Genomic DNA, 72,089 nt, shown 5'->3' with positions numbered 1-72,089 from the left:
TTCTTGGACACAGTCATCTATTTATAGTATCCTTACTTATGGCTGATATTTCTACATGCATAAAACAATAACAAATCTTGGAATAAATAAATTGATCTTAATATTAGATTAGCAAAACCATCAAATAAACATAAAAATAACCAGTACTGAGAACTTCTAACAATGTGTGTTAATAGGTAGCAAATGGACATTTGATGATGCATGCCAATAAAGAACTGATCAAAATCACACAAATCTATAATTCTGAATTTGATTAAATATGTTGTTATTGAAATCAGTATTGCATTGAAAGCAAGTGGCAGTGTTAGGAGGTCTGCAGAGGTGGCCTCTGTTCGAAGAGATGAGGAGCTGCAACCATGCTGGACAGAACCATTTCCAACCAGCTCCGAAATGGAGCTCTGGACACAGCTGAGCCCATCAGCCAAGGTGGTGGCACATCTGTGAAAAAATTTTTAAGAAAGAGTAAAATTGCCTGATGAGTGGAGAGGAATAAAGAAAAAAAAAAAAAAAGGTGTGAAAATCAACATTGCAGACACCATTGTCAGGGATGAGGTGATCCAAGTTCCAGAGCAGAGATTTCCCTGCAGCTGGTAGAGAGCATAGAGAGCACCATGATTGAATATATAGCTGCACTGCATTCATGGAGGACCTCATACATGAGAAGACAGATATTCAGCCTGTGGGAAGGACCCGAACTGGAGCAGGGGAAAAAAGATGAGAAGGAAGGAGAGGCAAAGGGGAGCTGTTACGTATTCACTCTCAATCCCCCTGCTCTGCTCAGGATGGAAGGAGGTAGAGTTGAGAATGTAGAAGTGAAGTTAAGACTGAGAAAGTGTAGGGGAGGCAGGGAGGTGGTAGTAAGGTGTAATAATTTTCACTTTTGTTTCTCATTACTCAAATATATTTTAATTGGCAATAAATTAAATTTTTTTTCCCAGGTCAAATCTGTTTTGCCTGTGATGGTACCTGTTAAGTGATCTCCTTGTCCTTACCTTGAGCCATGAGTTATTTCAACTTGAACCTGCATCTTTCAAATCACTCGCAAGTATTCCAGTGGACTACTGACCATCTTGTCTTACTTCATGACAAGAAATTCTTGAAATATGAAGCATCTTCCAATTAAGAGTTTGATCAAGTCATTTCCTTCAGTTTTGCTCATTCATCTCAAGGTAATCAGTCTTACACATTTACTAGTACCAGTCTTCTCAAGTTATTTTCTGACCTGAAAAGCAAGATCTATTGCTTTAATCATTTACCTTTTAATAACTGTAATTGTCAAACTTTGGCCTTTTTTATTGTTATTTTTTATCTTTCAGTGCATGTCTTAAACATTCTTAGTAGAGCAAATTTTAGAAACTTAGCACTTCAGAAGTGTAGAGAGTGCTCTGCATGTGTCAGAAAACATGCCTATGATATTCTTCCCCCCCCCCCCCCCCAAATTACTAAAAAAGTGGATTTGACAAAACTTTCAAATAAACAAATGTGGCTTCATTTCAGTGGAATAATTGAGGAGAATTTGTGCCAAGAGTTCATGAAAATACTGGCAAAAAATAATATTGAAATAACCGATTACTAGTTTTCCTTATAGTCACTAGCCAAATAAATATAACCAGTGGAAAAATTCAAACTTCTTATGTTTTCAAGCTTTTATGTTTTCCTTTACAATCAATTTCTCTATCTCCTTAAATGTTTAAGTAATTTCCTGTTTTGAAATTCATTAGTAGGTCAAACATCTAAAATGCACATCTTGACAAGAGTTATTTAAACTCATTAAGGTGAAACCATTTAAAGTATATAATTAAATATATAATTTATATAACATCTGTGCTTCTGTAAAAGCTATTGAGCTCAAAACTCCAAGAGTAACAGTGAATCTATATTACCCCACTGAGGTAATAAATGTACTTTAGCACTGACATTTCTTCAGGTAGTACCCTTAAGTACTTAAAATCAGAGTGCTTAAAATGCTGACATCAGTTAACCCATTGGTTACATCAAAAATTTAGGCATCTGTTAATTTTCTTTTTTTTTTTTTTGCTTTCTTACCTTATCTAAGGTTCATAGATGTAATTATAATATCACCTCTCCTGTGCATGGTGTTATTTTATCTATATGGCATTTTTTCACTTAATTGGTTAATCTATTTTGGCAATTATCTATTAACAACAATGCGTTCCAAAATTCTTATTAATTCATTTTCACAAAAAGTTTGAGATTTTTATGGGCCATATAATAAGTAAAGTGAATTTAAAGCCAGCTTTCTTGCTTAGTGACAGATATAACAATTTGGTCATGAGGCATTGGCTGCTGATTGCTTTTTTGAGAATATGTCTAGGACGTGACGTGATATTTCAAAACATGGCAATAAAAAGCCATTCCCTGTAAGAAGCATTTTCACTTCATTTGGAACAGAGTTCTGCTGGAGTTTTTATTAAGCAAAAAGATAAACAATCTGATGCCTTTTCTTCTCCTATCTTTTACAAAGTGAATTCTTAAGACTAGAGGCAACTACTTTTTGATATATAATTTCTTTTAGTTAATACTAAAATTTATACAACTGGAAAAAGATGTTAGCAGGAGAGACTGAAATACATACTTGCCCTCCCACCCTGCTTGCAATAGAGTTGTTCTGCTACATGATCCAGGACAATGGGAAACTTGATATCAAATTCTTGATATCAAAAGATGGGACATACTGATTGTTGTGATTCAGGAAAAGCATATATTTTCATTTATACGTGATTTTTAAATTTAATTTATTTTTTAGAAAAGGAGAGAACTGTTGTCTACAGATGAAAGGGATAGGTGTTTTTGTATTCTCTTTTCCTGAAAAAAAAGTGCAGGCACTTTTAAAAAATATTTAACATTTTTGTACTATATTAATTTAAGCACATTTTGGTAGGCATGCATCATGTAGGCATGCATCAAGACTATTTTAAAAATAAGATTTTATGTGAAAGTGTTACCATTACTTCCTTAGTCTCTAGGCTTGAAATGCACATCAGTGTAGTTTCCTAAATCTGCATTGTTTCTTAAATGTGACTGGTTCATGATCCATTTTTTCTTATCATTGTAGGACCTTTGCCTTTGGAATTTCTTCATCTTCTGTAGCTGTCCGTGTCTGATACTTAACCACAGCACCTTTGCATTTCAACATCTTATCCTTACGCTCTCCTTTATGAGATAGGCAAATACAATTATCACTGTTTTACACATGGGAAACTTAATCACAGAGAGATTAAGGGCTAGGTCACAAAATGACTTTAATGTTACGATTTGAATGCTGCAATCTCTCACTTTCAGGAGTCTTTTTGATAGTAGAGAGCATGGTGCTCATTCTACTACTTATACCATCTGTACAACATGTTGAGAAATCAAACAAGTACCTGAGCAATACAAATAAATACCTGATTACTAATGTAGACAATTAGAAGTGCAGAGGAGAGGTATGTGATTTCAGGGACAAAGAAAATTTGATATTGTCCAAATGCATTGTTTTCTGTTACTGTCCCCATGGCATTAACTCAGGATTATGGCTGCTATCTGATAATGCATGGACTTGTTTTTACATCTTTCTTTTATGTAAACCAGTGTGAAAATTTGAATACAGATTATTTCCTCTTGTATTTCCTATCTATTAATTTTGGCTATTTTGAAAGCAAGTGTGTCATGTTGAATTTTTTTTACCTTCTATGACTTTAATATATTCATTAGATCAAATCAAAACTCTGAGACCTATCTAGTATTTAGGCTCCTCTTACAGCTTATAAAGTGTCATCATGTGGAAAGCAAAAGCTTAGGCTCAGTCGTTCAGAATATACACCAAGCCTTGATATTCCTATCTCCATTTAGGACATCAAAGTCAACAAAGTACTGATGGACAGGCTCTTGCACATCCAGCAAAACTGGTATTTGAACTTAGAATTTTGAATTCCATTTTGAGCTGGAGCTTAGAAGTTTGAGCAGTTCAGAAATGGTCAAGAAGACATTTAAATACATTAGGGGATTCTTATCCATTACAAGGTTAATGACTTTCCATTTTCAATTTCCAGCATTTGCCAAGGAAATAGATAAAGGATTCTTAGCTCACCTGAACTTCTGGAAACATAACTGTGTCATAGCTAGTTCGTACCAGACACAATCCTAAGTATTAGGCTAGACATTAGACAAGGATGCTGAATATCATAGTCATGACATTAAATAAGATTTAATATTGGGAAACCTAATATTGTGGTTCAGTAGAATAAACAGATGATTAGGAAGCCAGTGGACCCTAGATTCTTGGGACAGCTTTTGCAATTCTTATTTAAATTTGTCACTTAAATGAATAGATTGATAATAAAGAATAAATAGAGACAATGTACAATGCCTGGAGTCTGGATCAGAACCCAAGACTCCAATCTGCTATGGATGTATCTTCCATTCATTGACTCCTCTAACTTATTCTTTTCTTATTATTCATTTCAATAGGCAGTGTTGAATGTGACTACCAGCAGAGCCTTCAAGACATTTTTATAGTTGAGGTACACATAGAAACAGGGATAATATATTCACAACAAAATTATTTACAGAGCTAGACTTAGGAGACTGAACAAAGGAAACAGAGAAATGCCACAGCCAAACAAACAAACAAAAAACCCAACAAGCAACAACAGCAACAATAACAAAAAAATAAAAAACAGAATCAGGACTTTAAGTTTGTTTCCTAAGAACGAAATTTCATCATTCAGTAGAAATTGATCATTGATAATTGAAATTAATATTTTTAAATTTATTTATCTTGGTTTCATTTAGATATTTATGTATTTAATATGTTTTGTTTTGTTTTTATAATTTCTAGAACATATTTTGATATTCTTGCTACATTTTTTCAGGTCTGGGTTTGACCATTACATGAATAATGTATTAAGTAAATTTGGTAATGAAGTCAGATTATTCAGTTATGTAAATATATTTAGGTGCAAATATTGCTTCTAAGAGTTATTATATTGCTATTAGCTATCTGCTCTTTCATGATGCTTTTTAATTGTTTTTGTGTATTACTGATCCATTGATAGCTTCTAGCACTTAAAAGTAATCATAAGCATTCTAAAGGATGCTGAATATGCTAACTTAAAGCAAACACATTTTTGTAATAAATCTTTAATTTAACATGCAATAGAACAGCACTAATTTATCAATGTTTGTGAATTTCACATATTTATACTTTGTAGATGAAAATGTTTGAGAAGGATAAGCCTGGTGTATAAATTATAACTCTGCAAAGAATAATTATTTTCACTTTACAATAAAATATATTGAAACTGAACATTCACATACTTGACATTAAATTATAAGGGGTTAAATGTTAATTGATATTTTAAAATATTACCTAGACTTTCTTTTGCAGCTAAGAAACAAGCAGAAATGAAGACAAATATTAATACCTTACTGATCCACATGATACAATAACTTTATCTGTCATTTTATCCTCTGAATATCTCATATTGAACTAACTGGCTGAAGGAGTTTGAGCTTAAAATTGTCAGAAAAGGTCTAAGAATCAGGATAGATGGATTTGTGGAAAAATATATAATATTTGGAAAAATAAGTCAATAAGTTCAAACTTGTCTAACTGAACTTTGATGTAAAGAAGCATCGTATTTAAGTACCAAAAGACATATACTCTCAGAATAAAGACTGAAGAAATGAATAACTGTTCTGAAGTTTTCATACAGAGGGAATATTGCAAGCATATATGTCATTTGGGTTTGCTTAAACATATAAACCAAGAACATTCTTTAATGTGTGATGTAGATACATCTTCTGTTCATTCCTGTGAATTTTACCAGTAATGAAATCAGAGATTAATCTGATCTGAACTGGTAAAGGTCTGTGCTCTGCAGAAGAAAAAGTTCAAGGAGCAAATGAAAAGTGCCTTCCAGAGAAGTGTATTTTCAATGTCCAGCACTAAGAAAAATATATAAAAGCACACAAATGCTAAGCAAACCTTCCCCTGGAAGGAGGAAGTGAGGACAGAATAACTTTTTTGCAATTCTATAACTTAGCAACAAGTAAATTGACTTATTTTCAAGCTTCAAAGCTCCTAAGCACCTTAGCCTCCAAGTACCATGCTGTTATCATGTTATCAAATTGGGATTTACTCTTTGATGTATACCAAGTGATTCTCAAAGGGACCACAACCAAGAATCAGGTTTTATCTTTGCTATTTTCCAGATAATTATTGTGGCATTTCCACAGATCCATTATCTGACCCTGATTAAAATTCAGGAAATCTTAGCCTGTTGCATGTGTTCAGGACACACAGTAACTCCTCTTTCTTGACATGTTTAATAAATAAGACATTTTATTTATCTTTGCAGAATGGAGCGAGATTGCTGGTTTATTTCTCCTTCATGCACATCTCAAATGTAATGGGGAGAGCTGATGTTGCTGACATGTTGTTAAGCTATTTCAGCTCTCTGTCATTCTGCAATGAATCACAGGATAGCAATTTTAAGATCTGTGCTGGCTACAAAATAATAGAAGTGTCTCAGTGTCTAAACATGTTGATAGCATTACTCAGTTCTCATTTCACAAGTTTTAATTGAGCCATTATCAAATAATGATTCCAGAACTGAAATAATTATTAATAAAGTTCTGGAGATCATATCTGCCCCTCCACTGCAAATTCTGACTGTCCCAGCTAAAGGATAAGAGCCCATATCTAGAGTTTTTCTATCAGAATTTGGAGTGCATACTAGACAGAGTGAATAAAGAGATAAGAGATATACAGTGCCTCTGAAATCAGTTCTCTTGAAAACAGCTGGCTCTTTTTTCTGGAAATTGAAACCTTCTGCTCTATGATATGGATGACATTGGTATTAGCATCTGAAGTCTCACCAGCATGCATCAAGTCCTGCCAAAACATTTGCCATGGGACTACAAACTATATATCTGATAGTCAGTGTTAGGAGATGGGCCCAAATGTTGTGCTGCAACAATTTGAACTGCAAAGTTGTTATCATGATCACTAGCACTTTATTAGACTACACCAACTAGATTGGCTTTGCACTGAGCAAGGGGTTGGGCCAGACAATTTCAGGGGTCCTCTCCAAAGTAAGTTATTCTATGATTCTGTGAATTGATGCCTGTCGCATGCAATTCCTGGGCGTTAGTGAGCCACTGTTCTCAATGGGCTGTAACGGACAGAAACTTCCTGTTCTAGGACAGAAAAATGAAGGCAGAGAGCTTATTTATATAGTTACAAGTTATATGCATTTGTACTGCTTACCCTTAGGACCAGAGAAAAGACCATAGCTTTTTTGTTAATTTCGTAGTGTGAGCATAGTGACAGGGGTGTATTCAAACTATACAAAATGTCTGCTATATAAAGATATCTAAGTACAGCATTTACTTTTACAGCTTTTGATGGACTGAAGCTACTGATTAGCTATCAGATATATCTTCTGTGTCTACTCCCTGGGAAAGGTATAGAATTTTAAGTAAAAATCCTTGTTATCACGTTATTTGTACCATTATTATACAGTCAATGCTATTCTTACACTATTCCTACTTAATATGATTTATCTGAGTTGAATCTTTACATATAACAATAAATATATATATGTCAAGCTATATTTTATTATTACAGTTCTGCAGGAAAGGGACATGTTAGTCCATAACACATCTTTGATATCATACTTTTAAAAAACATTTTGTAATCACTCAATTAAAAGTAGGTGTTCCAAAAATAGATTTTCTATATTTCTAGTGGACTGGATGTTTATTTATTTATTTATTTATTTTTAATGCTGGATATCAGGAAAAGGTTCTTCATCAAGAGGGTGGTTGGGCACTGGAAAAGACTCTCCTGTAGAAGTGGTAACGGCAACGAGCCTGCTGGAGTTCAAGAAGCATTTGGACAAAGCTCTCAGACACACAATCTGATGTATGTGTGTATGTATTTATTTATTTATTTTTGGGTGGTCTTTTTGTGACTTAGGCGTTGGACTTGATCCTTGTGTGTGTGTTCCTTCCAACTCAGATATTCTGTGATTCTATGATTCTATGCTATGTATGAGGAAGACAAAGTTAACATCATACTTAGGTTAATGTGGTAAAAGTGATTATTTGATTTGAGTTGCTGGGCACTATGAAACCAGATTTATTTAGCTACTTAGCTAGTTGCTTTCATGATCTTTACTTGCATGCTGAAGATTTCTTTTTCTTAAACATTTTCAGATTGCCTTAACAATGGTGAGATGAAATAGACTTGAAGTTTGGTACAGTAGTTATGAAGGCTTAAGTATAGTAACAAAACAAAAAGTCTTGGTGTTCAATATAATGGGTGCTTCCCTTTGCCATGTAAATATTCATGAGCATTCATCTCTGCTGACATATAAAGTTATCAGACTTTAATATATGCTTGATTGTGTGACTGTCATAAGTGGTAAAAGAATGATAGCAAATTAACTAAATTTATTACAGAAAAAATAAAGTAAAAGAAATTTTAAAAATGTGCAGAAATTCAGCTAATTAGATTGGTGCTTAGGTAGGAATTAGTGCGGTTGAAACCCATGATAATCTGATCTTCAGAATCTATATTAAAAATACGATTTTAAATATGGTAATTATTGAAGTATTTTATTCCTGTCAGTCCTCAATTAAATAAAAATGAAAATTGCTTACCATATCCTAATTTATCACTATAGACTTAAGCATAAATGAGAGATTATATGAACATACCATCCTGTATTTCTGAATTATGATATAGGATAAAGCACAGACTTATCTACATTGTCCGAAAATAATTTAATTTTGCTGAAAAATATGTTCAATTTCTATAGATATCAAAGGAATAGTGAAGACTAAATAAGTAAGCATCATCTAAGTTCAGAGCACCACTCATTTATTAATAATAATCTTCTTATAAATTTATAGCAAAGGGAGATTCCCCGCTGAAACTTGAGTTAAAATTCAGAATCAGACCTTGGAATTGTTTTAGAGGGAAGTCAGAATATTTCAAAGATCAATAACAGGCCACAAAGGGGCATTTTTTCTTGTGTTCCCTTTCATTTAATGAAATTTAGGTGTTGTTTATTACAGATTTTTATGTGTGTTCCTCAGGACTTCTCAGTAAGAGTTTTTTTTTTTTTTTTTTTCCAGATGCTGCTGCATTGGCCACATTACACTTAAAGAGGACAGACTGACACAAAATATAAAAACTCTACAGCATGATATTGTAGATTGAGCCTGCTGTAAAAGCACAACCATTTTGCAGTTCCTGTGTGACAAAAATTATTCCCATCAAGTAATTCCAAGTGTATAGTATATTTCGTCAATGAATATAAGAAGCTTTACATCATCATCTCCATTGGCTGAAAAATAACAGGAGCTAAGGGTGCTTTTCAGGTGTGTACTAGAGTAAGAAGATTAATTAACACAACTAATTATTTGCTTAATTGTGTTAAATGACAGTACATTTAATAACATACAGAAATATTGCTGTGAATACCATATAAAATGACTTTTCACAATAAGATAATATTTCTACATATATAATTTTTCAAAATATTTCAGTTCAAACAAGGCATTCTGCCTTGGGGGGGAGGGGGAGGTGATTTATTACTTTATTAAAAATATATATAAAAATATATTTAAAATGTTTTTTACAGTTTTCCAAAACCTAGAATGGCTTATGGATTTACCATATAATATATGATATTAATCTCTGTAATTTAGACAGCTAGGTTATTTTTTAAAAAAAGGCATAAACTAAGAAAAACATAAATAACTTCAGCAATATACAAATACCTCAAGAGGGCATCTTACGTGTCTTAGACATTTCAGAATGACATGACTATACATTGTTTGTGCAAACAGCATAGACTTACAAGCTTTGACTCAAATATCTAAACCTTTTAGATAACTAAACTAGGTCATCAAGGTTTTCAGACAGTGTTTTATGGAAGATAGAAAGAGCATTAATTTATTGAAGCTAAACTCTACACTTAAGAGAGATTCTAATAAATTCATTGTAGGCAGAGCTGACAAATATAAACTAATGCACACTAACAGATAAAAGACTAATACACTTCACAAGAGCTGAGTTATTTTATGCTCATTTAAACAAACCAGTCAGATTCTGATAAATTGCATTATTAGGCTAGTCAGTAAACGTATGTGAGTTATACTGCCTTACACAATGAAACCAAACCTATTATACTATAAGATAAAATTACTGGAACAGCAAGAGCACATTAAAAATTGAACATGGTGCCCTGTTGGTTTCAACAACAACTCACAGACAGAGGGACGGGGTCACTGCCTATGGCAGTCTGTCCCATCTCCTGATGATTAAACTCTGTTTGTAACTGCTGTTGGCCCAGGCACCAATGACTGGGGAGACTTTTGATCCAAGAGCAGCTACTGTGGAGACTGAGTGCCTGAACCAAGCTGCTGTAGCTGTGTATGTATTTTCCACGAATGTTTTTTCATCCTGATTAGCCTGGGAGGGGAAAAGGATGAGGCTGTTGGTGTTAGTGAGATGCTTTTACATCTGTGATTGTCTGTTGGACCATCCTTAAATACGAAGAGAGCTGGGACTATTCAGCTGAGTGAAGAAAAGACTTGGGGAGACCTTATCAATGTATAGAGGACAGAGCCAGTCTCTTTTCAGTGGTGGCCAGTGACAGGACAAGAGGCAAAGGTGACAAACTGGAACACAGAAGATGTTGTCTGAACATCAGGAAACACTTTTTCACTTGTGAGGATGATTGAGAACTGGTACAGGTTGCTCAGAGAGGTTGTGGAGTCTCTTCCTGGAGGTATTACAAGCTGCCTGGACATGGTCCTGGGCAACCTTTTTTAGGTGTCCCTGGTTGAGCAAGGGGTTTGGACTAGATGGCCTCCTGAGATACCTTCCAAACTCTATGATTCTGTGATGTGGCGTAGAATTCTGAAGGAAAGAACGCATTTTTGGAGGGATTGCTACTGAACTATAATGTAGGTCTTAATACCTGTTGAACATAATTTATTTTTTGATCTTAAAAATTGTGCTAAATAAATAAATAAATAAATAAGTTTCTTTGCATTAATATTTGAAGAAAAGCTGAAGTAATGAAATTTAAAATACAGAGATCTGCAGAGGGCTGTTCCTGGAACTGAAACTGCTTGAGGTAGTACTTAGTTACAGAATATATCTCACTTTGATGCCATGAGATGTCACAGTAATAACTCTTCATTACTTCCCTTAAAATAGTTCTCCTGAAGAAAACCAGATAATCCTGTACAAAAATCTGCTAGATGCATAAGCTTACATGATATCTAAATGCATCATAACAAAATTGAAACCCTGGCCAAGTTCAACATGGAAATGTAAATTTCAGATTAAAAAATAAAAGAACTATTCCTTCTGTGGGTGATGTCATTAAGGTGCTTAAATAATCCAGAAAACTTGATAAGTTTAAGTTTGCAAGCATTTCAGCAAACAGAGGCCTTATTTTGAAGCTGAATATCTCAAATGTATCTTCAAAGGACTAGCTGAGAAGCTCAAATGTAGCCATGTAGTTATATAACAAATGACATTATCAAATCACTCAGAAAATTTACTATGATAAATGTTCATTTAAGTCTCAGAATAGTTATAATCAGAATGTTATACTTTAAATGTATTAATTCCCACAAAGCTTAAAAACATCAGTGGAGAGTAAGCAAAGCTAGATTATAGTGTAGAAATACCAACATGCTATCCAGATTCCTGGCATAGTTCAGTGCTACAGTTCCTGTTGATATAAAATAATTGGGCAACTTAAAAAAAAATATGAGAAAGTTTAACAGTAACTTTACACTTTACACATAAATATATTAAAGTATTTTTTTGATAAACTCAATTATCAATGAATACTTTTTAATGCAGATTTAAAGTGCTCTATCCAACCAGAAATAATATTGTTAGACAGTAGAAGAGCAACCTTCTACTTCATATATAACACATCAGTTGGCTAAACACGGCATATCAAAAGGAAAAATGACCAAAAATTTTCCACAGTTTGAATTATATTTTAATATAATAATTTGCAAAACTTAATTACATTATATTGAGTCTATGGTATTTCAGAATCTGAAGTCTCAGTGAAGGTGCTATCAGAAATTTTGAAAATCTTGCTTAAATTTGAAGACTTGCTTAGACCCAGAATTGAGATTGATTTAATTATGGATCAGCACACTTAAAAATAATATCTGAACTCATATTTTTTTTTTCCTCTTGCCTTTTTATGTTGCCTGTATGAATTCTGAATATCACTGTTTTGAGCACAATCTGTTGTAAAATATGATGATGGTGGGCCTAAGTTCATCATTGACCAATAACATCACAGACAACAGTCACATCAAAGAGAAACTAAATTTTGATGAATGGTTAGAGCTGAACTATATGTAGTCATCAGGAAGAGTGAAAAAAAAAAAATCTATCTATCTATCTATAGATATATACATCAGGAGAGAAACAACCCTGAAGACGCCAAGACCAGTGAAGTAGAGGGAGGAGGTGCTCCAGTTGCTGGAGCAGAGATTCCACTACAGTCTGTGGAGAAGAGCAAGGTAAAGCGGGTTGTCCCCCTGCTGCCTGTGGAGGATCATGTCAGAGGAGATATGCACATTGCAGCCCACAGACAGCCCACACTGTGGCAGGTGGATGTGCTCTGAGGAAAGCTGCAGCTTATGGACAGCCCACATTGGAGCAGGCTCCAGGAAAGGACTGCAGCCTGTCTCCACAGCAGCTTGTCTGATAGCAACTACAGCCTGTGGGAAACCCATAATGCAGCAATCCTGAAGGGCTGAGGAGCAGTTCTTGAAGGACTGCAGCCTATGGGAAATCTACGTTGGACCAATTTGTGAAGGACTACATTCTGTGGAAGGAAATCCATGCTGGAGCAGGGGAAGAGAGTGAGGATGAAGGAGCAGCAGAGACAAAGCATTATGAATTGACTTCAATCCCCATTCCTCATCCCCCTGCACTGTCATGTTCAGAAGGAGTGAGAGAGTAAGTAGTATAGTGGGCATTTGGTACCTGGCCAAGGTTAACCCACCACACATTCTCTCTAAAACTATTCTTTATAGAGTATCCAAACTGTCCAAGAAGCTATGAAAAATCCCTTGTGCTTCATCTCCCTCACTCTGAGTAGTGTCTCCTTATTGTGCTTCAATTAACTTTTTCAGCCTTTCTCTTCTCACTGACTTTCCCCATTAAATGGTCCCCCTCGTCATTGCTTGCTTCTGAGCTATGTATGTTTTAGATTTCTCTAGTCCAAGATGAAGAAAGGTGAAAATAAGCTTCCAAGAAATTACAATTCTTCATATCCCATACAAGCAGCATGAATATTTTATATGAGGACAGAAATATGATTTTTCTCCTCTCTTTGGAACATAATACTCTGTTTTGCAGAGAGAGAAGATCTTGTAATGAGAGAACTGGTATTTCTCTTAGGTTTTGCTATTACTCATTACATGCAAGAAGCTAAAGTTTCTCTTAGAGTACACTGTATCATCCCAGATTTCATGCTAGATTTTCAAAACTAAATTTCACAGTCATGAATATTTGGAGGATTTTTGTCCTGAGATTCTCCAGATATTTACTGTTTTATATGTTACGCATGCTAAAAAAAACTCGTCATATATATATATATATAAAAGTTAAGTTATATTGTTAATATAAGTATAATCAATGTAAAAACGAAAGTAAATTCACCACTAGAAAAGGTTTAAATTCATGATTCTATCACACAGTCTATCACAAAATATCTTGCTTTTATTTATTTAATGCTGAATAAAAGTAGTCTCCTGAGGGGAGTAGGTAGTGAACCAAGAATGACCAAGTCAATATTAGGTAATGGTAGTGTGACTCAGAAAACAAAAGTAGATACATTGCCTTTTGTAAAAAACACAGACCAAGACCTGAGTTAGTGTGAACACATGTGAATTCATCCATAAACATAAAATCCATGTATCCATAAACATAAAATGGGAATACAATGTTGCATCTCAAAATTCTTTGAAGTTAAAAGAAATGATAAACATACATGACTGCAACAACAGGAAGAATAAAGAGCCAGGAAGTTTTTTTTTTTTTTTTTTTCTTAGATTGGACTAAAGTGAAATTGTAGGTATAGAGTGACAAAGTAAGCTTGTTCTTTGTGAGGCAAATTGAAAAGACTGCAAACCAAGACAGACAGGACTCTGCAGGAGAACAGATAACCCTGTGTTAACTCAACCTCAAAAGCAATGGAATAAAAAGGTATAAAAAGAGAGTAAAGGACATAATGTCTGAAGTTATACCAATTGCAACATGTTCAGAATAGCTGTTTAAAATGACACAATCTGAAACTCCTTTGCCGTACAAGCATTGGGCTTAGATCAAAAGTTTGATGTGCTAATTGCAGTCATAAGACTGCCTTCCATCTCTGCACTGCAAAAACTTTCTTCCACTCTTGTTTTAAAATTTCAGGGGAACCTTTCATTTAAAAGAATCATATTTTTGCATGTTTTTAATGTCTTTAAACATTTTTTTTTCTGTTTTAAAAGAGAAGGGATAATTCATGATATTTTAGTATTGCCTGCCATTACTGTTTTTTGTTTGTTTATGTATATATAGATAGATATACATACATACACACATACATTTTATAATTGTTTTGATTCTGGCACTCTACATTCAAGTTGTTATTGGTGAAGCATTTCATGCATCATGCTATTACTACATGTTATGATTATATTATACAGTATTACTGTGGCATGGCCGTTAGACAAAATACAAGATGAAAAGAAATGACTGGAAGCTACCGGGAAGAAACATAGTGGATCAACAGTAAGTTAAATTAAGTGCTAAAAAATACATGGAGAAAACATTACCCTTAGGTAAAAAGCTCCTATCTGACATCCATGCTTAAGTATCCTGTCAATCTGCAGAAACAGAATGATTTTGTGCTTAATTTGCCAAATAATTGCCCTATTCAAATACCAAATTCCTTCTAGTTCACATTAAAGCTCTGCAGAATATTTTCATATTTTCATGTCAGCCTACTCATATTGCAATTTTTTGACACTTTGTCTTATGCATTCCTTAGGGATTATTAGCTATAGAAGTTCTTATTCTTGTCTGCGGCCACTTAGCAGCAACACATTTCTATATACACTTCACTGTTCATTCATTTCTCAAAGCAATTCACTTTCAGCTGCTTCTATCAATTAGACCGGCAGAAAAATACAAATAATTCCATTCTACAATATTCTGTAAAGAAAGACTACAACTAACACAGTGACTTTCAAACTTTCCTGTGTGAAATGGCTGCCTGTTAACTCTTTTGCATATATTTGTTATAAAATTGGTGGTATGGGGAAGGAACGAATGGCTTTTAAATTCTACCCTTGAAAAGAATGTCTCTGGAAAAAACAAAAACAGCCTACTACTGGGAAACAAAGTGTTCTTAAGGAAGAGGCCATGCTGATTTTGCTATGGGGAATTCTTTTCACTGATGTAAGTGAAGTTTCTCAAGATTTTGTGGTGAATCTTAAAGAATATATTTTAATAATAATTATTCTATTTTTTTTTCAAAAAGGCAAGGGGTGGAAATATAGTGGGCTAATGTGGCAAGGCATTGGTAGTGGGGGGCCTCTGTGAGCAGAACCCAGCAGCTGCCCCATGTCAGATCGGAGCCAGCTCCAGACGGCTCCAAAAGGGACCTGCTGCTGGCCAGAGCTGAGCTAGGGAGTGATGGTGGGTGGGCCTCTGGGCTCAAACACAGCATTTCTGTTGTGAGAAGGCATTTAACAACTGTTTGGTGGACAAGGAAGTCTGGTGATGAACGCCCATATCTTTATTTAAAGTATATGAGAGCTGCATGATAGCAACCACTAAAAAAAAAAAAAAAAAGTTTCATTGCCTCACATGTTAGTTTTTTTTTTTGGCTGTTGTTTTTGTTTCTCCCCCCCCCCCCCCCACCCCCCCCCCCCGGTGAAACTATTTATTTATTTATTTATTTATTTACGTTTCATTTAGGAGAAAGGCTAGAACAAAAAAAGAAGAATCTACTGTGGCAAGAAAAATAAAGAAATAGCAAAAAATGAGGCTATTCTTCTAATCATACTTTATAGCATAATCCATGACTTTTGAGTTATATTGATCCTTTGAGTTTTTTTTCCATCTCTAATGGTACAATGTGGGAGAACACCTTAATCATCTAATTTGCTTCTAATTTTAGAATCATTTCTTAAAAAGTTTGGTGTTTCTTCTATAAAGTGGGATTTTTAGACCTACATGATTTAGAATTTTTTCCCTTCATTGGGTAACCAAACAGCCTACAGTCATTACTAGTTATGTTTCATCTGAAATTTCTCTTCTATCAATCTGAATTTCCAAAATACATTTTTGCTGTCTGACACATAGGAAAAACAGGTTGCTTGCTGCAGCTACACAGAAAAGGGAAGGTGAAGGGGAATGAAAAACACAACAGGATCATATTGTTCTCTGTAGAACTACTTCAATTAATTCACGTTGAGCATTAGGTTGAAGAAAATCATGAAAGTCATAACACAAAGTTCCATTATACTGCATTATGGAAAAATATCTAATGCCACATCCATAAATGGACTTAGATGAATTTTGTTTGGGGCTATTTTTGGTCTCAGACTGCATCATTGCATTGGCTTATGTTTCAGTTCACTCTTCTAAGAGTCTCTGGAAGTAGAAGAGTTTGAAACACCAAAAAAAATAAAGGGGGGGAGGGGGGGCAGGGGGGGGAATGAAAAGTAGAAAAAAAAAGTGTCATAACCCTTAAAAAGTATGCCTGCCAAGCCTTGAAGGATTGTCATGAAATGCTGAGAGCAATACTTTTGCTTCAGTGGAAATATTAAATAGCTAAAGACAAGAGCAACTGAAATCCAGTCCTTTCACTTTAATACAAACAATATGAAAGTTTTAAGTCAAAAAATTAAGATAAAAGAAAAAATGATGAAAAAATCATTACTTATGAATTAAACATTGACTTCACATCAAATCATGGCTGTGAAATTAAGCCAGTTTGTGATCTCTGATAAATTATTTTTTCTATCAGATCTCCATTTTTACCATATTTAAAATGAGAAAAATGGAAAAAAAAAAAAAAGAGGGAGAAATGAAGAACTCAAACAGCACATATCCCTCTATCCAGAAAGGCTATTACCATTAGCTGAACATAAGTGCAGGGCCTAATGACTGTAGTTTAATTCACGTTAAGAATCATGCTCAAGAAAAAGAGGATTGTCTTCTAGGAAAGTTCTTGCATAACAGCGCAACCACAGCATGGAAGTGTTCTGGAGAACTGCAGGCATTCTCAGCTGAAACCAAATTTCAAGCTACTTTTGAAAGATAACAAGCTTTATTTTCTCCCAGGTCCTCTACACAATTGTTTTTGTTGAAAGCCACCTTAGGCCTACTGTTGAAAATTCTCATTGCTGGGCTCCTTACCTAACAGACAACCTATAAGATCTCATGGTGATCACCTAATATTTGTAAAACACTGTGCATGCCAATAGAAAACTATTAACAGGCAGCATTAGTGAAAGAAAAATAATTCAAAAAATCTTGGTTTACAATCATACTCAAATTTTTCTCCTTTCTAGTTTTCTCCTATTCAGTTATTCAATTCTCCTAATTTTTCTCCTATTCAGTTAGCAATCATAAGTTCACAATATTTATTTTGACAGACAGTTATACAAAAAAACAAAAAAAAAGCTTTTTTGAGCTGTCACTTGGTTTGCTGTGAAAAATACTTCATCTCTCATCTTTTGTGCCTCTCAAAATTTTCAGCTTTAAACTGTTTTCTTTGACCTTATATATCTAAAAGAGATGGAAATATGCCTGTGGAGCTTAGAATAATGAAGTAATAATTGACACAGTGGTAAATGAGGTAAATAATGAAAAGTTCTGAGGTAAACAAGTTTATTAAAATATTAGAATGCACTAGCAGATTACACTATGGAAGATGCTTTTACAGCCTAGACCAGTCAGATAATTCTCTTCCTTGTTGTTCAAGCTGTGTAGTTTAAATCTCAGGCAGATAAAATAACACTGATCAATCATTGATACCAATTTTATGGCTTTTTGTCATAAAACAGACATACTGTAATTCATAAGGAACGATACTTTCCTGTGCTGCAATCTGTATCGTTAAAGCACCTAATAGTTAAGTATGTAACAAATATGCCATGGATGAATCTCTTCTATTAAACATCAACAAGGCATTTATGGATGATGCATATGTGTTGACAAAGAAACACAAGCCAAGTTTTCACAGGTGTCAGCTCTGTTTTGGAACTTGAACAAACAATTAACTGGGGCACTGAGGCTGCTGTAGGCTTCATAGGCGATTCACAGCTTGATGGCACACTACATCATTGGGCACAGGCAGCACATTATGGAGTTGTGTTCTGCCAGGAAGCTTAGTTCATGCTTGGTTGGGAGACATATACAATAGCAAGACCTTTCACAGAGATAGTGGACAAATCTGAAACTTCTGAAAGATTTACACAATGTAGGAGACAAACCCTAGGAAATCAGAAAAAGTTTTGAAAGAATGTGAATCAATAAAAGTGGAGAGAAGGGAAAATGGAGGTATTGCAAGTGAATGAAGAAAATAAGAGAAAAAATGTTTAAAATCACAGAATCACAGAATAGTTGAGGCTGTAAGTGACCTGTGGATATCATTTGATTCAACACACTTTTTAAAGCAGGTCAGCTAGAGCAGATTGCTGAGGGCTGTGTCTAGTCGGGTTTTAAATCCAAGGATGGATAATCTCAGCCAGAGGGCAACCTCTTCCAGTGTCTGGCTATTCACATAGTAAAAAATAATTATTCTTTTTCGTATGTTTACAACGAAACTCGTGTATTTCCTCCTGTTCTGTTATTGAATGCCACTAAGGTGAGTCTAGCTGCATATTTTTTGGTTCTATACTTCACTTTGCCAGGTACACCACAAGAACTCCCCTCTTTCCCACCCCCCAGACGGCACAAGTCTAGCTCTCAGCCTCTCCTCATATGTCAGAAGACACTCCAGCCCCTTCTTCTTCATGGCCCATTTCTGGATTTGCTTGAGAATGTCCATGTCTCTTGCACTGGGCAGCCTGAAACTGGACACACCACTTTAAATGTGTTTCACCTGTGTTAAGTGGAGGGCAAGGACCTCCTTTGCCCTGCTGCCAATGCAGGCAGTCACCTAACGCAGACCCAGAGACTCATGACCTTTTCTATAATGACACATTCCTGGCTCATGTTCAGCTTGGTGTTCACCAGAACCCCTGGGCCTTTTCAGTAAAGTTGGTTTTCATCTGGTCAGCCTACAGTGAATACTGGTGCTTGAGGGTTTTTTCATCCCAGGTGTAGGAATTTGTGGTCACTCTGTAAACATCACTCTGAATGGCAGCACAGCTCTTTAGTTTATCAGCCACTTTTCCCAGTTTTGTGTTGTCTGCAGACTTGTTGAGGGTAGACTCTGTCCCAGAGTCATTAGCAAACATGTTAACAGTATTGACCCCTCTGGTATTACTCCACTAATGAATGACTGGCCTCCAACTGGAGTTAGTGTCACTGCTTACAATTTTCTGGGCCTAATGGTTCAGCTAGTTTTCAATCTACTTCATTGCCCACTTACCTACCCCACATTTCAGCAGTTTGTCTGTGAGGATGTTATGGGGAACAGTGTTGAAAGCCTTACTAAAATCAATGCAACCACTGTTTTCATCCATGAAGCCACTTACCTAATTTTAGAAGGCTATCAGGTTGGTCAAGCACCGTTTTCCCTTCATAAATACATGCTGACTACTCCCAATCACCTTGTTGTCCTTCCCCTGCCTGGAAATGGCTTCCAGGAGTAGTTGTTGCATCTTCCCTGGGACTGAGTTGAGACCTGTAGTTCCCCAGATCCTCCTTGCCCTTCTTGAAGATAGGGCTGATTTTTTTTTTCTTCCCTTTTTTTTTTTTTTTTTTTTTTTTCTCCAGTCTTCAGGAGTTTCCCAGTCACTGTGATATTTTGAAGATAATTGAGAGTGGTTCCACATCATCCAGCTGCCCGAGCATTCATGGGTACATCCCATCAGACCTCATGGACATATGTTCAGTTTGTTTAAAAGTTCCCTAACCAGAACCTCCTCTGCTGAGGGTAACTCTTTCTCCAGACTTTTCCACTGGCCTCAGGGTCCTGGGATTCATAGAAGCAAATATTATCAGAAAAGACAAATGTGAAGAAGGCATTAAGTACCTGGATATTTTCTATGTACTTTCGCATGAGATCCCCTCCTCCATTTCAACAGTATCTACAGATCTTTTCCAACCCCAGTTGAACAAGAACTATGATTCTTGGTTTCTGTAAACTTCATTTTTCATTATTTAACATGCCCTTCCAGAGGTTTGAAGATGACTGGGTAAAAGGAAGTTTACTGCTTCATAATGATTTCCCTCCCCCTAGGCTTAAAAAGCTATTTCTTGTTTTAAAAAAGAGCGCCCCTTAAAGACTTGCACTAATGAAAAATTTTAATAGCATTGTAGTAATGGAAATTGCTTGGTTAATGACAAACAGCCAACCTGAGTGCATCCTGGAAGAGCAGGGTATGGCCTCATTTCTTGTTTCTAATGCAAACTCATGATGTCTTTACTTAAAATCACTGTTAGATGAACTAAAGGACCATGTCATAACTTTTTACTAAACTAAAAACTCATTTGAACATTCAATAATTCATGTTCCTTGAGAAATTCAGTGCTTTCTAGCATTGCTTAAGCAACTTCAATAACCATACGAAAATAAGAAACACTGACCAAAGTACCTTAAATACACCCTTTCAAAGGTAATACTTTCAAAACTGGAAGATTTTTGTGTAGTAAAGGGTAGCAGAATTTCCACTGATATTAATTCCTGAAGATAAAACACATCAGAACATGATACAAGAATGGGAGGGGAAAAAAACATTCCCTTTAAAGATACTCCAAGAATCTATTCACATAAAGGTAAAAATAGTGTAGTCATAAAGCTGGAAAAGAATGAATAATCTCCTACATATGCATTAGGAAATGGCACTTTCACGAAACAAAGATTCCCCCAAGCCCTTTCATATAACTATGGAAACAATGAAAATACTTTGGGAGTAATATTTGGATCCAGGGAACATCTGCAAAATGTACATCTTCAGCTCACTGCCATACAAAGGTGCTGTCTTCTCCCAGAACAGCCAGTTCATTACATCTCACCCAACCAAGGGAAAAACAGTAATACGGTAGCCAAGAAGACAAGGAGGAAAAGTGTAAAACAACCTGAAAAAAAACCCTACAGTTCACAGTCTGGTATTGAATCTGCTATGTGATGACTTAACTGAAATTTTCACATCCAGCATGAGATGGAGTACTGCTAAGGGACTACATTTAATATTTTCTTGAAATGATTTAAGTGTATTAGAGATGCACTACTGGAAAGTGGTACCTATTTTTCCTTTTAAACTTGGTGTCCTTCTAGACAGAAGAATTGTTAACTTTTCTAAATGAAAACAAACTAGGATTTAATCTGAAATTATTGTCCATTGATGGTATTAATTTGTCTCAAGATTTTTCCTTAAGCAGGGAGAGCTTGTGCATCTATAAACGGAAAAAAAAAAAAAAAAGTAATCCTTGAAAAACTGCTTCTAGTAGTTGATTTCATCATTTTCTTCTGTTTCACAGAACTTGTTTAAAAATGTCTATTTCTACCCAGTTCAGAGCAGTGGAGTTCAGCTAATCTAACTTGAACTAAATCTGGGTTGATGAAGAAAAACAAATTGAATTCTAGGACATAAATAATTTGACTTATATCGAGTATGTTGTCGAGGATGAGATGTTATTAAATTTAGGTAGGCAAGAGCACCTGGTTTGGTTTTCTATAGTTAGTGTATAGTTAGTTAAAAATGTGTTTGCTGACAGTGCAGCATTTTGCTCTTTCCTAAATAGTTTTCCCTGAGGCACAACCAGCTTGGCTGATGGGTTCTGCTGTGTCCTGTGGTGGGTCTATTGTGAAACCAGCTGGAATCATCTCTGACAAGAATAGGGCAGCTCCTGATGTTTCTTCTCAGAGGCCACCCCTGCAGCCTCCCAGCTACCAACACCTTGCCAGCTACATTCAGTACACTAACAGGGAGGCCCAATACCAGGAAGGTAGTAGGTGTTGAAAACCTTTTTAAACTGTGTGTTGGGGGGGAACTAGATGATCTTTGAGGTCCCTTCCAACCTAAGCCATTCTATGATTCATACAATTCATGATTACTGTTAACCTCCAAGTAAAAACTGTTTGATACTCTTTTCCACAACTTTCTCCTGGAGAAACTGGCTGCTCTTGGTTTGGATGCATGTACTGTCTGCTGGGTAAAAAACTAGCTAGATGGCTGGGCCCAAAGAGTCACTGTGGATGGAGTTAAATCTGGTTGGCGGCTGGTCACAAGTGGTGTTCTCCAGGGGGAGAACAGTATTGGGGCCATTTTTTTTTTAATATCTTTATCAGTGTTACTGATGAGCGGATTGAGTGCACCTTTGGTAATGTGCAGATGACACCAAGCTGGAAGTGTTGATCTTCTTGAGGGTAGGAAGGCTCTGCAGAGAGATTTGGATAGGCTATATCAATGAGCCATGCCAAATTGTATGGCATTCAATAGGGCTAAATGACAGGTGCTGTATTTGGATTGTATCAACCTCTTGTAGCTGTATGGGCATGGGGAAAATTTGCAGTGTGCCCAAGGGGCCAAAAAGGCCAATGGCATCCTGAACTGCATAGTGTGGCCAGCAGAACTAGGGAAGTGACTGTTCCTCTGTATTCGGCTCTGGTGAGACCCTACCATTGTGTTCAGCTTTTGGCCCCTCACTACAAGAAGAATATCAATTGCTCAAGCATGTGCAGAGAAGAGCAACAAACTGCTGAAGGGACTAGAAAACAAGACTTGTGAGGAGCAGCTGAGGGAACTGGGGTTGTTTTGTCTGGAGAAGAGGAGGCTGAGGAGAGAACTCATGGCTCTCTACAGCTACTTGAAAGGAGGTTGCAGCAATCAAGGTGTTGGTCTCAGGTGACAAGTGATAGGAAGAAAGGAAATGGCCTCAAGTTGTATCAGGGGAGATTTAGATTGGATATTAGGAATAATTTATTCACAGAAAGGGTGGTTAGGCTGCCTGGAGCAGTGGTGGATTCACTATTTCTGGGGGTATTTAATAGGTATGTGATGTGATTTAGTGGTGGACTAGGTAGTGTTAGGTGGATAGTTGATATGAAGATCTTAAAGGTCTTTTCCAACCTAAATGATTCTATGAGTCTGTCTCTGACACTGCAGCAGTGTTACTGAGTTGCTGAGCTTGGAGCAGATGACCCAAACTGAAGTAGATGGCAGAGGCAGAATGAGGGAAGGGAATATATGTCACTGCTCCTATAAGGCAGTGAGTCACCAGGGGAGGGTGTATGAGGCACAGTATTGTTAGCTGGTTGAGGGAAGTGATTGTCCTGCTCTACTCTGTGCTGGTACAACCTTGCCTTGAGTACTGTGTGTAGTTTTGGGTGCCACAATATAAGAAGGACATAAAACTATTAGAGAGTGTCTGAAGGAGGAAAAGAAAGATGGTAAAGGGTCTAGAGGGGAAGACTTTTTCTGATCCAAAGCTGTCAAAGTGTCATATGTGGAAGTGTATGGAAAGAAAAACAATACCAAGGGAAAAATAATATTCTCTAAGTCTTCAGTTTCACACATTGTCAAGTAATTCACTTGCACACTGTAAAGGTTTGAGTACTACAAATCAACATAAAAAGGACAGGTCCTTGGGAAAAGACTATGTGTAAAAGAAGACAAAAGCAAAGCATATATATTCTAACACTAAGAAAAGTAATAATTGCCACTACTTTTCTTTTTTTTTTTTTCTTCACTAAATATATATATATATTTTCATACAGGCCTAGAATATCTACAACATCCATATGTCTCTCAGAATGACTTGTGTTACTAAAGAAATTCATTTCTCACCATTTCACTATTTTGTCACATAAAAATTGATTACAGACAAATAACTTCTATCTCTATGTACCTTGACATTTATTGAGATTGATTTTTCAAGGCATGTCAAAAGTTTTGAAACAAAATGAATTCTTTTGTAACTAAATGATAAGTAGATAAAGCTTACCTATATATGTTTCTTGAAGAGGTTTAGCACAGTTGTGTACTACCACAGGACAGGTATTTAAAAGGAAACACTCTGAACTATACTCAGAGGCACTTAGTTGCAATGTTTTGATTCTTTTGTTGGAATTTAACTCAATATAATTTACATTTGTACATGACTGCTTGACCCACTTTTTTGTCTGCTGATGGAATTTCTAAATGCAAAGGAAAAAAAAACAACAAACAAACCTCTTTGTACTTTGTATGACTGACAGTATATTCTAATTTAGAATGCAAATGAAGTAATATCACAATGTTACCACAGAGAGGCAAAATAAAGGTACATATATCCCATTATTTTGTCTTTGACCATTAACAGGATTGACTTCTGCAAAATTATAACAGCCTGCTGAAATGTTTCTGAAATGTTCTTTTGGCACTTATGGCAAAGCAAAAACAAAGGAGCATCTGTGTGACTAGATCTAGTATCTTGGTGCCATCTGCCTCATTTATTGTGCGGAATGCTACTGGAGTTTTCCCTTCTCTGCCTCTCTGGCTTAATCTGTTCCACATTTTTCAGGGAAATACAGTCTAGATCCATCTCCTACATTAAATAACTTCTCAGCTACTGAGAGATTCTCTCTGATCCATCTGTCATTTGCTTCTCCAGCAAAACAAAGAAACACTTCCACTAGTTTTTAAAAGGAAGTATTTACAACATTTTTTTTTCTCCATCAGAGTGAACAAATAGTATAAAAAATTACATATATCCTCAGGCAATGAATACAATTTCCTCTCCACTCTGTTTTTGGTCTGAGCTATTCTGTAACACTATGCATTACATTATATATAATCAATGTAGTATGTATGACCAAAGGTTTTTTTAGTTACTCCTATCTGTACTACGACTACAAAAAATATTTATATTTCAACTACCATTTTTGAGCCATCTTAAGTTTTTGACCTCATGTACATCTTGCAACAAGTTCTACAGTTTAGCTACTAAGTTCATTAAATACATTTGTTTTGTTTTGTGTTATTAGAAGGTATAAATATATATTTTAAATAAATAAATATTATTATAGTCATTATTTTTATTATCTTTAAATGATTTGTTTTTTTCTCCTAGATGTCTTTCATTTCAATCTTTCTTGATATCCTTTGACCACTATAGGTAGCCTAGCACCACACAGCTGCTCTCTCACTCCCCCTCCTCAAAAAGACAGAGGGAGAAAATGGAATGAAAGGACACTTGTGGGTTGAGATAATGACAGAGAGATCACTTTCCAGTTACTGTTATGGGCAAAACGGACTCAGCATAGGGATATTAATACAATTATTTGCCTATTCATAGAAGACTAGAACAGTGAGGAAAAAAAGCAAACTATAACCACCTTTCCCCCAATTCACCTTTCTCTACCTCCTCCCTCCAGGCAGTGCAAGGGAATGGGGAAAGGGGATTGCTGTCAGTCCTTAATGTTTCACCTCTACCACTTCTTCATGGTCACTCTTCTTCTGCTCCAGCATGGGGTCCCTCACACACAATGCAGTCTTTCCCAAACTGATCCTATGTGGCTTCCCACAGTTCTTCCCACAGACTGCAGTTCTTGAAGACCTGCTCCAGTATGAATCCATACCACGGGGTCCATCCTTCAGGAATGGACTGCTCCAACATGAGGTCTCCCATAGGCTGCAGTTACTGTCAGACCACGTGCTCCTGTAGAGGCTTGTCTCCATGGGTTTCGGTACTGTCCAGAGGTCTGTACTTGTGTGGCATCTCCATGGGCTGCAGTCTCCTTCAGGCCATATCCAACTGCTCCACCAAGGGCTCCTCCATGGGCTGCAGCGTGGACGTCTGCTCCGCCGGGGTACACCATGGGTTGCAGGGATAAAGCTTGCTCCACCATGGTCCTGTCCACAGGCTGAAGGGGAATGTCTAGAATCATATAATCATAGATTATCCCAAGTTGAAAGATACCCACAAGGATCATTGAATTCAACTCCTGGCTCCACACAGGACCATGCAGAAGTCAAACAATATGCCTGGGAGCACTGTGCAAACACTTCTTGAGCTCCAGCAGGCTTGATGTTGTAACCACTCCTCTGAGGAGCTTCTTCCTGTGTCTGACCACCTCCTTAGTGAAGAAGCTTTTGCTAATATCCAACCTGGCCCTCCACCATTGCAGTTTCATGCTGTTCCCTTGGGTCCTGTTGCTGTCCCCAGAGGGCAGAGCTCAGCGCTTGCCCCTATGCTCCTGTGTGAGGAAGCTGCAGGCTGCCATGAGGCCTCCCCTCAGTCTTCTCTTCTCTGGGTTGAACAATCCAAGTTACTTCAGCTGCTCCTCATACATCATCCCCTCTAGACCCTTCACCGTCTTTGTTGCCCTCCTTTGGAGAATGTCTATTTTTACATCCTTCTTATATTGTGACACCCAAAATTGAACGCAGTACTTGAGGTGAGGCTGCACCAGCACCTTCAAATCTACCAAATAGCTATATCTATACACAAGTGTTCTACTTGCCAAACACGCACAGGATAAACAGCAATAAGTATGATATATATGTTTTCCTACTTTACTGCTCTCCAGGCTTTATATATTCTCAGCTGCAAGTTCACTTAACATATTTACAATCCTCCTCCCCAGTCTTCTGCTTTTAACCCATTCATCCCAACATCCCCTACTATTAAGACCTTGTGACATAAATCCAGTGCATTTCCACAATTCTGATCTTTTGCATCTACTACCTTGGTCTGCTTTTTTTTTACTATATGATATAGGAATGATAAGATGAACATTCCAAGTAATGGAAAATCACTGTTAAAACAGTTTCATTATATTTTTACTGATTTTACTAAGTAACAGAAGTTCTCACCTTGTCCATAAAAGGGGCAGTTCTGTTTATATAATCATCACAAATACACAAAATAATAATTAAAAAAAATATTAAAAAGATGTACAGATTTTGGAAATGGAGATACCAGCTTATCTAACCTTATATGCAGTATCCCCACCAAATTTCATTACCGACATTTCTTCTAACATAATACTTCAAGTACATAGTTTAAGTATACTCCATTCATCTGTTGGACCAAAATAACATGTACTTCTGGAGGAAGTGCACTTCTAAAAGTAGTAGAAAGATCACATTCTTCTGTTGAGGTCTTTTATGATATTTATTGTGTTGAGGTTTTAGTTAAACTTTTCTTTCACTTTCTTTTTGGTCAAAATGCTACCATCACACAAAAGGTCATATTTGTGTCTGACAGCAGAATTTGACTGCAAGAAAAGTAGTTCATGACAAAGAAGCTTAGTTTCCTACTGTTGGTGTCCGAAATGACAACTATATTTCTTTTTGTCATTCCATTACTCAGACAATTGCTATCAAAACTTTATAACTCTCTGGAGAGAGTTCACTGTAGGCAGACAGACAGAATTTACTTCCTCTAACAGTAGCATAGACTTAGGCTCCCCTTGCATTTTTTCATGATTTGAAACATACTCAGCATTATTATCCTTAGGCCACCGTCTTATTATATTTTTATATCTTTGAATATGTCCTTCCCTTCCCTTCCCTTTCCCCCTTCCCTTCCCTTCCCTTCCCTTCCCTTCCCTTCCCTTCCCTTCCCTTCCCTTCCTTCCCTTCCCCTTCCTTCCCTTCCCTTCCCCCCCCCCCTTTTTTTTTTCCTTTAGCAATTGAAAGCTTCTGATGGGCTATATGACCTTTATTGTCAGAGTTGTGTTACAGCTACTATATCGAATCATATCTCTGAAATAGATGTCTCTTCACTATTCTTTTTACGTTATAATATTTTTCTCATCTTTCTGTCACAGTTATGCTACTTGTCACTTCTGGGGTCTCAGTTGCTAACTTTTTATATCTCCTGCTGTGCACTTAGGAATCTAGATATCTTTGAAAATCTAACCTCAGTCATTTTTGATGACAGGATTTAGAAGGACTCAATACTTAGATATTTTATTCAAATGTTTCTTTAAGTCTACAGTTCTACTGAATAACTGAAATTTTGTAGAAGAAACGTATATATATACACATATATATATACTTGCTCTTTTGTCTCATTTTCTTTATACTTTTCCTAGCTTCTTTCGTTAATCACAGTAAAAGCCATTACAATAAAAGCAGAGAAATCACAGGAAACAATGCTATGAGTGAAAGGAAAATCAGAACTAAACTGGGAATTTGTAATGTCTGAATGACAGTGAAAAAAGATCAGCACAACCTGATAAAAAGGTAATCCACATGTAGTTTTCATTTACACACTTACTGTTTCTCATTAGGCTTTATATGCCTATAATAAATATTACGGGTTTGCCACCCTTGGGCAAAGAACTAGGGTATGCATAGATTGTAAAATGGCACACAGCTCATTACTCCTGCTTAAACTGACTCAGCATTAGTCTGACTATATCAGACCTTTATGCAATGTGATTGATTCATTCATAGAGTTCAAGACTGTAAAAAATGATTAAGGATCATCTGCTCTGACCTTCTGCATGTCAAAAGCCATTACCATCCCCTAAAGTAGCCCATATTCAGTTTAGTAATTCAAGACTGGTGAAAGCTGTACTTTGAATAAAGTGTGTCTTCCATGATAACATCTATAATATCTTAAGTTCTTGTATAGAATTAAATATTCTGATATTCTGATGATAAATATTTAAAGAAACCCTTTCCCATGTACCAATTTCCTTGAGGTAAGAGATTTCATCGCAGTAAACCTATCATTTTCTTATTCTCAAGAGGAAATTCACACATGTTTATAGAAGAATAGAACTCTCAAAAAAATCTAATTCTCTGTTTAAGTACACTAAAATTTGAAATTGAAATTTAAGGGGAGAGAAAGATCAAAAGGCAGTTTTGTTCAGTTTGGCTAGTAGCTGTTGACCATAATTTGATTGGATTCTAGGAGGGGAAGCATCACATTAAAAAGCAACCATGGAACACAAAGAATAATATTTTATTTTTATTTCTCTTGAATCTTTTTGAACAATTCCTATCCCAATAAATTCATGGAATTGTTCTGAAATAAGTAGCAGTTTGTTTGATTGCCTTCCTGTAAGATTTTATATATGAGCACAGATAGGATCATAACCTAATATTTCAATCCATTTTAGCAGCTCTTGAGTCAGCATTTACAGGCAAACTAATTCATACAGGCTTTCACAGATTCTCCAAAATACAAATGACCTATGAAACTTGTTATAAATAAATTGATTCCCATATCAAATAATACATGGTAAAGGGTCTATATTTGTGTATATGAACATGGAAAATGTCATTTTATATTTTAAGAATAACTCTATAATTAGTGTGACAATATCGAGAAAAGAATCTTAGGGTGTCAAGAAAATGCTGTAAGATAGAAGTTGTAATTGATTTCAGTAGAGCTGTATTTTTCAGTAACAGGTTATTGACTCATGCACTAGTTTGTAATGAAGAACATTGTGGAAACTTTCAGCTTGCTGAAGTATGTTACCCTAACAAGAGCAAGTGTACTATTCCTTATGAATAGAAAAGTCCTGCTATAATGAATTATTTCTTTTTAAAAATTAATTAGTATTCTTTCTTACTGACATATTCTGTTTATAGTATAGGGTATACTTACAAGGTATTTTTACTGGTAAAAAATATTTATTCTGTAATGCAAATTAGATTACCTGAAATGTGAATTCACTAATATGTCCCTGAGATTTCCTGAAATCTCACTATATATTATAAGTCCATTCTTTTTTTCCAAAATGAGCAGAATAAATTTGGAAAGGAAATCTCCTATTCCCAGGAACGTAATAAACCAAGCAACTCCTTATAGTACTATTTTATTTTTTTTTGTCTACTCAATTTCGTCTACTATTTTTTTTCCCTGTTAACACGATCCTGCCCTGATGAATGTTGTGTATTTTCAGAAATAGCTATGTTGTTTGAAAGAGTATTTGTGATCTTTTAGGAGACCTAGCAATGGGATGAGTAGCAAGTGAGGTCAGGAGTTATTAAGCCTATCATGATAAAAAGATACATGCTCAGATGTAGCAAATGCTTGCTTCAAAGGGACTACTTTGATGTATAAAGTTAAATCCACATCTCAGGTAAGATTGGGTCACTTTGGCAGCTGATTTTTTATTAACAACCCTCACCTCCCCCCCCCCCCCCCCCAACTGCCTTCACTTACTTCCTGAGGATAATTCTTGGTGAAATTAACATGATCTTACTATCTGATTATGACTAGAAAGAAAACAGCTGAAACATCCTAATCTTTGCAGATGTTGTCAGAGGAAAACCTAGGTCTTTATAAAGCTACATACTAAAATGCAGATTTGGAAAGAAACCCATTTTTCTGTTTCAAAAAAAATGTTGATAAATGTAAAAATAACAAAAGATATGTTACCTTGGAATCAAGAAAATTTAAAGATTAAAAGAAGAAAGGTGGACGCTATCTTGTTAGCAAGACAATAAAATTTTTCCACATGTATATCCTATTTGTTAACCTGGTTAACACTCCTACTTTTACAAGAGGATGGATTAATTATCAGTGGTGCTTAAGAAGCAGGATCAAAATAACCCCAGTTTACAGAGCAAGTGCAGAAGATCAGATTGTTCTAAGGATCCAAGTGGGAAATACTGAACTAGATAAGTCTGTCTCAACCTCCCAACAAAAAGGCAATAGTAATCTGAGACCCTGATGTTCTGATGATTCACAGTTTTCTGGCTACATTACGATAACTCATTATTAATTTTTGAAGGCACTCTTAAAATTCCCATTAAGCAAACAGAGACTTTAAGATGCTTGAGGGAAGCCTGTTGCCAGTGTTCTATTTTATCATACAGGTTGTCTATATATGCTTGATGAACAGGGGTCTACTATCCAGAAATCTGGGTTAGCATTTCAAATAACTGCAAAATGCACTCCTGTAAGATAAGGAGACCTTCTCACATCTCAGTCAATGACCTCGACACTTTTAGAAGAGTAATTCCACTTACCATGAATTAATGACATTTTTCTGCAGTTTACTTGTAGCTGTAGTGTCAGGCTGAACACATTGCAGAAGTCCAATTAAAGACTGCAGAAGTATTGTCCAGATCCAAGAAAAATGTTTCCAACATCTTCTGTACTTATGGCTGAAAAACATCACCCTGGTCATTTCAGCCATTCAACAGACAAACGGAAAGCAAAGCATCTGAGGTCCACAAACTGGCAGGATCTTCTACCATAAACATGACTAACAAAGGGATGTCCTACAAAGTTTTGATATGAAAGAAATATCCTTCAGCATATTTTCTGACTACATGGATCATTCCTGAAATGTTCAGTATTAAATAATACCTTAAGACATAATGGAGAGGAAGGTTAGCACCTTATAAAAATAAAACCACATATGTCTGGTACTGTACAGCAACTTCATCATTGGTCTAACTGTAGTCCATCGAATTACTGCAGGAATGAGCAAGCCAGCTAAGCAGTATTTTAGTAGTAGTGTGGGCCAGGTGAATCTTTAAAAATTGCTAATAAATTAATCATAAGAATTTCAGTTTTCAAAACTGAAACAAGAATTATTTTCTAGTTGCTCACATCCCTCTGTTCCTCATATCCCTCCCTCAGCAGTGCCCCAATTCTATTTGAAAATATCATTACATTGTACACTGCAAAAATGCAGCATTTACTATGTATGTGATGTCTAAGACTGGATTTGTTATTCTGTGCTAAAAATAAGAATATTTCCTATTAAAAATTGGAAAACCAATAGAATAACCTTACACTCAATACCCTATTATATGAAGACAGAGTATTGTTTGATGGTGATAGCAGCACTGCACTACATTTTCTCTTACGGTATTAAAACCCAGAGTTTTTGTTTGCATGTTTGTTTGTTCGTTTTTCCTTCTTTAATTTTTCCTTCCTTGCTGGAATTATTTGAATATTTGAAAAGTAATTTACCTGTTTAAGTATATATGCACATGAATGAGAAATAGAAAATAAAGTTTAAAAATGAATACATTTCTGATATGGAATTTTGTGTTGTCTTCTCTGGAATAATTATTGATTTTAAGAGCTTTACGCCACCACTGCTGTGTGGATCTGGCTCTCCAAAGTACTCTAAGGGTATATATGGAATGGTGATATGCTCTGAAAGCAGACATCTTTGTCTCTATAATCAGTTACTACATCATTTTATAGCAAAACACACATATTTGAAAACTTTATTTACTGATTAGAGTTTAAATATTTCTTAATTTACTCTGTTGCTTAATCCTGATGGGTGTCCATTACAGTACAGAAAGATTAAATGCAAGAAAAGCTACCTCATTCGGGAGATTGCATGAGTGGAAGGAGAATCCATGTTCAGAAACACTGTTCTGATATTTTTCCTTTTTCTTTTTCTTTGTTTGGTAAAGCTATTGATAAATGGTTAAATATGAGCCTATGAGAGGACAGAGTTGGCCTGTTGCCCCCAGAAAGCCTTAAATATTATAATTTCTTGTGGATAAAGTGTCCCAAGAAGATGTCTGACACGTTTTTAATAATGAGATATGAAAATTGCAAATTTACCTTACCGGAAAAGAATGCCTTCTACAGAGCCCTTACAATTGCAAAAGACAGACGTCAAAGATCTATTGTGAGAAGTTGCATCTTTTCCTCTTTCCGATACTTGTTCACAGCCTTCTTTCTTTTTCTCCAAAATTAATTAGCTCAATAATGATTCAGTAGTCATTAAAAGAGAATCTGACTTCTTTAGAAGCTATGTTCTCCTCAGTATCAACATATATAGGATCTGAGATGTCTATAACCTTTACTCTTCTTCCCCTACCACCCTCATAATTAGTCATAACAAATAACAGAAAGGGTATAACAAATTACTACAGGAAACTGTTGAAAAAGGCCACATCACATTCATTAGATCTTAGACGTGTTGCTGTATGAGCTGCTGTAATTACCAACTCCGAAGCATATTATTATAATGAAAGAGGAAATGAGAAGTTGTTGAGCAGTGTACCTGACAGAGCGAATTTATGTACTTTGGGATACAATCCAAAACATATTGAAATAAATTGAAGTCTTCTCTGTATTGTATTTGGAAAATATTTGAGTAAAACTTACTGACAGACAAATAGTGTCCAAGAAGAAATAAATCAGTAATAACTGGCATCCTTTTTTGTGACATGTTATGAGTAGATCAGTGAGTTGTGTCTTGGTGTTTTTGACCTTGAAATATTCAGAACTTTTTGCTTCTATTCAACCACTCAGACCTATCTGTTACAAATGGCACAGATTTTTAAGTTTTCAAATACTAATCTACTGAAGTTTGGCTTAATTTACATTCTTAATTTGGTTTAGGATATTTGGATAAATATGTCTTTTCCTATAAAACATGTGAGATTAGATGATTTACAGAATCTTTTGCTTGTAATGTCTGTGACATTAGTGGACTTGCAAGAAACACGCAAAAGAGATAGGATGGAGTAAACTTTATGGCCTTTCTGTGCACTGTTTTTGTCCAAGATATTTTTCTTCTGAAAAAGTACTGATAGATGTATTGACATTTGCTTCATTTCTTTTAATTTAGATGTGATTTAAATCATAATAGAAATCTTCTTCATATACACATACAGAGATATTATACTATGATATAATAGTAAATCATATAACAGGAATCCTTCTTTAGAATGTATTTGATTTTCCCCAAACAAAATCAATTTAGCTTAATCCAGCACAGAAAATATGGTCTCACTCTTCATTTTTATTTTCATCTAATTCATAGGACCATTTCCAGGGACAGTTATTTTGTATTGCTCATCTCTTATCCTTGTGCAACTTCAGATTTAACACATTGCAATTTTTTACTGACAATGCATATTGCCCTTAAAAGAAATCTAACAAGTGTTTTGGATTCTGGTTTATCCTGGCTTTTATCTCATTTCTGAGAACTTGCAATATACATTGGTTTGTATTTGTAACATTTCAGGGCATGAAAATATGAGGAAAATATTTTTGCAGTGTAGGTTTCACAAGCACAATACTTTGTTGTTCTAATAACTCATTTTTCATATACACCTAGAAATTTTCCCCCAGCCATATCATATGTGTTACTATTCAAAACAGAAACTAATGGTTTATCACTCTCAGGTAGAAAATTGGTAACCTCTGTATGAAACAGCAGAAAATTACATTAAATGGATTTATTCTTTAAATTTGTTCAGAGGTCAGTTAGGGACAGAGCAACATCATGGGGCCCAGGAAGAAGTCTTCTGATCTAAAGAAAACATCATCCCTAGAGTTAGATTTTGGACTGTTTTCTAGGTTTCCCTTTTTACTACATTATATACTATTTATAATGTTTCTTCAGAAAACAATACTATCTCTTCCTTTCTCTTTGTAATGACATTGGGTCTCTGTGAGCAAAACATGTCAGGCTGTAATAAATACACATTTTAAATATTACTTCCTAACATTTAAGTTAATTTATCCTTTGTCCATATTTCTGGCTGACTGCTTGAAAATATCTATTGGTAGATGGTATTAATATGCTAATGCGAACCTGTTTCTTTAAAGAAAATGGCCATAAAAATCATTAACTCATTTTGAGATAAGAAATAAAACCTCAACAGACATTTTAATTAATATTCAGATATGAATTACTTTAATAAGAGGTGCTTTATCAGTTATAACACAAGAGACATGGTGAGTGTAAGATTATAAGACTTCAGACACTTAATATGAAGTCACGGATAACAAAGTTACTATAACTATTTGGAAAGCGTAACTTCAGAGATTCATAAAGTTTAAAGACAGAAGGGACAATTCAATCATCTAACCTGTCCTTATATATCTATCACAGTTCACAAAATCCCTTCCCTTCCCTTCCCTTCCCTTCCCTTCCCTTCCCTTCCCTTCCCTTCCCTTCCCTTCCCTTCCCTTCCCTTCCCTTCCCTTCCCTTCCCTTCCCTTCCCTTCCCTTCCCTTCCCTTCCCTTCCCTTCCCTTCCCTTCCCTTCCCTTCCCTTCCCTTCCCTTCCCTTCCCTTCCCTTCCCTTCCCTTCCCTTCCCTCAAAAATATTTGAAAGAGGTCTCACAGTCCAGCTCTTTGGGTACCCTGAGATGAATCCCATTGGGCCACGTAGCTTTCCAAAGTGAGTTAAGTTCTGAAATATGAACCACACACAAACAAAAGCTTTAGGATTTTATTTATTTATTTCTTGTCTCTTAGCTGATTGCTAGTCAGCTCATTATCAGGGGACTACGATATATCTATTGCTATCTATTAAAGTAAACATATCTTAGACCAGACTTAACTTTCAGATGACTGAAGAAAAGAAAGTAAATGTAACATTGTTTTGTAATTGGAGTTCCAAATATGCAGTTCAGGATGATCTTGTTCATAAGACTTTATGAAGTTGCACAGAAAAACTTTGTTAGATGTTGTAACTTGACTTGTACACGTTATATAAAAAGGAGAGTTCTCATGCTCTAGTTAATTAATTGGATTATGCCTTCAAAAGGATTGACACTTAGCATGCCCTCATTTTAAGCATTATTAAACAAAGTTTGCAGATTAGACTTCAGAAGAACAATTTAGAAGCTCTACCTAAAGATGACCTTTCAACTTGTTGTATAATAAAGTTTTGTTTCAAAGAAACAGTGGCAATGTACAGTGGCAAAGAAACAGTGGCCAGTACAGTGGCAAATACTAGGGAGAAGATGATTTACGAACTTAGGTACCTAAAGAAAAAATAAATCCTCAGTGACACTTTAAAATGTCTCTGTCATGATTCCTAACTTCCTTGTTCTGTGAATAGCTCCTTTTTCTTATCAGATAGAATATTGATTGGGTAAAGGCCTGGTCAAGTACACCCTGGACATCAGTAAATATAAACTGTTAGATGTAGAGTCCTACAAAAACTTTAACTAACTACCTGTAGATCAATATTCTGTAATATATTAGTCTCCAGTCCTACAAAGACTTAGAAATAGCTTGAATATTAATTTAGCTCCTAGAAAGGCATCAAATCCAGCTGGACTAACATGAAGAATTTTGGAAATCTGAAAATATCATGTAGATTGGGTCTTGGACTGTAATTTTCTCCAGAGAAGCTCTGTGTCTCATACTTATAGGCATAAACACCTTGTCTTGAATAATTCTGAAAACAAAACAAAAAAGCTTAACTTCCTTCCAATTATTTTTTTTCTATTACTTCCACAGAACACATACAAAGGACTAAGGAAGAAATTGGTAATTTCATGATATTCAGAAAATTTAATAATATTCAGATATTCAAATCTGTTAAAAAAATAAATACTGAAACGTAGCCAGTTAAAGCCTACCAGAAATTCTGAAAACTGTAACAATTTAAATGTTATATTTAGATATTTGCAATGACCCTAGGTTTGAAATAAATTTAATTAAACTTCTAACCTCATAATGGAAATCACTCCTGATTTGCTACAGATGACCTCTGAAGGATCAAAAGTTTACAATGTTGCATAGTGGATTTTAAAATAATTTCATCTGAATGCCTGACTAAACTGATTGTTTAGCCCGTTTCATATCTATACATGTAGAGTCTGTGAAGAGTGTACAGGTATGGTTTACCATACTGCACTCTGATAGCTGACCTTTAAGCTATTCTTTCTTCAGACTCAACATTTCCCTTTTTTATGACAGTTTCTGGATGCTCTGAAGTCCCAATGATCAGAAGAAATTTGGCACATTAAGCATTTCATAAAACCTGATAAAATTTTATTTCTTGGATCAATCTCCCTACCATTATTCTGAGCAGTATTTCCCAGCAATGTGTTTCTTGGGGAAGGTGACAGCTCAGAGTGTTGGTTTACAGCTATACATATCTAAGGCATTGCCACACGTCGTCATAGATGTAAAAAAAAAATAAATAAAAAAAATCACATAGCAGTGAAATAAATATCCAAAAAGAGATTTAAACCAGCTTGAGGGCAGGAGAATAACATTTTTATTTAACTTTTGGTAATTAATTCTGCTGCCAGGGGCAAAATACATGTGTTTGTGGTTTTGTTTGTTTTGTTTTTGTTTTTGATGGTGGAAACAGCTGAGGTACTCAAAAACTAGATTTTTACATAACTGTGTTGACTATACATTGCTTGGGGGCCTGAAAGAATAGTGCTTTGTAACTCAAAATTGCTGCAGGACAAGAAAACCATAGTTTTATCATGGAAGTAGTATTTAATGCTACATATTTTATATTAGCACAGCACTTTCCATTTCAAGGGATTCTGAAAGTCTGCATGAACACACACTGCTCCATAACCCTACATTCAGCACAGCCAAAAGGAAGAAAAATAAACTTTTCTGTCTTGATATCAGAGGCCTGACTATCCAATATAAATTTATCTGCAGTTCCTAATGAAAAATGGGACAACTGATACGTCTGGTTTATATGTCCTTTTTTTTAGAGCATAGAAAGATCAAAATAAATACTGAGTCATTAAGCTGAAGAATTACTCTGAGGCTTGGAAAAAAATAATAAAGTGATTAATATTTAAAACTTGTTTGGAAATAATCATTTTCAATATTTATATGGCATCTTAGAGCTGCAAGAGAAATGCTAAATAGCTGCAGAAATGCTTAAAATCCAAAATGCAATTCTGTTTCACTAATGCCCTTTTACTTAGACAGCCACTTTGCATATTCTTGCAGAAGTTGCACTTTTTCTTAAGAAAACCTTGCATAGCAGAACTCCTCTTTAATTGCTTAAATAGCTGTTAAAGCACTGATGATATTTACGAATTACTATTATGTAAATTCTTCAATGACTACCCTCAGCTGGTTTGCTTTATAGAATGACAAAGAATAAAAAATCTTCTCATTTCACTTTCCATTTTGCCTAATATAAAACCTAATACAAGAGAATCAATGTAAAGATTTTACAATGCTTTAAAGAAATGTTAACTGGGAATTTAGAACATCTTAATTGTCTTATTAAGATAGTTGAGAGATAATAAATATAAAAATCAAGAGAACTATGCATTGATCTTCATTTCTTCCACAACTTGCTGAATTTTGTTACTGTTATATAAGAACTGATAACAACAATTTTATGTCATGACCTCTTTGCACTCCATTGATACCTCTATGAACTCACCACAAGTCAGAATCAGCCAGAAACTCTGAGGGCAAGATATTGTCATAATATCTTCAATACAATAGCTTTCTGGAAACTCTAGCAAATAATGGAAATAACCAGACCACTGAGTCATCACTTCTAGATGTTTGCAGGATCCACATATAAATGATGGCAAGTGATGAAAACACAAACTTCTTAAATCTCTCCATATGGCTTCTAATTTTATATTTAAGGATGGTACTAGGAAATCACTCTCTTCAGCTAGTGAGCAAGCAATTTCTAGAACAGTGGGGTTTCTTCGATATTTCAGTAAGTTGTTTACTCATCTCTCTGCTCAGTTTCATGAGAAAGTACAAAATTACTTTATGTCATCTGTTGCTAAAATCATATGAGGGGCATTATTGCTATTACTCCATATCCATAAGCATATATTCACGTAGTATGTGGGTTTACTCTCACTCAAGTAATAGTCCGATTGTGTGGGAAGAGTGGAACAGAAAAAGCACACATGCATTACAGTGCTCCGTAAAATTTGAGTTTGCTTAATCCAAAGAAGTAAAGAGAAATGCTTTTCTGTGATTGATGAGTTATAATAGCAAAATGCAGTGAATGGCAAATCAAGAAGCAGTGCTCCCTTCTCTACCAAAAAGGAAGGGAATACTGAAGACAAACAGTACTGATCAAGCTCAGCATATCTTTAACCAGAGGAGACACTGCTGGAGTGTTTTGTCTCTCTGCTCTTCTGTTTTTTTCTGTTCTTATAGGGGCAGTAGCTGCCATTTATACCTCTGTATTTTCATCAAATATGATGAAATATGATGCTTACATATGTCAGACGTGTTCTCTGTTCACCTTAAATTGCTGCTACTTAGCTCCCAATATTTCCTTTATTGACCAGTACTGTTCCACCCAGTGTTGGCAAAAACTTGTGCAACTTCACTGTGAAATGATTCTGGATACTTGGTTTCATGATGAACTTCTTGCATAGTTTGTTGCACCTAATTCAGAAGAAGTTATCCAAATAGTTTGTTTTACCACTGCTCAAGACCCAGTCCCCACTTAATGTACAAGTATTCAAACCATTCTATGAAAATAGGTATTTTATTTTCTTATAAGCCTGTGGCTCTTGGTGATTACTGCAGTATATTCATACAAAACCTGGTTAAGTAAAATATAAGTGTTTACACCTGGGGAATTTAGACAAAAAAATATAAAATGTAAGATGAACTCTAATTTTGGGTGTCTGATATTAAGTATCTAGGATAATTTTCCAAAGTATTTATTTGATATATTTAATCATAATTTCTATTATTTATCCATTCAATCATCTTGTAGGTAAGCCGCCATAAGATTATCACTTCAAGCCTCCAGAAAATGAAGCACTCAGTTTCTTGAGTATTCTGAAAAAAAAAAAAAAAAGAAATAAAAACTTTCAGGCCAGTTCATACTAAGAATAATGAGATAATTATAAAAAAGTTCCCTATTTTAGTTCCAGTTTCTGAACTAATCTTCAACGCAGTCAAATCACATCGTTCCTAATGTTAGTCTGTCTATATTGCTTGTAAACCTTACCCATGTACTAGAGCATTCATGTCAGTCCTGAATACCAGACACCATTAAAATTTTGGTTATAAATAAAGCATTTTTGCAATGCAGGTGGTTCCTTTGAGGAAGAGTCTACCAGATGGATAAGGAATTGAAAAGCTCTCTCTCTAATGCTCACATAACAAGTATTACCTTAAATCTTCCAGTGTCCACAATCTAGTGCTCATTTAGGTCGTGCTCTGGGAGACACTACTTATCTTACATTCAGAAACTCAGTTCACGATTTTGTTATACCTCTTTCTTTATCCAGGAACCAGCAGTTTAGGCACTAAAAATGCTTTTATTGAAAGTATACCTCTTGTAAATAAGTGGTCTGCTGATGAGAGAGAGACAGCTTGGTGTACAGGACAAGAGAGCGTGAAAGAGATTGTCAAAACCATTTTTCTCTCATTGCCTATGCATAGCAGCAAAATTAAAAGAACCAACTATTCTTAACAATATTACTTGTCATTTTTCCCCAATTCTAATTACAGAAAAAATCACTGACACAACAATAATTCCTAAAATTACTAATGTACTTCTGATACCTGATGTCACAGTACAACAAAACCAACTTTACATGCTTAATTCTTACCCTTATCAATGCTTTCCATTTGAATTTAATGATCATGCTTTAAAAAAGCCATTTCAGATATGCAAATATATGAAAACTTTATTGTTAGAATTTCAATGAGGTTTGAATACAAACCATAATCTGTCAAAAACAAAAGTTTTTAGAATTACAAGCAGATGTGAAAAGAATAAAATAGAAACTCATTTTCTTACCAGGACATTTTATATTGTTAAAAGTTTAGAATAAGCTATGTCTTGTCAAAATCAGGATGAAAAAAAACCTTTAAATATAAGCAAAACAAAAATCCAAGTTAAAATAAAAAAATGGTATTTTGTGCTTTGGAATAGTAGATAATCAGTACTTAAACATAAAAGTGAAATCTGCTAATCTAGGACTTCAGTCCAACAAACAAGATTTTATCATATGAAATTCTGATTTTCATAAAGTCTAAAAAGGGGAAAAAAGAGGAAAAAAAATATTCCTTTACTAAAATTTTAACTTACATGTATCTCTTCTATGCAGAATGTGCTAGATGTCAAATACATAATTATTACATTGAGATCATACCTAACAAACCTATGAAGCTACTTTAGTGTCCATTCCTAATAAAGATGTCAAATATGTTGCTCAACATTACATTGCTGAATGTTATAAACATCTTGCAAATGTTTATGTTTGTCCAAAAATGGTTCTGACAAAAATGAAATGTCAACAAATATTTTATGTATTAAAAAAAAAGAGCATTCATATAGCAAGCATATTAAAAGCTAATAAGCAATCATATTAAAAGCTAATATTAAAGAGAATAAATGTACTTGAATCTTAAGTTCAAACAACACAAGTGAGAAACTAAACATGAATGATGCAATCTGTTTGAATCCTATTTTGGTTTATATATAAACACAAACAGCTACAGTATACTGAGTACAAGTACACAGGTCAGCTGTTCCTCTGTCCATAATGTCTGTGAATTTCATTCATCAAGAGATTATTATTTGTCAAGAATATGTCTTAAACTCACAGTAACGGAAATAACAGACTAAAATACCTAACTTTGGTATAACATCATATATAGATAACATTGTTAAGTGTTTAGTTAATTTTAAAAGCATATAAATAATGTGCCATCACTGCTATATTTTTACTTCTTTATTTTTAAAACCTAACTATTTTTGTTGACATTTAATTTTGTTAACTGTTTATCATAATCAAAATTATTATGGCATGTAATATCAAATTGAACAACACAAAACAACTCAGCTACCAAATATTCACTAGCTTTTCTAGCTAATTGCATTTACTTCTTTTTCTACATCTGCAACTATCTATTCTTTATTTTCCATCTTGATTTTTTGTGTGTGTTATTTGTTCTTACTGATTAATTACAGTTTAATTTCTCAAAAAGAAATTCAAATTGTTGGGAACAACAAAGTCTACTTGGTAATTCCCATATATAAAAACATCTTCACCCCACATTTTTTCTTACATTCAAAATTACAAAGGAAGTCATGGATTTCTCTATAGATGCCTGATCTTCACAAACAAGGTCTAATCTGTATAGTGGGAGTTGGCATTCAGCTGTCATCCAGGGCAGCTATCTGTCTAATCTAAAATATAGCTAAGGGGAAAGACTAGATAGATTTTCTCTGTCTTATGAATTTTCTTACCAGAAAGAAAATTCTTTCTTACCAGAAAGTTTGTTCCAGGATTTTGGACCATTGACTTTCCAGTGCTGCACACATGCTGGTTTGCTCCCTTACCTTCCTCTAAAACTAAATCAATGTCTGACTGAATGAATATTTTGCTTTGCAATTCACTTCAGACATACTTTAATGGATATGTATTTGCTAGGTGTGGCACTTAGGGACAGTTCTGCAGCAATGTCCCAGTAAGACTTCTGTTTCCACATTCTACACCTCAGAAAAAGAAAAACATGCCCTCTGCAACCACTCACAAAGTATTTTTGTAATTTTTGATGTGAGATTATTAATTCTGATACTTTGAAATGGAAATTATACACACAGAGTTATGTCTCGAGATTAATAGAATAAAGCATTATTCTGCAGAAAAATCTGTGCCAAGTGTTATTCAGTGTAGATACAGGTAGTCTACTCCAAATAGTGCTTACTTTAAGTTGAAAGAATGTGTTAGGTTATGTTAATTGGTTTGGAGGTCAACATTCTCCCTTTTTGATACACAAAAACAGCATAGACAAAGCCAAACCTGTATAAACAGCAAAAAAGAAGATGATATTACACAGCTCAGTGGTTTAATTTACTAATTATGACTGAATTATTAATATTATATTTCCTTTACTTTGAGTCAGACTAAGTATGCATGTGTTTCATGATCCAGAGTCTGTTTTGTAGCTAAGAACAAACTAATTTCACTTCACATTTCTTTCTGTTTTCTTTGTCTGGTTCCTAATCCAGACTCTTACCCGGTTTTGCTGTCCTACCTATTTCCGACATTTTACACAGGCATGATCTTCTATACAATCTATGATTAGATAAATTTGTCTATTTTTTCTAAGAAATTGCCTTCTGATTTCAGTACGATTAATAAAAAATTGCAAATAATAAAGTTCTAAAATTAAAATTAAGTCTAAAGTTTCTTTCTTAAAGTTTGGTCTGATTTTTCTAAGCTACTAAGGAATTTCTAAGGAATATTTAATCCTTCTCACTCACAAATTACTTTCTGTTCCTTTAATGCACAGTATCCTCCTTCATCCTCTGAAATATTAGACTTGTTCTATTAATTGATGCAATTGTACAAAATTATCTTGAAAGACAATGGTTTATATTCTCACGTACTGATTTGTTTGAACATATTTGTCTGTCTGTCAGGCTTCTTACATACTAAGTTTCTAATTTAAACAAACAGTAAAAGTACACAAAATGTCTAATCCAAAGTCAAAGAAGTCAATGGAAAGAATCCAATTGACTTCAGAGGTTTTTGGATAAAGCCATAGCTCATTATAGACATCTAATGTTTCATTGTCAATGCAAATCTTAATCAGACAAATTAAGATATTTATACTTTAGTTTCAGTTGCAAGGCATAAGAGACAACTTAATGACATGGTGTTTAGGTTTGCAATGAGAAAAGTGTATCTAGCAACTTGAATTTTAATAACTGTCAGCTTAAATTAAACTGGCAATAAGCTTCAAAGAGGAAATCTATCTGCAGGATTGTTAAGGTGTGTTATAACTCAGTTTTAATTTCATACAGATAGTACTGTGACATTTCTCAAAGCTTTATGCAGATACATAAGCTCCATTAGCCTTTCTTCCACTGAAGCATTGGCTTGTATAACAAACAAAGAAATAACATTTCCCAGATATTAGAAAGGTGTTTTTGTGAAAGTTTCCTTCTCTTGAACTTTTAGCTGTATACAAGAAAGATTTAACAGACTTCAGTGGCACCAGAAATTCACATACCACTATTAGATCATTCTAAGACACTTCCTTTTAAAACTTATTCTAATTAATAGAAGATACAGGGAATAAACAGAGAATTCAAACATAACTTCCAATATACAGCATTGTTTACTCTTTAGTGTGTGAAGGCACATCTGAAGCAACTGAAACATGTCTGTCTGCTGAGTCTGCATGAAGAAAAATTGAAAGTACATAAATTTCTGCTAATATTGAGGCCATTGTTTTCTCCAAGTTTATTTACTATCTTAATTATCTAGAAAGCAGGATCAACACATTAGTTGAATGCCAATATTGACGCCATACTAATGAAATTTGCACAGGGTACTAAAACTGAGGAGAAAAAACAGGATAAATGGGTTTCCCAGGGAGGTTGTGGATGTCCCATCCCTGGAGGCGTTCAACGCCAGGCTGGATGCAGCTCTGGGTAGCCTGCTCTAGTGGTTGGCAAACCTGCCCAGAGCAGGAAGGTTGAAACTAGATGATCTTTAAGGTCCTTTTCAACCCAGGCCATTCTATGATTCAATGATTCTATGTAGTTCACAGTTAGATCCTAAAAGATGTAGGTATGCAGCCAATTAGACACAGGATATATCATAGATAGAAATCTAGAGATAGGTAGAGCTATACCTATCACAGAAACACTTTATACATCATAGAATCATAGAACTGAAGCTTAAAGGAACCTTCAATAGTCTAGATTCCCGTTCAAGCAGTATCCATAATGAAATCAGTCCATGCTGCTCAGGCAAGCAAGTCCAAGCAAATTGTAACAACCTCTAAGGACAATGATTAAACAACCTCACCGGACAAGCTGTTCCAATGTCTGACTGTGAGATGATAAATATTTTCCTGATGTCCAGTCCAAATCTCCTGTTTCAATTTATGCCTCGTCTCTCCTTACCATGCACTGCTATGAGAAGCCTTTTCTGCATGGAGCAAATATTCCCTTGCAGCCTGTGGAAAAGACCATGGTGAAGCAGTATTTCCCCCTGCAGCCCATGAGGGACCATACTGGAGCAGATATTCACACTACAGCAGGTGGGTATGCCCTGAAGGAAGCTGCAACAGAGCCAAAGCATTGAACTGACCACTATCCACCATACCCCATCCCTTCTGTGTTGCTCAGGGCAGGAGGAGGTAGAAGAGTCAGGAATGAAGGAGTGAAGGTGAACCTAAGAAGAAGGGAAGGGTGGGAAGTTCTTTTAGGCTTGCCTTTTTTTCTCACTATCTTACTCTATTTTTAATTAGCAGTAAATTAAAATAATCTTCCTCGAGTCGAGTCTCATTTGCATGTGATGGTAACTGGTGAGCAATCTCCCTGTCCTTATCTGAGCCCATGAGCTTTTTCCTCTTTTTTTCTCCCCCTTGCCCTGCTGGGATTGAGAAAGTGGCTGGGTGCAGTCTGGCAGCTAGCCAAGGTCAATAACACCATATTATCACAGAAGGCAATGACTTTACTATTTACTATTTACGAATTTACTATTGGTAAATCCATACTGATTGTTCTTGATCATCTTCCTCTCCTCCCTGTGCCCAGAAATACGTTCTAGTAGGACCCACTCCATGAGTTTCCCAGAGATCTTAGGATCCTAGGATGTACTAACAGAGAGAAGAAAAGAGGAAAGAAAAACCATTAAGATTAGAGAAAGAGGAGCTCATGATTAGGAAGCTAATGATTTGCAGATAATACATTTGACACAGATACAGTAGTGAAAGAGAAAAGTTATTTACTGTACTTGTAGTTAAGACTAACATTACTTGTTCACCCTACAAATACCGTTAATTAACCATCAATGCATCTCTAATTTTACAAATGAATTTCTATAACATATATGAAGTGAAATCACCTGTTGAAATGAAATGTCACCCAGTACAAGCACTTATAAATTCTAGCAACTGTTATTTTAAGCTTTCTGAGATCTCATCAGGTAGTGTCACACCACAACACAGAGTAAAGCATAAATTTTCTTATTTTCACACCAGCAAAACAACTGATTGTAATGTGCTATGAGTTTGTAGAATTCAACATGTTCTAAAAATCCATCAAATTGAAAAGTCCTTGTTCATTTGGACACTCCAACTATATTAGATCCCATGACGCTTTGTAAAACTTCCGCTTTACCTATGATATCAGAAAGGTAAGGTTTGAATGTGTATACCATATCCCTGCTTGTAAATCTGTTCTTAGGCACCAGAAGAAATGACTTAAGTATGCATACAGCTATGTCACAGGTGACCAACAAATACAGAAGTACTTTTTTTTTTTTTTAAATTTCGTGTAGTTACTTGAATAAATTCAAAAGAATAAATTAAAGGTTTTTCTCATGTTTATTCTTAACAGTTAACAGTCTTTGAAAAGAAAGAGTTCAGGACATGTTCCTTAAGAAGAATCGCAAACAGACATTCAGTTGTTAATGAAAGATGAAAAAGCCCCCAAAATGTAATCTTACCTGCATGCTAAAAGGGCAAAATGACATTGTCTGAGCCTAATACTTTCCTTATCTATTTTCTGACCACGTAAAGAGAAGGAAAATGCAGTAAATTTCTAGTGTTCTGTTATTTTTCCACCTAAGTTTTTTGGTAATGGCATGGCTTACAGCTTCTATAGCTCAGCTGTCCACAAATCCAGAAGCCTAATAAAATCAAAGCATTTGTACGAATAAAGACTAGTTTTGTGGTTTTACTTGGGTGGGCAGCAGAGCTCCACCACAACTGCTCTCTCACTCCCGCTCCTCAAAGGGAAAGAGGGAGAAAATCTGACGAAAAGGGTTCAGTGGTTGAGATAAAGACAGGGAGATCACTCAACAATTATAATCACAGGCAAAACAGACTCAGCATAGGGAGATTATCAGAATTTGTTACCCATTACTAACAAGCTAGAGCAGTGAGAAACAAACAAACAAAAAAGCAAACTAAAAACACCTGACTCCCAAGCCACCCTCTTCCACCTCCTCCCCCCAGGCAACACAAGGGAACAGGGGATGGGGGCACGCTTTGTCAGGAGCAAACTGCTCCAGCACGGGTTCCCCACGGGCGGCAGCTCCCCCCAGACCCCCTGCTCCTGCGTGGGCTCCTCTCCACGGGCTGCAGCTCCGGCCCGGGGCCTGCTCCTGCGGGGGCTCTCCATGGGCCGCAGCCTCCTCCAGGCCACATCCACCTGCTCCACCGGGGGCTCCTCCACGGGCTGCAGCGTGGAGATCTGCTCCATGTGGGACCCGTGGGCTGCAGGGGGACAGCCTGCTCCACCAGGGGCCTCTCCACAGGCCGCAGGGGAACTGCTGCTGCGTGCCTGGAGCACCTCCTGCCCTCCTGCTGCACTGACCTTGGGGGCTGCAGGGCTGGTTCTCACTCCGCACTCTCCCAGCTGCTGTTGTGCAGCAATTTTTTTTCCCTTCCTTCAATCAGCTCTCCCAGAGGCCCACCCAGCATTGCTCCCTGGCTTGGCTCTGGCCAGTGGTGGGTCCCATTTGGAGCTGTGTGGAGCTGGCTCTGGTCTGACATGGGGCAGCTGCTGGCTCTGAGGCCACCCCTGCAGCCCGCCCACTCTGAAAACCTTGACACGTAAACCCAATACAGTTGGTGGGAACTCCTTATCTCAGTATTCCTCTATTTATGGAGACTAGCCAATTAAATTGTACAATGTTAGGAAGGGAGAGACTTGGGGGCTGCTAGAGCGTCAGTTCTTTCAAATTAGTCCCTACCATTAGTAATACTGAGCAATCCTGCAGGTATGATTTTCAGTATGGGCTTTTTGCACATTGCAGTATCATCTTGGGATCTAAACTCCTCTGCTGCTCTGTCAGAAACCTATCTCCCTTGCTGACTCTCTTCTCACTCCAACACTCACATGAAAGTTGCTTCTGCTTCTTGAAATATCTTGATTTTGAGTGTGAGCAATTTGATCATAGGTCTCTCTTGTGTTCCCCTGTTCTGTTTTGTTCATTGCAGTGGATAACATAGGCCAAGAACAAAAATATTATGTTCTCTCATGTATTTTTTAGAACATTTCAAAAAGTGCACATTTCACAGAAATGGGAGCATATTTCAATGATTTAAAATAAATAATTAAACAAATAAGATAACCTTTGTTCTCAAGAAAGAGTTTATATTTTTAAACTTCCCTCCAAAAAAGGAAACTTATAACTTAAAGGCATGATGGAGAACATTTTTGAGGTTTTCTTAAGGTTTGTATTCAAAAGGAAATAAAAAACAAAAACAAAGCATACAAGCCAGAAGTATATATACAAAGAAAAAAAATGGAAAAGAAGGAGATGAACAAATGTTAACCTTGATAAAGCCCAAGACAGAACAAATTAGGAACAGTTTCTCAGAGGCTGCTGAACATCCTTTAAGAACCCGCAGAACTGAAGCACCTGTAAGGGTTATAAGACACTTTGCCTTTCTTTATAAGAGCCTATTAGACTGACCCTTCCTTCTAACTGGGCTCTGAGAACTTTTCCTTTTCTGCAATATTTTTTCAAGAGAACACTAGCTGTTTCAGAGAAACAGTTTTGAAGCCAAGATGGCTTAGGCAAATAGGATAAAGAGGAAATAAATTGGGAAACCTCTAAATATATTTCATTAACTGCAGAAATGATGAACTTAGTAAAGATGAAAGATTAGGAAATATTAAAATTAAAAGGCTAAGAAAGCTATGAAAATCTATTCAGATTTTCTGTTAAATAAATAGTTTATAACATTCTGTTTCTATAGACCCTACTGATACATTTAATAGAATAAGTTAAAAAAATCTTTTCAAATAATTCTACCAGAAAAATGTATTTTTTAAACACAGATATGTTGAAAATAGAAAATTAACTGGTCTTGAGACAATATTAAATGATATTTGATTATGACTTTACCTTGCAAATTTAAACAAAATCAAAGAGCAATTAATTTGAGAAGAATTAGTAGACTATTACCTCTAGATTTGTTTAAAAATATAAAATATTTTTCTCCCCTTGGTCTAACTTTGGGAACCCTAAAACAAGTATGCACTTGTGGCATATGTTCAGTAAATCTAAAGTTCTGTCTTAATGAGTCAAAGGCATTATCTATTAATTTTCAAAGGGTATATTAACCTAGTTAATGATCCCACCTTTGATAAATGTTATTAGACATCAAGTTCTCTGTTTGCTAAGATAGACTCAGTAACTTCCCTTCCCTTCCCTTCCCTTCCCTTCCCTTCCCTTCCCTTCCCTTCCCTTCCCTTCCCTTCCCTTCCCCCCTTCCCTTCCCTTCCCTTCCCACCACTCCATTCCTACCTTATTCAGAGGTAATTTAACAAAGGACTCTAGTCCCAATTCTGTAGAAAAAGTAGACTATTTTTATTTATTTTATTTTATTTTATTTTATTTTATTTTATTTTATTTTATTTTATTTTTATTTTTATTTTATTTTTCTAATTCTTTCATATGTGGAAGTATATCAGAATAATTTAAAAATCCAAAACCCAGTGCTACAATTGTCATGTGAGAATAAAATATAATAATAATAAAAAATGTGGAGATGAGGAGGAGAAGGGATATATAAACATGTTGGTAAAGGAAATGGAAAGATGCAACAATGGAGAAAGATTAGGATGAGAGTAAGAAATAGGAGAATGGAAGAAAAAATTGTTAGATAGAAATTTTCTTTTTGAGATAATTACAGCTAATGAATTAGAGATGTCTGTTATTTCACTGTGGTTTAGAGCTGAAAGTATATTAATACCTTCTTTCATTTATGTGTGCGAAGACATTACAATTCTTTGCTGCCCCATTACCTGTATTGGAATATAAGTCTGTGAGTGGAATTAGGTTATTCCATCCTGTCCAAAATTTATTGTCCTCAGGGCATATATTTTTCTTTGTTCCAGATGCAGAAATGCAGTAGTGGCTCTGAAAGTGATAAGGATCCCCCTGTTCCATAGGTGGTTGCTGGGCAGTCATTGTGTGCCTCTTGTCCTAATATGTCATGGCACTTTGGTGCCAGCGCATGCAATGTCCATGTTTAGCACGGTTGGGAAGCAGAAATCCCATGGGTAGAGGGCTACAAATGACTGATGGGAACACAACTCACCAACTCCATTATAACTGCCACCCCTGCATGAATGTATGACAAAAAGTAGGTTCAGGCTCTGCTAGGTGGGATAAAATACACAAGGCCTATTTCAAATTTTATTTGTGAAGAATGTAAAATTTGGTCTGAAAGAAAATAAAATCCTATAGAGTGATTAAATTCTTTCTCTATTTACAGATAACCTATATATATATATATATATATAGAGAGAGAGAGAGAGAGAGATCTGAAGTCATTATGGAGAATTTCACTCTGATTGAAGATTATATTCCATGTATATTATCATTATCAGTGACTATAAATGATTGATGACACCTTCTAGAAATCTTCTAGTTGTGCGGATTACACCTAAAGAATTTTATGTGTGTAGAAAAGACAAATCTGATTAACATATGATGAAAGTGCACTATCTGTCTTTTTCACAGTTTTGTGTGGTGTAACTACTTAGTATTTTTTCATTTTAGACTAAAATACATCGGCTATAAATGCATTTTCCTCTGATTTTTTTCACATGAAACCTCAGTTTTGTATACATCAAACTCTTAAAACAATAGCTTTTCCCAATTTCATATACGTTATAACCAACACTTTCTGCAAAGAAACATTTCACATCACTTTATCCCTAAATACATACCAGGGACAATTATAGCTGGAGTAAATGAGCTGCTGTTACAAAATGAATATCCGTATTAATGATTTCAGTGCTAACATTGGGATCATTTGCACTCAGACTATATGAGATCATAATTATTAATATTCTCCCCATTCTCTGACCTCAAATAATCCTCTTCACTGAAAGGATTCAAAGGAGTAATTAAACATACCTCATAAATTCATGAGGTACCAAAGGTGCTTGTCCATTTGAAACTTGTGTGTGTGTGTGTGTTTCTGTGTAATCTATCCCCATAATCTGGATGCTGATTTTGGATGTTTTGGAGCAAATGTTCCCTCACTCTGCACATATAGAAGTTGTATCACCAGTGGCTGTTTTCCTACAACAGACAAAGGAAACAATATTTTCAGTCACTTGCCTCCTCTAATTCATATAAACTATTTACCAGTTTGAAGCATTAGTATACAGAGTTCATTCATTCATATTTGTTCTATGAATCTGAGAATAGTGCACACTGCAATACAAGTTGCAAACGCCTGCATTTTTCATATATTTCTTTCATGTTCAGGCAGCTGAGCTTATACAATAACAATACCAAGATTTTCTTAAAAAATTAAGATTATAAAGTATTTGGAATTTCTTTTAAATAAATAGAGCTAAGCACTTTTTTTTTTTTTTTTAATGGACCAACTGATTAGAATAATCAACTTACTTTTTAGAATTATACTTTCCTGTGTCTGAAATACTTCTTTTGGATTTTTTTTTTCTTTTCATTTGTTATAGCTGATTTCCTTTTGTGTCTTTAAAGAACCTCTTAGAGGTTGAATAATGTAAATCAAATATTCTTGTACAATAGGGATCTTATAGATAGGGACTCAGCAGGGATCATAAATATCAGTCTCACAAAGATGAAGCTATCAGAATTATGGAGCGAAAGAGAAGCTGACTTGTACACTAAATTGTCTGTCACTGTTCTTTTTGCATGAGTACCATTAATTATTTATATTTGCTTTTGACTGGAAAATCATATCTAGGGCAACAGATTGTTGATACTTTGAAAAATTAAAAGTTCCATCCATCTATTTTAATATTAGCACATTGTACAAAGTAAGCGGTAGTAAACTTCCAATTTATATCCACTGTTAAATTCCAAATTATCAAGTGCAGATATATAAGTGCAAATTATAAGTGCAGATTTTGATTTCTTATTGTTTTTGCAATTTCATAACAAAATACTTTTTCATGGAAACATCATATTTTATGTTGTATAAATCAGATAAGAATCACACATATAAAATTAAGTCTAGCATAATGAAATATATATACATAATTTTTTGGTAGGTTACACTGTAGAGCTGGCATGATATGTAATGGGAAATACTTTCACACAGAAAAGAATTCAGGCACTCCGGGGTATCTGAATTGTCTTTGCAATCCTTTCAAACAGGTGATCTAACTATTGCTTGCTACCATGACTTGATCTAACTATTGCTTGCTACCATGACTTGTCTTCAGATGTTTTCGCATCAAGTTACATTGATACAGCTTTGAATTTTGTCTCCAAGTGTCACATGTTACATGTTCCTGCAAAGTGGCATAAGGTTTAGTGTCACTCTGAGAGTAGTGCATGTCAATGTCTTCTCCACACTTATTAAAGTCACGATGTGAAATTCCACTCACATCAACATAAATCCACTATACTTTCTGATTGCATTTTGCAAAATGTCTCATTTTGCAAAACTGTCTCAATGTTTATATTACATGTCCACTGTACACAGAAAATTCTGGAGATGCTGATTTATGGTAACATAATTAACATTCTAACGATAACAGTCAGAAATTCTCTTCAGTATATTAGATGTGCTAACTGGTGTGCTAATGTTTAAGGTTTTTTTTTTTTTTTTTCCTCCCAAAGTTCTGGAAATATACTCTATACAATATGAAAATACTTTGCTGGAAATGAAATAGATTTTTTTTTTTTTAATCACAGCTGAGGAAAATACAACAGTTTAAAAAATATAAGATCGTAATCCTTTTTTGGCAGTATTTCTTCCTGCTGTGGAGTAATGTATATGCTTATGTAGCCTTTTCCTTTCTCTCATAGCTGTTTCACCAGGTACTGAATCACTTTTTAGATAGTATCTCAGCTGGAATGGAAGTGGACATTACTTTATTGTTAACCTATTAATAAATAGGTAGCATAATTTCCTTTTTTTTTTTTTCTTGAAGTATTATCTTTGAGCTAGCAGCCCATCAACATGGTACAGAATATAAAATAGAATTCTAGTACTAAAAGAGAACTTCAGAATGCATTTATTCCTTTTCCTACTACAATTAGCTATAATTACTCTTGTAGAGTATTTCTGAGAATACACCAATGATACTGCTATAACCATCAGGCACTGCTGAAAAGCTACTACCAAAGCATTGTGTCTGCTCATATAATTTGATATATCATTGTTTTTATAGAATTAACTGTTTTTGAAATATCTAACAGTGTTGTATTAACACATGTTACTTGTAATATCAGGAAGCCACTGGATGAGGGTTGTTGAGAAATAAAACATTTATTAGAGATCTCCAAAAGTACGAGCACAAAATACGTGGCAAAGGCCTTGTAAGTACAAGGCACAGGATGAAGTCGGAGGCCCAGGCCCTTTCACCAACAGTCAGTTAATGCAACCTTTGTAGTTGGGTACAATCTGCTTTAAGGATAACAAAGAGAACAAGGAAAACATATCCAAACTACACTATGCATAGTCTATTTGGATCTAAAAGGGAGTGGTGGACCCACAAAGGAGTTGAAGGTGTCATGCATATTACAAAACATAAAAAATTACACCAAGAATAAACTAGAGTGATGAGTAAGAAACCATCAACATCAAAAACATCAAAAACCATTTACATTAAATTCTGCTGTTAATAACCTTGGGATGCTAATGAGTTGCTCTGACCTCCCTCATCTTCCTCAACTTTTGGACCCAGAAAAATATAGGAAAGGTATATAACACCAGAGAAAATAGAATAGTGTACATCAGTTTAAACTGTATCATTATTGGAAATGAGCTGCAATAATTGGATAATTTGGACTATAACATTGTAATGTGACTAATAATTATTATTTGATTGGATTTTTAAGACTTTAATCTCACTAGCCATAAATCCTTGGCTTGGCACATAAGGAGTGATTTTTTAGTCTACATAAATTGCACAGGATATTTTTTGATATACCCTAGCTTAGTTGACTAGCTGTTAACCCTGCATGTGATGCAATCTTATTCCTATATTTCTGTCTCTCTGTTCTTAAACACTTCTGGGGGAAAGAAGCTACAGATTTCAAGAATTATCCACTGGTTCATTTCTCTAATACTTTCTACTTGACTTATTCTTTTTATTTTCCAATCTATTGTCTTTTTCAGTGTTGTTATATAGAAAAGATTGCTCCCTTCCTATTTGGAGTAACAAAATTACCTCTTCCTCTTAATCTTGGACATTTTTGTGGTATGCTCTAACAATGCACTTAACTTGCTTTGCTTCATTGGCATCCCATTATTTCTTCTCAAACACACAGTGAAAAGGAAAACAATTCCCTTTATTCTTTCACAAAACTATGTTTTATGTATTTGAAAATGAAGTGTCCCACTGGTTTGTACTTTGTTAGGATATTTAAAGTGACAATGGTCAGTATTTCCTCAAAAATCAAATTTTCTAGAATTGTGATCATGCACATTGCTCTCTCCTGGATTCTTTTGAATTGGTTTATGGCTTAGAACTGCACAAATTGTCATACATTTCCCCAAACATGACACGATATCTAAGTGGAAATTCTATTAGTGCTGAATATTATCTTCAGGCTGCATTCTTATACAACCCACAGTGGAATGTGCATTCTCTGCAGTAGAATAGAGCAGTTGATGCAAGTGTTCTGACACACAACACCCACCAAAAGACCTTTCTGCAAATGATCATGTTCACGTATCACAACTGCAATAATAACATTATTGTAAGTCAGAATATCCAAGCTTTAGAATAATCTTAAAGTTCACAAACTGACAAAATCCAGGAGCTTTCCAGAGAGAACATGAAGAGGCACATTAGCAAATCTAATCAAGTCATCAGTATGCACTGACTTCATGAGAAGTGTTTTAAAATCATTAATCAGTGATCTGTAATTCATATCTTAGTTGACATCTACACCCACATTGCACTGAAGGAATGCATAAGTATAAATTTCTGCATATAGAATGATGGCAAATATTTTCTCACACCAGCTGTTTAAATGTAATACAGCAATTTAGTAAAGAGTATTCAAAATATGTTAGAGGTATCTTCTTATGTTAACAGCAGTACAGACCAAGAAAACAAAATCTTTTAAGTATTTCCTTGAGTCAGCTGGTTTAACTGAATCTTATTACTTTATCCTCCACAGGTGCTAGACGTAGTAATGACTGTGATGTGAGATAATTTCATGTTCTGGACACCACATTGATAAGACTATTTGAATGTCTTCTCAAATTATGGATCATCTGATGTACCTCAAAAAGGAGATTAATCCTTTTTGTAATTAAAGAAATTTTCTTCTCCAGTATGCTTTACTATGTATTTTGCCTTACCTCTGGATTTAATATGTGTTTGGGTTAGCAGGGACCTTAAAGATTAACCAGTCCAACCCCTCTGTTATGGTCAGGGACATCTAGAGACTAGATCAGGTTGCCCTAGGCCCCATCCAATATGACCTTGAACACCTCCAGGGAGGGGGCATCCACAGCTTCTCTGGACAACATGTTCTGGTGCCTCACCACTATCTGAGTAAAGAATTTCTTCCTTATATCTAATTTAAATCTACCCACTTTCAGTTTAAAGCTATTATCCCTTCTCCTATCACTACATGCCCCTGTAGAAAGTCTCTCACCATCTTTCTTAAAAGTATTGAAAGGCTGCCATAAAGTCTCACAAGAGCCTTCTCTTCTGATCTGGGGCTAAACAACCCCATCTCTCTCAGCCTTTTTTTTATAGGTGAGGTGCTCCAGCCTTCTATCAGTTTTATAGCTTTCCTCTGCACCTGCTTTAACAGGTCCTCCTAACCTCCTCTAAATTTAAGTCATATTTGTTTAACTGTGTTTTAACTTAAACATAAATTCACAGAAGCATGTATCTTAACAAACGCAACAGGACTCTATAAATGAAAAGATTCACAGAAGACTCTTTTCTTCATGGAAAAGATCAATAGACTTAGTTGAAGAGAATTAAAAAGTACTTGTTTAGACAAAGGTAAGACTGCTATTTGTCACTTTGTTCTCTGAATGACTGGCTGGTATTGGAGAAGTTAGTTGTGACAGTGCGATAGAAATAAAACAAAATATGACCAATAATTCTGTACTGAGTTGTGCACATTCTTCATAGGTAACAGGTAACAAATTTTGATTTGATTTGATTTGATTTAACTGATTAATGCATTCAATTTATTTTGACAAAGTGATGCCAGAATTTTTGCATTGCTTAACTTAATAGACTCCTTAAATTTCTTACTCTGAATTTTTAAGTTCCAAAAATAATTTTGGGGTAATGCTATATATGTAGTTTATGACAACACTGCATAATATGGCAAATTACTCAAGTAAATGAACATTTTACAGTTTGGTTTCATCTTCAATTCTCCTCTTACAGTTTCTTAAACTATTGCATGACTAAGAAATCAACACCAGTATTTTTAAATAGGATGCATATCAAACCAATGACTTCTCCAACAGGCAGTCAGAATCCAATAGTTCTATTAAGACTTCTACTTATTTGCTTGTTGTGTATAAAATGACTGACTTTCTTACTGATATATTTTTTTCCTTTTGCAACAACAGTCAGTTTTTTATTCAGCATATAATAGTTTTTAGAAGATCTTACTTTGCATTTAAGTTTGTCATGCAATAGATTGTCCTAACATTGCCCACTTTAAGCATTAATAGACATGGCATAAGAAAGATGTCTCTGTGGAGTACCAAAACTTTACTTATTCCAGTACTTGTTCCGTGGCTCTCTTGTATAACACAGGTATTTGATGTGATCCATTCTGAGAACTCCATGTTGTGTCATACTCATCTCACAATGCTATTGTTCAAATGCTTGCTAATAATTCATGTTATTGTTTGTGTCACAAACCTGTTAATAGCAAAATTTGTCTGGTTTATAATTGCCTAGAGCCCTTTTTTCCCCCATTTTTCTACACATAGATATTGTCTATCTTTCTCCAGTCTTAGGTAATTCATCAGCTTCTGAAGTCAGATAGTTTAGACAAAGATATCTTAGATATCTTTTCAAAAAATGGAAATTCTCTATGATGAAATCACTAGACTTGATCACTAGACTTATCTTCTTACCGATGGCTCTTGCTTTTTTTTTTTTTTCCTTCTTTTTTTTGCTAGCATGTGTAACCTGTAGGTATTGTTTTCAAGAATGTAGCCACTAACTCTTTAAAGTTGTTGCTGTAGTACAACTGTGATAATATTGCCTTTATCTTTTTTAGTTATACATATGAGATAGCAGCATTTACCCATTTCTGGTATATTTCAGTTGATGTCTTATCCCTGACTTTTCTAGAAACCTCTGTTGCATCTTCACCATTCTTTTATTCTTTTCGTAACAAAAACATTTAATTTCTGTTCATATTTTATTCTGTGAGCTTAATAACATAATTACTGATGAGCTTTTCCCAGTTTAATATTTGTGACCATTAAGGCAAAATGAAAATGAGCATTAATACTTCTTTTAAAAATGTTCCCTTTCCTGTAAGGCACACTGGTTCTCTCAGTACAGTTAATTGCCTGCACATCTGAACCTAATTGTATTTATTTTCTTATTTTCAGAGATTTGAGGGAAGAAGTACTCTTTTACTTTCCCAGTAGTCAACACACAATCTTTATATTCAACAACTTTTTTAAAAAAGTAATTTTAATTAGAAAAAAGATGAGAAAACGTTATTGTAATGCAGTCTTTTTTTTTTTTTTTTTTTTTTTTCCCTTCAGAAGTATGCCTACCTATCCTGACCAACATGGATGAATGTGAAAATAGAAAGTGACCTCATCATCAGGGTCCCTGAATGCTGTTTAATGCTAAAACAACAACTTTACTACCCAACAGTAAAACCCAAAGGAAGATATATGGAGAAGCAGGTGCCAAGGATACCTGAAACTCCCAGGTGACAGTGCACAATTCATTATCTCTAGAGTCCTCTGTTCTTTCTGTTCGAGCTGTCCCCAGCTGATCCTGGGACTGGAAATACATAAAATAACTAATATGGCAAGAGAAAGGAAAAAAGAAAATTCCTGCAAATAAAAGTCTTAGGTACGTAAATGTTAACAATGCTGAATTTCAATATAGTTTCCATAAAGATTTATGGCTTGTCAAAAAAAATCAATGTCAAATGACACCCAAAGTAAAAGAAAATCTATGTGAGCTTATACAAGAAAATTGTAGGAGATAGAAAACTGATGAAGTGATATTTAGACATAGGTTAAAAGAAAAGTTGTCCAGATCAAAAAAATCCCATTATCCTTTGAGGATGATGTACAAAATCTACTTGTCATGCATGGTGTTCACATTCTATCTTTTGATGCACAGCTTAGGATATGTCTGCATAGGGTATGTCTAGTTACTTGCAATGTCATGGCATTTAGAATCTTTGTACATGTTTTATTTCATTTAAATGTAACAATGTAAAATTCATTCAAGTTAAAATATTCTAAAATGACTCTCTCTATAAAAATCTGTATTGAAAAAAAAAATATATATATATCCTGTCAGTATTACCACAGTATCCCCCAAAATAAAATAAATTTGATAACTAAAAATAATGATAATAAAGACACCTCTGGATTCATAAGTCTTTGCAAAAGAATCATAGAATCATAGAATATCCTGAGTTGGAAGGGACACACAAGGATTCTCAAGTCCAACTCTTAGATCTGCACAGGACCATGCAAAAATCAAACCATATGAGGGTATTGTTCAAATACTTCTTGAACTCCAGCAGGCTTGATTCCGTGACTGTTTCAATGGGTAGCATGTTCCAGTGCCCAGCTACCCTCTCAGTGAAGAACCTTTTCCTCGTATCCAACCTGAAAGTCCCATATCACAGCTTCATGTCATAGAATCACAGAATCCTCTCCTATGAGGAAAGTCTGAGAGAGCTGGGGCTGTTCTGCCTACAGAAGAGAAGGCTCTGGGGTGATCTTATTGCAGGTTTTCACCACTTAAAAGGGGCTTATAAAAAAAGATGGAGAGAAACTTTTTTTCTCAGCCAGATAGTGACAGGACAAGGGAGAATGCGTTTAAACTAAAAGAGTGGAGATTTAGGTTAGAGGTTAGGAGGAAATTCTTCACTCAGAGGCACAGAAACAGGCTACCCAGAGAAGCTGTGGATGTCCATCCCTGGAGGTGTTCAAGGTCAGGCTGGACAGGGCCCAGAGCAACCTGGTCTAGTGGGTGGCGCCCCAGCTCATGGCAGGGGGGTTGGAACTAGGTGATCTCTAATATGCTTTTGTAAACCAAGCCATTCAATGATTCAATGATCATAAAAGATACTACCACCACAAATATACATACTGTATGTCCACTCTGTAAACAGTCCTTAATGTAATGGATTTAATTTGTCCCTCTGATGATAATTAGGATATGTTAATGGAACTGTATCGATAAACTATAAATTCAATACTTCAAATGAATCTCAGGAAATGTGACTAAACTATTGTGTGATTATGCTTTGTTCTGCATACTGGTTTATGATAAACCACCTCTAATCCTAAAAATAAACATAACAAGGGCACAAGTTTTAATCAGAAACATAAAAGTCCAAGAATGTGCATCCATTTAACTTAGACAGAATCTTCTTTGATGTCTTTTCATTGCATGGATAGGTTAAAAGTTTGGTCTCTATACAAAGACATTTTTTCTGAGTCATCTGTTTAGTGATACTGACAAAACAATAGAGAAAAAATATCAAATATGATGAATAAAAATCTAATTATATTCAAATATATGACATGTCAAGGAATATATTCTATACATCTTGCCTAATTTTACCAGAGATATGCATGTGATTAATAAGGAGACGTAAAAAATACATTTTTAGAAATGCTGTTGTTGCAAGTGGTAGAGAACAAGTGAAAGAAATACAGAATGTTTTATGCCACAGACATGAAAAAAAAAAAAAAAAGTACAACAAACTTGGGCTTAGATTGGAAAATAAGTAGTGCTTCTCTTCTAGCTTGCCTGGAACCAGAGGTGAGGGTAAAAGCCAACAGTCAAGAGAGGCCATGGGTTGGAGCTAGGGTCCTAAGGTCACACACAACAAACTAAAGTAGGGAGAAGAGGCAAAGTCAGATGTAGGATAAAAGAAGGGTATAAACTATCCCTAAGGACAAGATGAGGGTATGAGAAGACGCTAGGCCATAACCAGCAAATGCATATTAAGACATAAAAAGAAATACAGGGACAGATCATTGTCTGCAAAAGAGACAAAGACCAAGAATTTGGTCCTTCAGCTATAGCTAAAAGAGCTGAAAAAGGAACTACACACTGAATTGCAACTGCAATCAAGGGGAAAGCAAAGAGGAAGAATTCTCCCTTAACGGTGGGAATAGGCTTGCTAGAGCATATGGTTAATAAAGAAACTTGAAATGAGAAGCTGGAGAAGTAAAAACCAAGAGAAGGTGAACAATTGTAGAGCAAGGCTGCTTGAAACAGAGCATAGTCAAATGCATCAAAGGCTTTTGAAAAATCAAGGAAGACAGGGAATGATTACTGACAATGAGATTTGGCAAGGAAGAGATGATTTTAAGCTAAAGTGGAATATGATTAAGATAGCTGGAGCAATTGTTATTTTATACAGTGGAACAAATTATGTTCTTTTCCCCACAACAAAACATCAAGCAGTAGATTCACCACTTCTACCTGTACATAAAAGATATATGTTATATCAAAACAGGACAATATGAACAGAAGACAGAGCCCTAAACGTGACTTGGAAAAACAATCTCCTTTACAAGAAGTTAGTTATACTGAAATTGCTTTTGAAATAAAGAGTGAAAGAAGAATGAAGTTGAGCCAGGGAAGAAGGGAGTGGTGGGGGAAAGTGTCCTTGTTTTTGTCTTTTTTTTCTCACTTTCCTACTGTCTTTTTAATTGTCATTAAATTAAATTCCAAAGTCAACTCTGTTTTAACTATCATGATAATTGGTAAGAGATCTCCCCATCTCGAGAGCAGCTGGGTGGACACCTGGCAGTCTGCCAAGGTTGCCCGCCATAGCCTCCCTGCTCCCTTTGGTAACCAACTCCCAGACCTTTTTAATCTCTCCAGTACCTAGCCCAAGTTTGCAGCCTTCACAGTACTTGGATCATAAAACTCTTATGCTACTCACTGGTGAGCCCAACACGTTCACAGTGACTGCTGACACTGACCTACATACCCACACAGTAGTCATGCACTCATCTCTCCAGTTACTGCAACCCCATGCACACATTCCCCTGTGACCTACAGCCTGACTCCATGTGCTAACATTCAGCCCTCCCATACACAGATACACATGCAAAATAGAGTACTTCACGACGGAAAATATTTAGCAATGAGCCTCTGGGCAGGGTCATGTCTCAGTCTTTGAGATGCCCTGGAGAGCTACCCTTGCTGACTTCTGTTGTGGGGTGTCCCCGGAGTACCTGGGGCTAAGGTTCACCTGGGACAGAGAGGTCTGTATGGGGTCACATTTCTGATCAGGGTCTCACCTGCCCTGGGACTTCTGAGTTCCTCTGTGTTAATGTGCCTTTAATCACATAGCCTAGGTGATTAGATGTCAGGACAAGTTCATTCTTTCCTGTGTAGTTTAGTATAACAAATATATCTGAGCTAGAGCAGGAAGGATAACACAATTAATTTGATTTATTTTTTTGTTTGTTTCAAAAATTCTAAGTAGGTACCAAGGAATGCAAAAGAGAAGAATTGGATTTTCTTCAGCTTGAACTAAAACAAGATTTCTTTCTTTTCAGGGAAACAAGAAAACTGAAACATCAATTTCTAACCATCTTGAAGTATTAATATGAAAGAAAAATATTTAATGTAAAACAAATTATTTTTTTCATTGTTATATCATAGAAACATTCTCACCTTTATTTTTAATTCGTGTGACCTTTAAATGCAAATGTAAATGCTTTCCAATGGTGCATTAAATAGCAAAAAGCACATTAGCTTCACAAATATTTTCTCATCTTCCACTTAAAGAAAAAGAGCATGAAGTCGTGTTATTTAATACATTATATGCACACAAATACATATACTTTCATAAGTTTATTTAGGAAAAGGCAAGGCTAAAGATTTTCACCTTGCTTAGAGAGTGGCAGGAAGCAATATTCCTTATTTAATGCAAGCTTCAGTTTACAGTCTTATCTCAGCAGTTATACTCATTCAGGGTTCCTTGCCCAAGAGAAGCAGGGCTGTTAACTGCTGAGTTTCCTTCAGTCGACCTTTTAAGACATCATAAGCTCAGGCTACAGGGAATCTTGAAAATATACATTAAAACTTGCCCTTGAACTTTGGTCTCTACAGTTCTTTAACGTTAATCCAGCATCTCAGCGTGCTTTTATGCTTCACATTTCATTTGGTGTGATTGTTTACTTCTTCATCTCCTTGTTTCATCATTCTTTGACAATTGTCTATATATTGACCATATATGCACTGAAACATACCTACATTTTCATAGGAAACAACTGATAGGTTCCCCTGCAGCCAGTCTGTGATGTACTGAGACATTCTTAATTCACTGGAATTGAAGCTGTGAAGCCTCCTGTTTATAGTGTAAGTGTAATATCATAATCTAACTACCAGAGCCTGCTGGTTTTCTTAAGTGTAGGAGAATACAAAGGATTCACCAAAATACCCTAATCAGAGAGTAGTATCAACCTTGCACTGAAAAGTGCTTCATAACTGCAAGTTCATCAAAATATATATATTTTTTGTCTTCCAATGAAATTTCTATATCAATCTATTTATTCTCCATATAGAAGATGATTTTATATAGGTTTATATAGTTTTTCATGATCATGGTACTTTATATATGTATTCTCCTAATGTTGAACACAATGGAACACAGGCAGTTCCACTTTACTATCTCATTAAGCAACTGCCTCAGACTATGAAACAAGGCTAAGATGAGTGACATTCACGGAAGCATCTAGAATCAAAATTTATTAAGCATGTACTTCTAGGAGAAACTCCAACTATTTTTCAGCATTAGCCCATGTCTTTCCATTCCCCTCATCAGTGCTATCTCACTTTATATTTCAAGGCCAAATTGAAGAGCAACTGGATGAAAAGAGATTTCTATAATATTTGTATTGAGAATACAGGAAAAGAATTGCTGCTCTCTGACTTCTAACATCTGATGCATTTACTGCTACCTATTTACAAAGAACACAGAAAGCTGTGTTCCAAAGAACAGTGCTCCTGGACTACCAGTTTTGAACATATTCTGTACAGATGTAGTCTGAAGGGTTTATATGTAGATAAATAAAACAGAGATTTTACAAATCTCTACTGAGCTTATAGATAGACACCTAAAACTACTCCATTTTCAGTAGATTTTTTCAAGGACTTCTGTTATCTAAAGGAATTCACACATCAAAATTAAGTCCTGTCATTCCTCATATTAGAAAAAATGCCAAATATTTACCTAACCTTCCTTTTGCAAACACTTTCACACCATTTTAAAAAAGAAGACAACATACAATGGAAACACAATATAAAATTATTTAAATAAATAAACAAAAGCAGAATTTCATCAAAGTCAGTATAAATTAAATAAGTATTCCTATTGGTTGCATCTATAATCTCAAATACAAACTTTCTCTTCTGAAGAAAATTCTGATACTTTAAAATCATCATATTTTGCTAATCATCTATATTCTCGCAAAATAATCTGGAAACATGGAACTATTGCATCAGAATAATATGAAATAATTTACAAATGGAAAAGTTGAAATATTTTTTTTTTTCTTTCTCAAAAACAGAATTAAATTTAGTAATGATTCCTTTACCCATATTACTATACTTTTGATGTTTTAAAAATTAACACTTACTCATTAAGTGTTCAACTGGTTTAATGGCAAAATTGCTCCATTTAAGAATTCCTAAAACAATTTTATATATATATATATTTATTTATTTATATATATATATAAATAAATATATATATATATTATATATATATATATATATATTTCCCAGCTGATACAAATAACATTATTGGATAAATAACATGCATTTATTTATTTTTTAATCAATATTTGTCCTTTTTATTTTTATCAACTAGTGTACAATGAGCTAGTTTAGGCAGAATTATAATTTCTCTCTAAGAAATAAACTTGCAGATAAATTTGGAGATGTGTCAAATGTTGCTCTCTAAATTCCCAATGTTTAGTGAAAGAATAAAAATGGATCTTTTTCTTCTGTATTATCTGTAATATTGTCTTGCATATTTTAGAAATTTATTTAGTTTAATACATGTATTTTTATAAGCAGACTAGTATTGAACAAGAAATAGCTTGTTATAAAATGTGTAAATATGGTTGTTAAAATATGAACTTCCTAACTCAAAGAATTACAACTTTTCTTTTCCCTAAAGGACTTCTCTCTTTTATAATTTCTCTCTTAAAATAAGTTAAATATTTCTGACCTAGATTTATAAGAATTCAGATAATGGTCATTACAAATCACACTCATATATCCTTCTATACAGAAGTCTTAAAACAACCTTACAAACCAACTTATCAATTCTTAAGAAATCATTAGTTTGCCTCTAAATTGTACAGTGGTTATTCATATATTTTCCCATAAATTACATATCAAATACAATCAGTTTAAACGTGAAAAAATAAATAAATAAATCCAACTTCTTGATTCCCATAGCCAACTGTTATGAATTATCATCAAAGAGTCTTAAAATTAACCCTTAATGAAGAAAAATAGCTATGTGTTATCCACACATCAGTAGCAAGCAAATTCCTGAATCAAAACTGAAAACACTGTTGTGAAGTTATGGATCCCAATTACCACTGAAGTATGACTCTCCTCCATACAGAAGTTTATATGCAATGGTGAATGAAACAATTTTGTTGGATTTTTTGAACTGATTTAAATGTTGGCACACAGATAAAATACACAATTCAAAAATTAAAAAGTTTAATTGCTTATTTTTACTCTTTTATATGTTAGAAGTAGTAGTAAAAATCTTTCTACAGTGTAACTCAAGGTCATGGTAGCTTCCAATTACAATGTTGCATTCCACTTTTAAGCAAATTCCCTACAACAATCTTGTTATGATAAATATTAAATAAATGTATTTGTTTTTATTCGAAATTTATTACCAAAACACAGAAACATCCAAATAGGAAAAAGCAAGAATGAGAAATGAAAAATTAGAAACTATGTATTTCAAAATGGATTGAAATTCTAAAAAATAAAATAATCTCTACCTACTTATCTTAACATGATTATGTTGTACAGTAAAAAATGTAAAAGCTAAAATGCTCTTGGAAAATGAGGGTACAAGGAGCCTTTCCAAATATTACATGAAGTGCAGAGCAAATGGAAGCTTGTCTACTGTACTCACCTGCTGGTAAAAGCACCTTGTTCAACATACCATTTTCTCATGGATATAGTCAACTATACTTTATTAGATTATATGCAAGATGGTATCATTAGTGAATGTCTTTGTTCTTTTTGCAGACTCTACCTCATTCTTTTTCTTCTTCACAAATTTCTTTATCACAGGATGAATTACTACTATTTTATACAGCAATCAATTAAGGATTTGAAAATGTGATTTTTGTTGAAGTTCAGAATGAGTACGTACTAAAATACTTTACATCATATAAGGTTAAAAAAAAAAAGGCTACTTTGGCAAAATGGTCAAAGTAAAAAGTTACTTTAAACAAGTTGCTTTAAAGAGTGCTTCTTCAATATTTCTAGTGTGAGATTTAGGTTCAAAAGATTATAGTCTTTTACAGGATAGGACTTTTTTCCTTGAGAAATTCTTTCCTTACTATAAGCTGTCTAATACTATAAGTACTATTAGTACTGTTAATATTGCAAGTATCAACTGTCAGTTCACCATGTACCAGTGGAACAAGGCAGTAAGTTTCTGAAATTAAATATGCCTTCCGAGTACTGTAGCATCTGTCCAGTTGCAGAAAGACTTGCAACATAAATATTTTGGTATAAAGATGTATGAAGGACAAGCTGCATTTTAGGACTTTTTCCTTTAATATTCAGATGAAGGAGAAAAAATTAAACAGTGTTTTGGCCAACTAACATATCCTTGTTGTCTTCCACAGAAATCTCTCTCAAAGAACAAAGACAAACCTGTGGATCTCCCAAATTAATTATTTTTTAACAGGTTGTGCATGATCTGCACTGCAGTCTCAAGCTACTATTTAGCTTCCTTCAGTCTTTTACCCATGACCAGTTTACTCAAATGGCACATATGGTATAAAAATTGCTCCAAAATGGAATTAAACTACTACTGTGGAAACTTATTTTTTCTTCAACAAAGAGAAAATGTTGCAGCTTTTCATGCAAGTTATTGCTCACATAACAGACATTGTCTCCTTCCACCTTCAACTAGATAGAAGAAGAAACTGTCAAGGTCATGGTTCAGTATTTGTGTAGGCAACAGCAATGCTTATACATCACTGTATAATTATTAAGTAACTAATCCTATAACATCCCTGTGAGGTTGATAAGTATTCTCTTATAGATGAGACAGTAAACACTAAAGACTAAATGCTATTGACGTCAGCAGAGGGTTATTAAGGACTTTGTAGAAAATCACAAAGTTAGAGTCCTAATTCTGTGACCAATCCAATGGCCTAAGCTGACTAATAATAAACAGGCTTTAGTATTTCTCTTACAGAATCACAGATCATCCTCAAATATGCTACATACAAAATGGTATTATTCATCTACTGCATCTGATGTTCTCCAGGAAGCTATAAAGACATGCAATGAAGAATAGTTTCTTCATTTACAGTTATATTTTCCAGATCCTTCCTTTTTGCCATTGAGAGAAAAAGCAACACAACCACAAGTCCATTTATTATTTAGCTAAAGTAAGAAGCTATTTTAATCTCTTTCTGATTAATCCTTTTTAGGGTTTATCTCTCAATTACTTTTATACTATGCAGCATCTGCCTATGGTAAGATGTAATGCATGCAGTTTGGCAAAGAGTAAATGCAGGAAAATAATAGAATTTTTAGTATTTTAACATGTTATTCAAAAATCAGCACTGCAAGCTGAATGCCAGCTGCTAAACATACCATAAAAGCAGACAAAACAATGATATGTAGGAACAGACTGATGTAAATCTGTAGAAATCTGATTCAACATATTGAATTTTAATGGGTCATCACTCTAATAGAACACTGAAGAAAAATAAAAAAAATACAGGGAACTATCTTTTTCTTTATCAGGCCCTTCCAGAATACTTCTATTCACTTGCTACCTCTAACAAATGCTATACTAGCAGAGTATTGAGGCCAGCTAATACGGTGAGTTAATATCATGTAAATTCTTAGCCTCCTAAATAAAAAGGTCACACAGAACCTGTTTACTGGGAATTGTACCTGGCCTAGAATTGTTCAGGAGACTCCTAATTGGCAGAGATCAAAAGAATGCCAAAGACAATTGGAAATATTTTTAGAATAATCAACTGAAGTCCAGAACCCAGCAACATTCCCAGAAACTTTAACCTACTTGCATAAACATAGCAAAAGAAACCAGTGATAGATGTCACCATACTGTGAGACAAGATCTTGTCCTTATTTTGCCTACTTACCCAATCTTAACCAGATGAGTAAATGTAAGGTGCAATATGAAGATCTCTGCATAAAAGATGTTATAGCAGGTGGAGGGTGGATCTGCATCTCTGCATGTGTATTTAGCAACAAGTTAGGCAAAAGATCTTATGAATATAACTACTGACTTATGACTACTTATGACTACTCAGCTTTTGGGTGCTCTTTTCTTACAATTATTGACCATTATAGTTGAGAACTTAAGTTTTTAGCCTGAAGATGGGTATTTCCATCCAACCTCACTCTAGATGTCTAAACATCAATACTGGTCATCTAGACTTCTTGCAGAAAAGTGGGGGGAGAGGGGAGAGAGAGAAAGACCTTGAGGTTCTCAAGGTACATGTGGTACTCTATACATAAATCATTTTTGATAGCTCCTGACCAAATTGTGACACTAAATATTAAGAAGGAAAGCAGTATTTAGAGTATTTCAGGAAAGAAGCTAGTATTATGAAGTTAAATTCAAGGATACAAAAAGCAGTTGTAACTTTGAAGAGGTGCTATGTGAAGAAACACTGATGTCAATTAGATAGGAAGACATACCTTCAGATCTCTTTTTTACATTTTACAGAGACTATACAACAATCATTATTTGAATTACATTAGGTGGAGATTCACTCAACAAATACAAAGCTGAAATGCTGAAATCTGATTCTATTTAATGCCAATCCAGTTACAGTCAATATAGCCCAGAGGGAGACTAAGGTTAGCTCTAGATGGTGAATGGAATTGTGCTGCAGGCATCCTTCTACTTCTTGATTAGATTTTCACAAACTACAGTGGGAAGAAAGCCACTTAGTGCCCCTCTAAACATTCAAAAGAATATATCAGTCTCATGACAAATTCCATCCTATTGCACCAAGAAGCAACATTTGCATCAAGGTCCCATGTAGACCAGGGCACTTCACAGCTCTTGAAAGGACGTGGAGCTCTTCTTAGCTCCATTCTTCCCGAGATGCCTGCCTCGTGTCCAGAGGATGTCGAGATATGTTAAGCAATGACATAGAGTCATAGAGTCAACAGACAGCACTGCAGGTCTTCCCACAGAAGACACCTGTCCCAAAGTTTAAGAATGCCACAACTGCAAGTGTGAAAAGATTCTGCTTCATCTAGACAAAAGACGGTGATGAAATGAGGTTCACATACGGGACCAGGTTGGTGCTGAATTCCTATGGATATACTTAATCTCTGGAACAAAAAGAATACAGTCTTGTTCCCAGTCTACACAAGGTTGTTGGCTACTGGCACAGGCAGTACTGAGACACACGCAGGCTTTAGCATATTACTCCTGATGTAACCCTCAGCACAGGGTTACAGCACTACAGTGACAGAAAAATAAATAAATAAATAAATAAAGCTGAAACCTCGATATGCAAAAATACATTTTTGAATGGTTTCACTAAATTTTGGATATAAGTTTTTCATATTCAGCTGCATTTACCTTTTTCTGACCTGTCATACAGTTTGGGAAATCCTTCTTGAGGACTATGAGAATTATCTGAAAATACTAAGTAACTATTTTCAACAATGAAAGGCTTCTTTCCAAATAAGTAAATAAAAAAGTGTCAAGAATCTATTTTGAATGAAATTTACATTTTAAAATTTAAATGAGGTTTTGTTTACATTAATAGCCCAACACTATACAACTAAGAGTAGGATGGGTTTTTTTGGTTGTTTGTTTGCTTTTTACTAATACTAATAATATATTCCTATTCTTCCAATAAAATCTTGGAATAATAATATAATAAACTAATCCACACAGAATAAGTTTTGAAGGTTTGAAACTCTAAAATATTTCAGAACATAGTCTTGACAAGGACCAGATCAGTGGTTACAAGCAATTACATCATTCATTCTCAAATTAATGATTTTTCCAGTTTTAAAAGGAAAGAAGATCTATTGGATAAATATCAAATTCAATATTTAAATATAAAAATTTAAAAAATGGGTTTTCATGCAGCTTAGTAATTTATTTTATCTGTTTGCTTTTGACTTTTTTTTCCATCAAAAAATATTTTTTATTTTTCCCAAATCATTTTCCTTCCCAAAATGATGGTCAGTGGAAGACACAGGTGAACCTTCCTTATATCATTGCCTATGCTATTTGAGTTTCTGTTTGCTTTAGGAGCTATTGTTTGGAACATTTGAAAGATGGGTAATACTACAGGAAATAAAGAAAATAAACAAACAAACAAGATACTTCAGAATGCTTGGAAGGTATTCAGTCATTACCTGCTTAGAAAACAGAAGTAGTGTAAATATTACCTCATGGAGTTTGTGGAACTGAAAAACATATTTCCCATCATCAGACATGGACAAATCCCTCCTAGGTTTCAAATATTACTATTTATAAATTACGAAATGATGGAAACTTTATAACTTAAGTTATAAAAAATATCAACCAGATGGTTTAATGACAAGAAAAAAAAAAAAGGAAAAAAAAGAAAAAAAAAAGTAACTAAAACAGGCTTATTGCACCATCTGCTTGACTTTTACATTTTTAATATATTTTTAAAACTATTAAAAAGTAAGTTAAATTATATGGCACCTTGAAGGGATTCTGCATAATTATTAGTAATCCATTTTGGGGTTTAATCACTTTTTGATCAAATGCCTGGCCTAGAGACAGGCCAGATGGCATATAAGCAAAGTCATTTTAAAGAGGAAGATGGTCATTTGGACAAATGGGTAACTGACAGAGGATTGGGTTCATGTGAGCCGTAATAAATACTTAAATTCAAATTATTCTGCCTTTCTGCATGACATAAAGAATCACATAGGTAGCGTGTCATGTATTGGTAACATACTTGTATGTTACTTATAACATGGTAATGCCTACGGGGAACTTTACTGCTGTTGCTTTTATACAAGGTAAGAATCTACAAGACATGTATCTAGTTTTATTAACTAATTAGAAGTCAATTAAAATCATGATCTAGGTATAGGAAAAAATATTAAATTTACTGCAGTATTATTACTGCAAAAATTACTGCATGATGCTATCATTCATGTTCCATATTTTTGTTGCTTTTGTTTGTATGGATTTTTTAATTTTTTTTTTTTTTTGGTTTCCCATGGAAACAATATAAGCTAAAGTTCCAAAATAGCGAATAAGCAAGCTATCAACAATTTTTTTTCTATATGATTAATATCACAACAATCTGCTCCCCAAGAAATTAATATTTTGAGATATTTGATGTATGAAGAGTGAACATTTACAACCATAGAACATTAGTAAGAAAAATATCATAATCCAGCAATCTATAGATCAAATACTAATGTTATTTAGGCCTGATCCACTCATATGTACTTTTACTTAAAAATGAATATACTCATACTTAGCAACAAAGTACATCTATTCACGCCTTTTTGAAATATGGAAGTAAAGTGGCTAAGTTCTTCCTTGCAGGATGAGGGTCTTAATAGTAGTAAAAAGACACAGATAAAAATTCAGAGAAAATAATATTTTGAATGCTATTTGAATAGCATGAAAAGGATTTTGTAGCAAAGAAATATAACTTCTGACTTTGACTTCTCTAAACAAGTAAACATTAGTAATTTTAGATATTCAAAATTAGTTCTGTTTTTTAATAAAAAATGTACTTTTAAATTTACTTATTCATATTCATTATTTTTACATATTATATATATATATGATATATATATACACACACATATATATATAAAGCAAATATAAGCCCCAGTCTCACTAAACATTAATGCATGCTGGTTTTCTATGGAATGCAGCCTTTTCTACACAGAAAAAGGCTGTAACTGAGAACATAAAATAATAAATAAACCATGTTTTTACAAAAAGTAAAATCATTTGTACTTATGTGAATACGAAACATCCTGGTTTTAATTCTGAATATCATTAGATCTCAAACTAAAGGAGATATTTTGCACAGTCATCAGTTTTTCTTTAAAGATGTACCATAATGATCCATACTTTTTTTATTCCCCTCTATTTGCAATTAAAATTCATAATTCTGCTGTGATTAGCCTTTGATTATCACAGTGCTTTGTGAATAATAAAATAATGACTTCACTTAATTGGTGATAGCAAACCATAGATAAAAGCATCACTTCTTTAAACATGCAAAAACTCTGGTGCTACCTATGCAAAATATATCACAAACACATTAAATGTAAGTCCTATCCTGTGTGGTACCAGGCATCAGAAGAAGGAAGTTCACAAAGAACTAAAATGATTACTCTTCCTACAGTAAAAGTCCATACACTCCCACTTATAAAAGCTATTAAAAGCTAAAATGGAACTATAATGCATGTAAAGTACTCATGGAACAATGCATAAACTCTCATTTCAGTAAGCATGTGAAATCCATAGATAATTTTTTTCCTGAATGAGTACTGAAATACGTAGAAAAACGAATTAAAAAAACAATTCATGCTTACCTTTATATGCCGTTTTACTTTCTTTCAGTAAAGTTTTCAGTTGCAGCTTTCAGTTGCATCAAATTTCCATCCTGGACAGTGGTTTATTTTTATTTATTTTGTAGTTATTATGCTAATAATTGTTATAAACTTTATTTGGATGTGTACTGGCATATGTTAATATGATAGATATTATGATATCAACTTAGTCATCAAAAATTAACATACTTTTCATCTAGTTACAGACATAGTGCTTAAAGGATT

The 72,089-nt window shown here is 34.8% G+C and overlaps 2 long non-coding RNA genes across 4 annotated transcripts; both read right to left on the bottom strand.

Annotated features, from left to right (window-relative positions):
- Window positions 1–23,457: 23,457 nt before the first annotated feature.
- Window positions 23,458–36,013, bottom strand: LOC136790512 (uncharacterized). Its single transcript, XR_010830569.1, has 3 exons — window positions 35,247–36,013; window positions 31,159–31,296; window positions 23,458–26,098 (listed from the first exon to the last, which is right to left on the bottom strand). It is a non-coding gene; the product is annotated as an uncharacterized lncRNA (long non-coding RNA).
- Window positions 36,014–38,862: 2,849 nt separating this feature from the next.
- On the bottom strand, window positions 38,863–47,455 carry LOC125181165 (uncharacterized). Of its 3 annotated transcripts, XR_010830567.1 has the most exons (5): window positions 47,190–47,455; window positions 44,671–44,821; window positions 42,557–42,651; window positions 40,641–40,708; window positions 38,863–39,670 (listed from the first exon to the last, which is right to left on the bottom strand). It is a non-coding gene; the product is annotated as an uncharacterized lncRNA (long non-coding RNA). The 3 variants fall into 3 exon arrangements; XR_010830566.1 differs by having other exon boundaries at window positions 44,671–47,455; XR_010830568.1 differs by lacking the exon at window positions 40,641–40,708 and having other exon boundaries at window positions 44,671–47,455.
- Window positions 47,456–72,089: the final 24,634 nt, after the last annotated feature.

Source organism: Anser cygnoides, chromosome 3 (genome assembly GCF_040182565.1).
Source record: "Anser cygnoides isolate HZ-2024a breed goose chromosome 3, Taihu_goose_T2T_genome, whole genome shotgun sequence".
In the NCBI taxonomy this organism is placed as follows: domain Eukaryota; kingdom Metazoa; phylum Chordata; class Aves; order Anseriformes; family Anatidae; genus Anser; species Anser cygnoides.
The sequence above is the reverse complement of the archived record's forward strand: the minus strand, read 5'-3'. Positions and strand labels throughout refer to the sequence as shown.